General features: G+C 39.0%; 1 pseudogene across 1 annotated transcript; it reads left to right on the top strand.

Annotated features, from left to right (window-relative positions):
- The first annotated feature begins 21,346 nt into the window (after window positions 1-21,346).
- Window positions 21,347-67,863, top strand: LOC149165488 (uncharacterized; annotated as a pseudogene). Its single transcript, XR_016260755.1, has 3 exons — window positions 21,347-23,387; window positions 66,922-67,146; window positions 67,645-67,863. The product of XR_016260755.1 is annotated as an uncharacterized LOC149165488 (transcript).
- The last annotated feature ends 4,226 nt before the right edge of the window (window positions 67,864-72,089 follow it).

The raw sequence follows: 72,089 nt of genomic DNA, 5'->3' as shown, positions 1-72,089 counted from the left end.
TTGGAGATAATGCTTATATGATAAGTTTAGAGTTGGTTTGGGTTTTTGTTGAGAGAATATCTCAACCTCCTTATCCATGTTTGGCATATGTTGGATCTCAATTCAACTATATATTTGTTTCATGTTTGTGAATGAATTTAGTGAAAAAATATTTTTGTAGTGGGCAATTAAGTTTCTTTGTTGGTATCAGAGCCCATTTGGGTCTGCCTCCCTTATGGAAGGGCCTAGGAATATGTAGATGTCCGAGTGTGTTTATTTTTTAGATTTCGGCAATGTTGATATTTGTATTTTTTGTGTCTTACCACACTTGATTAAGGAGGGTGTCATTGGTGCCGTTGCGAAAAAAGGAAGAAGAGATCGATTTTCGTTGTAGGCATATCATTGAAGTATGCTAGTGTGGAGTAAATATGAGGAGATCCCTGCGCTAATAACACCAAGCCATGGTAGGGGTAAAGAATCCCATCAAATCTGAAGATATACAGATAAATTACAATAAATATCCAAAGGAGCTCCTGGAGGGTAATGAAAGCTCACATTTTTTGGATGATGAGCTTGTAAAAAGAGCCAGCTAGATACTAAGCAACAAACTCCAAGTTTTAAGAGATGTTTCAGAGAGAATTACGATTGTAGATAGTCAAACTATCCTAGAAGATTAATGTACTCGTTTCATCTTAAGCAAATTAAGCCTTCAAATCAACATCACAGACTTCAACATGAATAGGGAAGTTTGGACATTTACGATTTTTTTTATCCCTCTTTGACAAAAGAGTGCATAAGTTTGTACCACATTGGCACCCGCTACTGCTAGCCGGAAATCACTATGGAGACCATGCTAGGCTGATAATTTTTTTTGCTTATACGTTGGGAAACCATGTTTCATAGTGCATGTGGAGAAACCTATGTGTAAATTTGCAATAAGTACGTAAAGCGTTATTTTGGCAGCGAAATATTGTGTGTTGGAGGGTCCAACATGGTGCAATGTTTTCTCTAGTGTTTGGCGACTCTTTTGACTATTGGTTGAATTTTTTGTTGAAATATGGCAACAAGAATATTCCAATTTAATTTGTCCTTGAATTAAATTATGAATTAAAATCGAATTTAGTCTTAACAGCTACTTGGAAATAATTAATTAATTTATTTTAAATTAATTAGTTGGAGAAATTCAAGTTAGAAGTCTTTCTGAAGTCATGCAAGAGTTATCCCTTAAATTAAGGAGATAAGATTGAGTTATATTTGAGTTGTAATTAGTTAACTCAGTTTACTGAGTTAAGTCCAGTTAAATTAGTTCCAAACTATTTGAGGAACTAATAGTGAGTTAACAGTCAGTTGATCCATTAATGCATTCAACTAGTGCTACTCCAATTAACTGAAGATTCCCTCATTAGAAACTCATGCATGTCTATTCTGAGAAAGACCCAGTTGAGATTAATGTTCAAGGACAGTGTACTATCAGTTGCATGTGTTTTCTCATGGAGAAAACTCATGCATGCAATCAAGGATTTATCCTTGAGGATTGCACAGTTTTGAAGGAAGTTTTCCACTTGGTAATAGGCTAATCATCCACAAGGAACAACGCAAGGAAATAGGAGCTTGGAGGGCAGAGAGGAAGGCTGAAGAGAAGCCAAGATTGCATGTGAGAATCTGTGAGGATTGTACTGAGAGCTAAGGCTTTGTATAATTCCTATGTATTTCCACCATGTATGATAATACAATAGTGTGGGGTTTTTAGCTGAGGCTTTCCCCAAAGTATTTTCATGTGTATTGTGCCATTGATTCTTCTTCTTCTAGTTATATTGTTCAGCTCGATCTTTAAGCTTCCACAAATTGATAGTAGAAGTAGGTTATAGTATTCTGCTTTGATTTATATTGCATTATCGAGTTAACCTACCAACAGATTTTCTACATGGTATCAGAGCTAGATTTGTAGAAATTTTCTACATGGTATCAGAGCTGTGAACAGTATACTGAGAAGAGAATTCGAAGTTTGAAGTTCAAGGTTGTAGGTGCAAATCGAATTCATATCATACTTCAAGGTTGGCCAATGGCGTTCTATGGCTTGAGACTCAAGTATGCCTTGGAAGGTAGCTCGAATTACATAGCATGGAAAGATATAATGGAGGTTGTATTAGAAGACAATGGCTTGAAGGAATTCATTGATCAAGAAATCCCAAAGCCAACTTCAACTAATGCACAAGAGTTGACTGAGTGGAAGAAGTGTGTGGCAAAGGCGAGATGGATCATCCTTGAGGGAGTTCGAGACCATATTGTCTTGAGTCTCCATGGGAAGGATACTCCATTTTCAATGTGGAAGACATTGAAGGACCTCTACCAGAACAATAGCGACCAGAGGAAATTGGCGCTCAAGGATAAGCTTCGAAGAATCAAGATGGAGAAGGGCAATACTGTTTCCACATATATGAACAAGTTCACCACTTGTAGAGATGAGCTTGGTAGTGTGGGAATAACTACTGCCGATGATGATATGGTGAACCTCGCTCTCCTTTGCCTTCCAAAGAGTTGGAATAACTACCAGGACTCTGTGAATGGAAGGGAGAAACTGCCGGATTGGGAACGACTGTGGTCGGAACTTATGTAGGAGGAGATCAGGAGGAGCACACGAGATAGTTCTTCATCCAAGAATGATGATGAAGAAAATCTGGCCTTAGCAAGTAAGGCAAGGAAAGGGAAGGGGAAGGTTTCCCATTTCAAATTGAATTCTTCTCATGGAGGGAAGAAGGGTGACATGTCTAAAGTAAGATGCTTTAATTGTCACAAGATGGGACATTATGCGACTAATTGCCCATCGAAGAAGTCCAAAAAGGGATCCTCAGAAGGATCAGAAGGTGAGGCATTAGCCTCTCAGTTTGAAATTGACTTTACCCTCATCACATGCATGGTGTCATTGATGATGGGTTGTGTCTGGTATCTTGACAATGGAGCCTCATTCCACATGACAGGTGATAAAAATTTATTCAGTGGCTTGGAGGAGAAAGACCTCAAGATGCGCATAGAGATGGGTGACAATGGAAGGTATAGTGTTTAAAGAGTGGGCATGGTTGCTTTTCAGAGGAAGCATGGAGCTCCTCTCACCTTGACAGATGTGATGTATGTGTCTGGACTGAAGAAGAACTTGGTATCGGTTGCGATGTTGGAGGACAAAGGCTACGATGTTGTCTTCAGTAAAGGAAAGGTGTTCCTAAGACACATAGCCATGGGTCAAACCAAGAGGATAGGGATTCGGGTGAAGAATCTCTATAAACTAGAGGTAGATGATTGTGCAGCATTGAGTACGAAAGCAGAATTGGTGCAAAGCCAAGACATTGGCGAGTTGTGGCACAGGCGGTTGGGCCATTTGCATCATGGGGCTTTGAAGATAATGCAGCAGATATCTACAGGACTTCCCAAAGGTAAACTTAAGCAAGTTGACACATGCAAAGGTTGTACCTTGGGAAAGTACACCAAGTCTTCCTTTCATGATCGAGACAGTCGAGCAGAGGCTATCTTAAAGCGAGTTCATACTGATTTGTGTGGACCATTCTCAATGGCATCCACAACAAAGCAAAGGTATTATGTGATTTTCATTGATGACTATTCTCATAAATGTTGGATTTATTTCATGCAAAAGAAGGACCAAACTTTCACAAAGTTTTGTTCGAGAAAGAGTCAGGGAATAAGATCAAGGCCTTGAGAAGCGACAACGGTGGAGAATATGTCTCTCAAGAGTTTAAGGACTTTTGTGCAGCGGAAGGAATTAAACGAGAGTTGACGACACCTCATAACCCACAGCAAAATGGGGTGGCCGAGAGGAAGAACATAACTATTGTAGGGGTAGCACGGGCAATGCTACATGACCAAGGCCTACCACTTCACTTGTGGGCTGAGGCATGCAACACAGCGGTCTATTTGCATAATAGAAGCCCGCATCGCATACTTGGGATGAAGACACCAGAGGAAGCTTTCTCTGGTAAGAGACAAGATGTGGGTCACTTCAGGATCTTTGGCTCATCGGTATATTGCCATGTGACAAATGATGCACGGAAGAAGCTTGAGACAACTGCAGAGTTGGGGATATTTGTGGGGTACACTGATACACCTCACAACTATCGAGTGTACTTGCCTACCAATCGGAGGACAGTGGTTCGCAGAGATATCAAGTTTGATGAGTTGAAGGCCATGCGAGTTTCCCTTGAGAGGGAGCTCCAACTACAGGTTGTGGAGGAACTGTTGGTTCCTAAGGAGGAGGAGCCTCAGACTGATGCGGAGCAGCCGCATGCAGAGGTTCCAGGAGTGGATACATCCACTCAAGCAAAGTCTTCTAGAGATGGACCGAAGCACACAAGAGAAGCTGACAAATTGTTGGAGGATGCGAGAGAGAATGTGGGAGCACCATCTTCTCAATGCAGATAGAGGAGGTCACCTGAGAGGTACACTGGATACATGGCCCTTGCTGGGGAATGTGTTGAGACCGAGCCATCTTCCTTTGAGGAAGCAGTGCAGCAGCCGATTTGGGTTGATGCTATGGTGGAGGAGTATGACTCCATAGTTCATAACAGTGTTTGGGACGTGGTTCCGAGACTGGAGAACAAGTTAGTTGTGAGTTCTCGTTGGCTTTACAAGGTAAATCAAGCTGCTGATGGTAGTGTGGAGAAGCATAAGGCAAGATTTGTTGCCTGTGGCTTTTCACAGGTCGAGGGGATTGACTATGATGAGACTTTTGCTCCTGTCACAAGGTACTCATCTATCAGATCTATGTTGGCACTATCAGCACAGATGGGTTGGAAGATCCATCAGATGGATGTGAAGACTACATTCCTCAATGGCCAGATTGAGGAAGAGGTGTACATAGAGCAGCCGGAAGGTTTTGAGACCTTCGATCATGAGTCGCATGTGTGCTGACTCAAGAGAGCGTTATACGGGCTGAAGCAAGCACCTCGTGCTTGGTACACCAGGATAGACAACTACTTCACCGGGTTGGGCTTCACAAAGAGTGAAGCGGATGTGAACCTGTACCACATCATGGTGAAAGGTAAGTTGTTGATCATCGTACTTTATGTTGATGATCTCATATTGAATGGTGATGATCAGTTGATCGTGTCTTGCAAGGAGGACCTTGCAAGAGAATTCAAGATGAAAGACATGGGTCTCATGCATTACTTCCTTAGCATGGAAGTGTGGCAGAAGGATGGGGAGTTGTTTGTGTCTCAGGGCAAGTATGCCAACGAGATACTCAGGAGATTCCACATGGAGAAGTGCAAGCCCATGCAAACTCCTCTAGCATGTAATTGGAGGAAGGAGGTTGCTACTTTAAGAGAAGTGGTAGAGGCTACTGTGTACAGGCAGCTTGTGGGTTCACTGATGTACTTAGTGAACACACGACCAGATTTGTGCTATGCGGTGAACCAGCTAAGTCAAGTGATGGTTCAGCCTACCAAGATGTTTTGGAAGGCGACAAAGCATGTATTGAGATACCTCAGAGGCACATCTCAGTATGGATTATGGTACAGACGGACAGAGGGAGTGAAGCTACAGGGCTTCACTAATGTAGATTGGGTAGGGAGTCCATCAGATCGGAAGAGCACATCAGGAGGGATTTTCAACCTTGGGTCAGTGGCAGTTTCTTGGTACAGCAGGAAACAGAGGTCGGTTGCACTCAACTCGGCAGAGGAATACATGGCTGCAAGTCAGGCAACATGTGAGGCCATTTGGATCGGAAAATCCTAGTTGTTTTGTTTGATCAGAGAATGGATCCAATTGTGATCTATTGTGATAATCAAAGTTGTATTAAACTCTCTAAGAATATAGTATTTCATGATATGTCCAAGCACATCGACATCCGATATCATCATCTCAGAGATTGTGTAGCGAGGAGGATCATGTTGCTGCAGTATATTTCGACAAAGGAGCAAGACGCTGACATTTTGACAAAGGCATTGTCAAAGTATAAATTCGAGTTCCATAGAGACAAGATCGGGGTGGCAAATAATCCCTTTCTTGTTGAGAGGGAGTGTTGAAATATGGCAACAAGAATATTCCAATTTAATTTGTCCTTGAATTAAATTGTGAATTAAAATCGAATTTAGTCTTAACAGCGACTTGGAAATAATTAATTAATTTATTTTAAATTAATTAGTTGGAGAAATTCAAGTTAGAAGTCTTTCTAAAGTCATGCAAGAGTTATCCCTTAAATTAAGGAGATAAGATTGAATTATATTTGAGTTGTAATTAGTTAACTCAATTTACTAAGTTAAGTCCAGTTAAATTAGTTCCAAACTCTTTGAGGAACTAATAGTGAGTTAACAGTCAGTTGATCCATTAATGCATTCAACTAGTGCTACTCCAGTTAACTGAAGATTCCCTCATTAGAAACTCACGCATGTCTATTCTGAGAAAGACCCAGTTGAGATTAATGTTCAAGGACAGTGTACTATCAGTTGCATGTGTTTTCTCATGGAGAAAACTCATGCATGCAGTCAAGGATTTATCCTTGAGGATTGCGCAGTTTTGAAGGAAGTTTTCCACTTGGTAATAGGCTAATCATCCACAAGGAACAACGCAAGGAAATAAGAGCTTGGAGGGTAGAGAGGAAGGCTAAAGAGAAGCCAAGATTTCCTGTGAGAATCTGTGAGGATTGTACTGAGAGTTGGCTAGCTGTGAGAGCTAGGCTTTGTATAATTCCTATGTATTTCCACCATGTAGGATAATACAATAGTGTGGGGTTTTTAGCTGAGGCTTTCCCCAAAGTATTTTCATGTGTATTGTGCCATTGATTCTTTTTCTTCTGGTTATATTGTTCAGCTTGATCTTTAAGCTTCCGCAAATTGATAGTAGAAGTAGGTTATAGTATTTTGATTTGATTTATATTGCATTATCGAGTTAACCTACCAACAGATTTTCTACATTTTTGTTCGACCATTCAACTCAAGTTTTGTTTTGTCCAGCTGCTACTTGGATCGTGACCGCGGAAGCAGAGTTGTTGACCGAGTGTGGCGCTAGGTTAAAGCTGAGAACTAGAATGGTGGTATTCAGGTGTCCCTGCAGTGTTCATCAATGGAAAATTCTCGAGAGGAATGGATTTTGTAATGGCCTCCCAAATAAATGGCACACTCCTTACTTTTTGTAGAAAGCGAGAGTCTTGTGACTTTGAACAATTGAAAAAACATGTTTTAATTTCAATCACGCTCTGCTCAATCTTTCGATATTACACTCTAAATCTTTCCATATTACACTCTCTGTGATTCACATTTAGAATATGCACCGAAGGAGATCACTAACATATACTTGTTTGACATCTATTGATTAATTTATTTTAAAGTATGTATTAGTGTTATATTTTATTTTGTAAAATTTTATAACGAAGAGTCAATTAATGAATAGAGTAATGTAATTCAAATTGGTGGTTCTTGTTATATACAGTGCCACGAGAACATATCACTAATTTGGTTATGTTTACCTTTTGTTATAAAGTTGATGGGCCGTGTAAAGGTAGGAATATCAACTACAAGTTAGCCTTGTATGTTGTTAAGTGTGTGTGTAAAGACAGGTCAAGTTGTATGATCAAATTTTGAACACATTTAGTACCTATACAACTCTCATAGATAACTGTCAGAAAGAACGAGCTGTGTCATCTGACAAATGAGAGTTTGTCCATAGGATGGTTTGGTTACTTGGTTATTTTTTTGGACAACTACATCACGCTATGTAACTTGGTAGAATAAAGTATATCAATATTATTGATCATGCAAGTTCGTCAACGATGGTTAGAGGCAATTATGTTTTTAAATGGAAGTTAAGTGACAACTCGAAGATGAGGTGGTGAAGAAAGAGCAGCGTTTGCGAGATTCCAAAGTGGATGTGAGTGTTGATGAAGACCGATCAGATAAAGATTATTCTTGTTGTTGTAATATGTGTTTTCAATGTTTTCCATGTAAGCATTAAGGGAGGAATTTGGAGATAATGCTTACATGATCATTTTAAAGTTGGTTTGGGTTTTTGTTGAGAGAATATCTCAACCTCCTTATCCACGTTTAACATCTGTTGGATCTCAATCCAACTATATATTTATGTCATATTTGTGAATAAATTTATTGAAAATATATTTTTGTAGTATTTATATTAAATTGTATAATTTATCTTTCTTAATCTCTTAAGAAAATTACAATTCAAAATCTAAAATAAAATAATAAGAGTGGAAATATGTCCCCTTACAAAAATATTAAACCAACCTAGATCCATCTTAACTCCGGATCTACCAAGTGTCCAAAGGGAAATCTTTTAAGATGTAAGTCACTTTTAGAGTGAAAAGAGATTTGATCTCTCTCTGCCCTTGGTAGATCATGAGTTAAGATGGATATAGGTTGGTTTACTAATAATTTACAAAAAGTAGAATTTCACTCTTAAAAGGTTAACTTATCTACTGATTTATGAAAAACATAAACTCTTAACAAATTTAAAATACTTTGAAATCTTTCTGTAAAATCAAAAAATAATTTTTAATTAATAATAACTATGATAGAACCTACATGGGGGTGTGTGCCTAGGAGGGCAGTTGGATAGTCGATCGCTCTCGCGTGGAGACATGACTCGAGGCTTAATGCAAGGTGGTGGGAGGGCAGGTGAGCCGCCCCCATATTGTTTCATTAATTTTGCAAGCATGTGACAGTCGAGCCCCTCTGGGATGGTGGCAGTACAACGAGATGGGTATAAGAGATTGGGAAGAAGCCAGGCCAGAACATTCAAAGGTGAATTCGTTGTGGAAAACAAACTTTGTGGCTCCTTTTGTATACCAGTGGGGGTCTCGAAAGAAAGTTGGTGCATGCCGGCTATGGCGTAGACAGGGATCTGAGAGACTTCAACGGTTTGGGCAAACCTGGACTCCAAGGTGGTGGGGTCCTTTTGGTAAGTTTGCTTGTCTTAGATTTTTTTGTTCATTATGCGTTCAGCCGTTTGGATTCTCTGTATATTGGTCTTTGAACAAGGCTAGGGTGGTGTGGGTGTCAAACCAGCTTTATCAAGATCAAGTGTTGCTCTAATGAACTGTGCATGGGGTTCTTTCGGGGTATTACCAATTTTTAGGCTCAATATTCACATTTGCATACTGGGTTTTGGCTTGTTCAATGTTCTAGAGAATTATATCTCCTTTGCTTAAATTTTTAGTTTGGAAGGTTACTGTGTTAGTGTTCGGGGTGCCTAATGAACTCTAGCAAGCAAAGGAGCTCTTCCTCCTAGTCGCGGTAAAGAAACGACAACCCCATATTTGTTAGTGCTCTAAGTTGGCTTGGGATATCTAGCAGTGGGCGAAATATTGTTTGTGGTGGAAGTTGTGGAGGCTGGGTGTTTGGTGCACGGATGCACAACACCTTGATAGGAATTGGTGGAGTGAAGTCAGGTTGGGAGGGATAAATTGTGAATTTGAAAGTGAGTGGTGGTTTGGGAAAGGAAATATCCCTGCTACTCCTCTTGGTGTGGTTACAGGTCGTCTAGTTGAAGGGTCGGTGCACTCCCTGGGAGGTTCGACGTGGTTTTGAGGCGACCAAAGTTTAATTGTCAGTATTCATGTATGTTGGTTCTCTGGTGGTGTTGGTGAGGCCGAAGCAAAGATGAAGTCGACTCTGAGGTCCTCATGTCGGGTCAAAGCCTCCCCTTCTCTGCCTAGATGTGAGGGAAATGTTCGACGTGGGGGCATGAAGGTTGGCCATGGTTGTGGAGGAGGTAAACATTCTTGCGGGGGTCATGGTCGTGGTGGTGGAATGACCTATCGTAGTGGTAGGGGTGTCAGTGGGAGCCTTGCTGGGCTTGGGGATGGGTGCCCTCCTCGTCGTGCGACCTCTTTCGGGATATTAATGCATTCCGTTTAGGTAATGTTGGAAGCTTAGGACAAGACTCGCCGTGAAGAACATGAGGTTGTGATGACAACACTCCAGCAATTGCAATACTTCCAATGCCACCTTCATGAGCGTGTGGTTGTGGTATGGCGTGGATAGAATCTGCTGTTGGAAAAACTAGACAAGTTGGAAGCATGGCTGACTCATATGGAGCAGCATATAGATTGCCCGTATCACCCTCCTCCCCCTAGGGACATGGCCTGATAATCCACTATCCATCACTTCTGATGACTAGCCATGGTGACTGGTGTGCTCTGTATTTTACAGGTTTTTTGGTGTCTTTGGCCTTCTCGGATATGGATAGTAGCCCTTAGTTTATTTTGGATGTTTTGTAATGATCAATTATCGATGGTCAACAAACCCGGTCGGGGTGAGACCACTAATTTTTTGGTGTTGTATGCAAAACCTTTTGGCAATTAATAGAAGTCTCATTCACAAAAAATAATTATTATTATAATAGAATCAATATCCCATTTTATCGTTAACATGACCTCATCACCCCTCTCATTTAAACAATTAAAATGAATCATAAACAACTACTTTTAAAGTAATTTCTTTTTTTTTATAAGAATGTGCTAAAACCTATCATAACTCATTTGTTAATGAGTAAATATAAATATAATTTATTATTAGTATTGATAATGTAAATTAACTCATCACCATTATTCCAAGAAAACCACATCAGTTAAAATAACTTAATAACAATTTATAAAATAGAATTTAACTCTTAAATATTTAACTTATTTACTTATTTCCAAGAACATGGACTCTTAACAAATTAAAAATAATTTGAAATCTTTCTATAAAATTAAAATATATTTTTTAATTAATAATAATTATAACAAAACTAATATCCCCTTTCATTGTTAAAACAACCTCCTTAACCCTCTCATTTCACTAACTAAAATAAATCTCAAAATAATTGTTGAACTTTTAATTTTCTCAACTTAAATGAATATTGAACTTATAAACTGAAAAAGGGCCAAAAATAAAATTAATAAAAAAAGGAGAGAAAAGTTAATATCAATCTTAATAAATCAACCACTCTACCATAAACACAGTCAAATATCAACAAAATGTAAATAATAATGGAAATACAAAGAATGGGAAAATCTTAGAATTGTTGCACGCGATATTCTGTAGCAAATTATTGACCTCCTACTACATGTAAACAATGGGGTCTTCACTAATATTGAGCATATCAAGTCCAAGGATTAGTTTATTCTTAGCGTTGTCCCAATTAGAAGGAACTCTACAACTTTTCCCATACAGGACTTCGTAAGGGCTCATTTTTAGCGACTCATGGTAGATGTTGTTACAGGCAAATTCCACCAAATGTAAATATTCCTCCCACTTGCCTGACTGTTGCATTACATACATTCTCAACATATCTTCGACTACTTAATTTAATCGCTCAGTTTTCTCGTCCCTCTGGGGGTGGTAAGCAACACTGTAATGGATTTGAGTGCCTAATCCTGTGAAGAGTGCCTTCGAGAATGCAAATGTAAAATTTACATCTTGATCTGAGATAATGGTTTTAGGCATACCGTGTAGTCTAAATATCTCCTCATTAATACATCTGTTATCTGAGATGTTTGGTAGGTAGACTTAACAGGAATAAAGTGAGCCACTTTGCTCAGTTTATTGACTACTACCATAAGAGAGTCATTCTGTTTCTTGGACTTGGGTAATCCTATTATAAAATCCATAATAATCGTATCCCACTTCCATTATGGAATGGGTAACAGATGCATTAAACCTGCAGGGCACTGATGTTCAGCTTTGACTTGCTGACATTCCAAGCATTTTGCCAAGTATTCTGCAATGTATTTTCTCATACCAGGCCAATAATAAATTTTCTTGATCATAGAAAATAGTTTCTGATACCCGGGGTGAGCAGTAGAGGTACTTCGGTGGAATTCATCTAAAATAAACTATTTTATAGACAACTGATTTGGAACGCACATTCTTCCCTTAAACATCAATGAATTTTCATTATTGGTTTTATATTCGGTTGGTTTCGTAGAATTCTGCGCAAGTAGATCTTTAACAATATGAAATGTCTTTTGTGATTATTGCACCCTATTAGATAAAACATCTGCAACCAAGTGATTTAAATGGTAAATTCGACCAAATTTTCATAAAAAATCATGTTGAAACTAATGGACTTCACAAAATTAAGGGTAAATCAAGTAAACATATGAAGATACTTGGCGTTTTCACCTTTTATTGTTTTGCTTCTTATTATTCTTTAGCTTCAATATTTAACCATGTTATTGCACCCTATTAAATAAAACCTCTGCAACCAAGTGATTTAAATGGTAAATTGGACCAAATTTTCATAAAAATGCAGAAGCTAATGGACTTCACAAAATTAAGGGTAATTCAAGTGAACAAATGAAGATACTTGGCCTTTCACCTTTTATTGTTTTGATTTTGATTATTCTTCGGCTTCAATGTTTAACCATGGAACATCATCTGGAAATGATTATTATAATGTGCAGGGATACAACAAATAGATACCACTCAAAGCCCCAATCAAATCCTTCTATAACAAATAGGTACCACTCAAAGGCCCAATTAAATCCTTCTATTTGGAGAAACAAAAAATTCATGCTTTTAAATAGCCTACATTAAAGAAGAATACCATGGGTTAAAAATACTATGGTAAAAACCATGGGTGAATACAATGACTCAAAAAATTATTTTTATTTTATTTTAAGGTATCTTTATTTTTATTTTTATTATTTTATTTCTATTGTTTATATTGGTCTGAGCACAATAAAAAATGACTAATTTTACTAAGAAATGAAAAATATTACATTATATTTTAAAATAAAAATATTACATTTAAAATCTAGAATCCAAAAACTACCAATGTAAATAAACTATTTTATTTTAATTATTAGTATATTTTTATTTTTATTTTTATGTAATTTGACATTACAACATCTCCTATAGTCGTAAAAATCATTTCAAAAGACGTTTTTTTAATGTAAACCAACATGTTAATAATTCAAAATCTAAAATAAAATAATAAGAGTGGAAATTTTTCCCAGACCCAATAAAATAAAAATAAAAAGTTATTTTAAAAAATATATAATTTTTCTTAACAAAGAATAACCAATCAATCCGCATTCACATAAAATAGTGAGTAATAACTCTCCTCTTTTGCTTTACAACTAAATTATAATAATTTCCCTATCTTTGATAAATACAAATTAAATTAAACCAACCTAGATCCATCTTAACCCCTGATCTATCAAGCCATGAGAGGGATCAAATCTCTTAAAATGCAAACACATTTTAGAGAGAAAAGAGATTTGAACCCTCTAGGCACTTGGCATATCTGGAGTTAAGACCTCTAGGCACTTGGCATATCTGGAGTTAAGATGAATCTGCGCTGATATAATATATATGTAATTGACATGAAATAGTTTATTTATAATTTACTTTCTCCCCATTAAAATGTTCAAACATGCCCTCTCATATCCATATATATTATTTTTATTATTATTATTTTTTAAAATATTAATGTCAAATTTATATTAAACATTGAAAGAAATACAATTATCCCTTGTACTTTGAATTAAAAAGCAACAATTAATGGAATAAGAATTCTTTCAATATTTCTCTATATATATTTCATGTTAAAATATTTTACTCAATTTGAGTATTGAAATATTTTGTTTATGACTTAAATTAAACTTTTATTTGTTATTGATATTTTAAAATCTTATATATCAACTCCGCACATATTCCTAGTTAATTTTAATTTTAATTACTTTATTTTCTTTATATAAGTTTATATAAAATTATTTTACTTAATATTGACATTGAAATATTTTACTTATGGAAGTCCTGGTTACCGGGTGCAAGCCCCGGAAGTGACGATTGACGCTATGTGATTCATTTCACTAGTTTCAATCCCACTTCTTCACCCCTGTGAGCATCACCCGATGCAATGAGTGCTAAGTGAACAATTCAAAAATCATGAGAAATTAGTCAGTTACGACTACCTCTCATGGAAATGGTCATACGTTAATGACTTACTTAACGCAATTGAATCCCAAAAAAAAATCTAATATAATGCACTGCGTAAACCCTAATACTTAAATTCAAAAAGAGTGAAGGGATCTCTACTTGAATGGTTCATGAGGCACAATACTTGCTAAGGTTTTGCAAATGGGGTAGCAAGCTAAGTGGGCTTGATTGTGGGGAAAACTCCACAGTTTAGCGCGCTTGAGCCAGAGGAGATCTGGGATGGGTGACCTCCCGGGAAGTCCTGGTTACCAGGTGCAAGCCCCGGAAGTGACGATTGACGCTATGTGATTCATTTCACTAGTTTCAATCCCACTTCTTCACCCCTGTGAGCATCACCCGACGCAATAAGTGCTAAGTGAACAATTCAAAAATCATGAGAAATTAGTCAGTTACGACTACCTCTCATGGAAATGGTCATACGTTAATGACTTACTTAACGCAGTTGAATCCCAAAAAAAAAAAAATCTAATATAATGCACTGCGTAAACCCTAATACTTAAATTCAAAAAGAGTGAAGGGATCTCTACTTGAATGGTTCATGAGGCACAATACTTGCTAAGGTTTTGCAAATGGGGTAGCAAGCTAAGTGGGCTTGATTGTGGGGAAAACTCCACAGTTAAGCGCGCTTGAGCCAGAGGAGATCTGGGATGGGTGACCTCCCGGGAAGTCCTAGTTACCGGGTGCAAGCCCCGGAAGTGACGATTGACGCTATGTGATTCATTTCACTAGTTTCAATCCCACTTCTTCACCCCTGTGAGCATCACCCGATGCAATGAGTGCTAAGTGAACAATTCAAAAATCATGAGAAATTAGTCAGTTACGATTACCTCTCATGGAAATGGTCATACGTTAATGACTTACTTAACGCAGTTGAATCCCAAAAAAAAAATCTAATATAATGCACTGCGTAAACCCTAATACTTAAATTCAAAAAGAGTGAAGGGATCTCTACTTGAATGGTTCATGAGGCACAATACTTGCTAAGGTTTTGCAAATGGGGTAGCAAGCTAAGTGGGCTTGATTGTGGGGAAAACTCCACAGTTAAGCGCGCTTGAGCCAGAGGAGATCTGGGATGGGTGACCTCTCGGGAAGTCCTGGTTACCGGGTGCAAGCCCAGGAAGTGACGATTGACGCTATGTGATTCATTTCACTAGTTTCAATCCCACTTCTTCACCCCTGTGAGCATCACCCGATGCAATGAGTGCTAAGTGAACAATTCAAAAATCATGAGAAATTAGTCAGTTACGACTACCTCTCATGGAAATGGTCATACGTTAATGACTTACTTAACGCAGTTGAATCCCAAAAAAAAAAAAAATCTAATATAATGCACTGCGTAAACCCTAATACTTAAATTCAAAAAGAGTGAAGGGATCTCTACTTGAATGGTTCATGAGGCACAATACTTGCTAAGGTTTTGCAAATGGGGTAGCAAGCTAAGTGGGCTTGATTGTGGGGAAAACTCCACAGTTAAGCGCGCTTGAGCCAGAGGAGATCTGGGATGGGTGACCTCCCGGGAAGTCCTGGTTACCGGGTGCAAGCCCCGGAAGTGACGATTGACGCTATGTGATTCATTTCACTAGTTTCAATCCCACTTCTTCACCCCTGTGAGCATCACCCGATGTAATGAGTGCTAAGTGAACAATTCAAAAATCATGAGAAATTAGTGAGTTACGACTACCTCTCATGGAAATGGTCATACGTTAATGACTTACTTAACGCAGTTGAATCCCAAAAAAAAAATCTAATATAATGCACTGCGTAAACCCTAATACTTAAATTCAAAAAGAGTGAAGGGATCTCTACTTGAATGGTTCATGAGGCACAATACTTGCTAAGGTTTTGCAAATGGGGTAGCAAGCTAAGTGGGCTTGATCGTGGGGAAAACTCCACAGTTAAGCGCGCTTGAGCCAGAGGAGATCTAGGATGGGTGACCTCCCGGGAAGTCCTGGTTACCGGGTGCAAGCCCCGAAAGTGACGATTGACGCTATGTGATTCATTTCACTAGTTTCAATCCCACTTCTTCACCCCTGTGAGCATCACCCGATGCAATGAGTGCTAAGTGAACAATTCAAAAATCATGAGAAATTAGTCAGTTACGACTACCTCTCATGGAAATGGTCATACGTTAATGACTTACTTAACGCAGTTGAATCCCAAAAAAATCTAATATAATGCATTGCGTAAACCCTAATACTTAAATTCAAAAAGAGTGAAGGGATCTCTACTTGAATGGTTCATGAGGCACAATACTTGCTAAGGTTTTGCAAATGGGGTAGCAAGCTAAGTGGGCTTGATTGTGGGGAAAACTCCACAGCTAAGCGCGCTTGAGCCAGAGGAGATCTGGGATGGGTGACCTCCCGGGAAGTCCTGGTTACCAGGTGCAAGCCCCGGAAGTGACGATTGACGCTATGTGATTCATTTCACTAGTTTCAATCCCACTTCTTCACCCCTGTGAGCATCACCCGATGCAATGAGTGCTAAGTGAACAATTCAAAAATCATGAGAAATTAGTCAGTTACGACTACCTCTCATGGAAATGGTCATACGTTAATGACTTACTTAACGCAGTTGAATCCCAAAAAAATCTAATATAATGCACTGCGTAAACCCTAATACTTAAATTCAAAAAGAGTGAAGGGATCTCTACTTGAATGGTTCATGAGGCACAATACTTGCTAAGGTTTTGCAAATGGGGTAGCAAGCTAAGTGGGCTTGATTGCGGGGAAAACTCCACAGTTAAGCGCGCTTGAGCCAGAGGAGATCTGGGATGGGTGACCTCCCGGGAAGTCCTGGTTACCGGGTGCAAGCCCCGGAAGTGACGATTGACGCTATGTCATTCATTTCACTAGTTTCAATCCCACTTCTTCACCCCTGTGAGCATCACCCGATGCAATGAGTGCTAAGTGAACAATTCAAAAATCATGAGAAATTAGTCAGTTACGACTACCTCTCATGGAAATGGTCATACGTTAATGACTTACTTAACGCAGTTGAATCCCAAAAAAAAAATCTAATATAATGCACTGCGTAAACCCTAATACTTAAATTCAAAAAGAGTGAAGGGATCTCTACTTGAATGGTTCATGAGGCACAATACTTGCTAAGGTTTTGCAAATGGGGTAGCAAGCTAAGTGGGCTTGATTGTGGGGAAAACTCCACAGTTAAGCGCGCTTGAGCCAGAGGAGATCTGGGATGGGTGACCTCCCGGGAAGTCCTGGTTACCGGGTGCAAGCCCCGGAAGTGACGATTGACGCTATGTGATTCATTTCACTAGTTTCAATCCCACTTCTTCACCCCTGTGAGCATCACCCGATGCAATGAGTGCTAAGTGAAAAATTCAAAAATCATGAGAAATTAGTCAGTCACCCGATGCAATGAGTGCTAAGTGAACAATTCAAAAATCATGAGAAATTAGTCAGTCACCCGATGCAATGAGTGCTAAGTGAACAATTCAAAAATCATGAGAAATTAGTCAGTTACGACCACCTCTCATGGAAATGGTCATACGTTAATGACTTACTTAACGCAGTTGAATCCCAAAAAAAAAAAAAAATCTAATATAATGCACTGCGTAAACCCTAATACTTAAATTCAAAAAGAGTGAAGGGATCTCTACTTGAATGGTTCATGAGGCACAATACTTGCTAAGGTTTTGCAAATGGGGTAGCAAGCTAAGTGGGCTTGATTGTGGGGAAAACTCCACAGCTAAGCGCGCTTGAGCCAGAGGAGATTTGGGATGGGTGACCTCTCGGGAAGTCCTGGTTACCAAGTGCAAGCCTCGGAAGTGACGATTGACGCTATGTGATTCATTTCACTAGTTTCAATCCCACTTCTTCACCCCTGTGAGCATCACCCGATGCAATGAGTGCTAAGTGAACAATTCAAAAATCATGAGAAATTAGTCAGTTACGACTACCTCTCATGGAAATGGTCATACGTTAATGACTTACTTAACGCAGTTGAATCCCAAAAAAATCTAATATAATGCACTGCGTAAACCCTAATACTTAAATTCAAAAGAGTGAAGGGATCTCTACTTGAATGGTTCATGAGGCACAATACTTGCTAAGGTTTTGCAAATGGGGTAACAAGCTAAGTGGGCTTGATTGTGGGGAAAACTCCATAGTTAAGCGCGCTTGAGCCAGAGGAGATCTGGGATGGGTGACCTCCCGGGAAGTCCTGGTTATCGGGTGCAAGCCCCGGAAGTGACGATTGATGCTATGTGATTCATTTCACTAGTTTCAATCCCACTTCTTCACCCCTGTGAGCATCACCCGATGCAATGAGTGTTAAGTGAACAATTCAAAAATCATGAGAAATTAGTCAGTTACGACTACCTCTCATGGAAATGGTCATACGTTAATGACTTACTTAACGCAGTTGAATCCCAAAAAAAAAATCTAATATAATGCACTGCGTAAACCCTAATACTTAAATTCAAAAAGAGTGAAGGGATCTCTACTTGAATGGTTCATGAGGCACAATACTTGCTAAGGTTTTGCAAATGGGGTAGCAAGCTAAGTGGGCTTGATTGTGGGGAAAACTCCACAGTTAAGCGCGCTTGAGCCAGAGGAGATCTGGGATGGGTGACCTCCCGGGAAGTCCTGGTTACCGGGTGCAAGCCCCGAAAGTGACGATTGACGCTATGTGATTCATTTCACTAGTTTCAATCCCACTTCTTCACCCCTGTGAGCATCACCCGATGCAATGAGTGCTAAGTGAACAATTCAAAAATCATGAGAAATTAGTCAGTTACGACTACTTCTCATGGAAATGGTCATACGTTAATGACTTACTTAACGCAGTTGAATCCCAAAAAAAAAATCTAATATAATGCACTGCGTAAACCCTAATACTTAAAAACAAAAAAATATTTTGTTATTAATATATTTTTGTTTTAAATATCACATGTAAACAATGTAGAATGAATTACACATCATGTATTATCAATAATACTATTCCCTATCATCTCCATATTAATTAATGAAGAAATTACATTTTTAAAATTATTTTTTTAACTATCTCCATATTAGGTAGTGAAGAAATTATATTTGTTCCTCACACTAAAATGTTAGGTGTTTTTTGTTTTAACTTTCACTTACTTTACATCTCTATATAAAGTTGTGTAAATTAAAGTGCAAATTGAAGTATTTTAATTATGGCTAACATTAATTTTTTTTTGCTATCACTATTTTTAATTTGTTGATTTAAATTATTATTTCACTATTTTTAAATGTAACAATATCTCTCCCTCGATGGGGATGACAAAAAATCTGGTCAAATCACCTCGGGGTATGCCCCACGAGGCATGTTGTAGGTGAGCTAAGGATGATGTATACATAGATACGATGGGATGGTAGGTTGCCAAACTTTCTAGACCCACCTATGTACATTACATTGTGTAGAAGCATTAGTGCAATAATTGTTGTATGTTGGGTGATGAACTCAGAGTGCAGGGTGGCGAATTGGAGTGTTGAAGGTCAGACAAGCTTGTTAGGGCCATGGGGTAGCTGGAATTCTGTGGAGCGCTCAGATATTGGTTTTGTGGCTTCTCATAAGGGCTTTTGTGCTTGAGTGGGCCTAATGGTTAAGAGCTTGTGTTTCCTCATAAGAGGTCTCGGGTTCAAAACCAGAGGGGGGTAGAGTATGTATGTCTTTGTAGGCTTAACAGTCAAATCGATGCGTGGAGGTGGGTCCCTTGTCCCACAAACAAGGGGTCTCATACACCAATTTGGTGTCTGGCTTGGCCGTGACCTTAAAATTGGATAATAATTAGATAAAAATAATAATAAATGGGATCCTGGTTCATTTGGAGGTATCTCTCCTCTTTAGTGCTGTAAGGTTGGTAGTGTGTGGTGGAACCCCAGGCGCTGACGTAGGAGGGCTGCTTCGGGCTAGTGGGTACTCGACGATCTCCTTGTAATAGGATGCTTTTAGTTTTGGTCTTTCTCTGAGTTGTTGTTTCTGATGGTGGTTAGTAATGTGACGTTGCCGCTTGTCCTTTGGAGTGGGTGGCCTAGTTTGTGGACACGTTCTCATTCTGAAGAGAATTTTCCTTAGGGTAGTCAGAGTTTGTGATGGTTCCAGTTTCTGTTGTGTCCCTCAGGCAAAATTCACTAGGGTGGTGGCGCAACCGGTCATCGGGCGACCTACAAGACCCTGGTTAGCTGTTACCTGGTTGTGACTATTGTGGTATTGGGTGTGCTGTTGTGTGCTTTTGGGCTGAGAATTGTTGTCGGCCCTCCCTTGTTCTGGTTATGGAATGCTGGAGGAGAAAGGTTGACCAGGGGTTTTGGAAGGGTGCTGGTAGAAAGGGCTCAATGGGAGGTTTGGCTTGGACAAAATTGTGAAGTCATAACGTGGAGGTTGTGGCAGTGCTTGTGTCTGCTCGGGGTTGTGTTGGAGGTCGATTCCTTTTGGGTGGTAGAGTTATCCTCGATCATTTTGGTAAGCAATCTTTGGGTGCCGCCAACCATGCCTCGCTAGCGTGGTCATCCTTGCCATGGAGGTGGGCATCACGACCCTGTTGGGCACCAAGCTTGTGACTTGAGTTCGGCTTTTGAGGATGTGATCAGTGGAGAATGAGCGGGTGAGGTTGCTCATGCTCATGGGCATTCTCCAGTCAGAGTGGAGGCTCCAGCCACGGTGGAAACAATTGCTAAACAACTGAGAGGTGTCTAGACCAACCTGGACATCATAAGGGAGCATTGTTTTGAAGACAAGAATGAATTTGTGGCCTACATGAACAACATTCAATTCAGTGTCAATGAGACTCTAGAACAACTCAAGAGCATTCGACGGAACCAAAGACGCCTCAATGACCACTTGCATGACTTGGAGGCCCGAGTAGAGCACATCGAATTTCATATGCATGAGCGAGACAACTTCCCAACAGTTCCTCCTAGACTTCATCCTCACCACCCTCCGTGACATGTCGCTCTTAGGTTCTTTGTCTTTTTGCTATGTAAGGTTGGTAAGCCTATCATAAATAATGGTTGTATGGTTATATCTGATGCTTTCTCCGACACCACCCCTCGCTCTCATCTCTGGTCTTCGTGAAACCAAGGGACCATGAGGTCAATTTTTGTACTCTAATTTTAGTGCTAATAATATAATATTACTCTTTTAACCCAAAAAAAAAAAAATTAACATCTCTACCATATTAAGCGATATAGTGCCTCTAGCCGCTATAAACCCAAAATACCAAAAACATTAACTTAAACAAAACAAATGCGTGAGAATGGTTGCGCACTTAAAATTATCACGTTGTGTTAGATCAAGTTTGAACATGTCTCCGCTACCTATGGGACTACTTGTAATTTTGAACCACAAGTTGTGTGTAAAAATCATTGATTACGTTAGAGTGATGTCCAAAATTCATCGCATATTTCCGTGGAGGACAAAAAGAAGATTATGTCAGAGAGTATGAGAATGCTTGCACCTTCCACAAACCTTAAGTTGCAACATGTTCTCAACAGCAACAGTCTCTCCATTCCGCTCAATGTGTCGCCAAACTTCCTGGCCTGGCATGTTATGCGTTCTCCAACCAATTCCAATTTCCGAGGCCTTGGACATTGGTCACAGTCCGACATTCAAAACTATTGTGGACTTTGATTGAATTTTGACTTGATGTAAGGTTCCAAACAAACCTTCTAGACAGCCCTGTAAGCCACCTCATCGAAACCATGCTCAGAGCTCGGATGCTACCATCGGGGTTCGGGCTGAACCAGACCGCAGCATTGTCCAGAGACTGTAAAGGATCCGGGCATTGCAGATTTGATTTGGGTTTGCCTTCATGTTATCAATTATCAACTCCTTTGGAGAGTAGAAACGAACTCTGTCGTACATTGTTCAATGCAAAGTCGAAGATATGTAGCCCATCAGCGCATCTGTTTAGGACCAGAGTTGAATCCCATGGAACAACTCTAGAGACTGATAAGAATGAGGAAGAAGAACCCAAAAGAGATTCAGGATATTCAGGTGCTTTCTGGACTGCAGTGGGTTTGATCATGGGCACTGCTATAGGACCTGGAATACTGGGTTTGCCTGCAGCAACAATTAAGGCAGGTCCCTTGCCATCATCTTTGACAATTTTGGCCTCATGGGTCTATGTCATTGCTTCTATTTTGCTTGTCGCAGAGATCGGTTGTGCAGTCATGGAACAGCAAGGATTGGATGAGGTGAGTTTTACAGGATTAGCAATGCATACATTGGGTGACAATATGGGAATTGTTGTTGCAGTAATTTATGCAATGTTGAACTATACTCTTTTGGTTGCTTGCATTGCTGGTCTCGGATCCCTTGTTCTGCAGTGGTTGCCCTTTCTGCCTTCTTTCATGGCCTGTCTTCTGTTTCCGGGTATGGTGGGGGGAATTATAGCCTTGGCATCGTTCAATGTAATCGATGGAGTAAATAGGGGTTTATGCGTTCTGATGACTACATCCATTTCAGGGCTTATAGCGGTTGGAGTATTGTTAAGGAGGCATTTTATCTGGGAATCTTTCAAACATGCTGCGTGGTTTCCGAGTGTGCTTTTGCCTGCTATCCCTGTAACTGTGCTTACACTAGGGTTTCATGTGATAACTCCTTTTATATGCAAGGTCATGGGAAGAGATCCATATGAGGTTCGAAAGGCTATTCTATGTGGTGGAGCTGTACCTCTTGCAATGGTTTTATCATGGAATGTAGTTGTTTTAGGGCTTGCTAGGTCAAGTCCGGCTTCCGGGTATTGGACCCAATAAAACTTTTGCTTTCTGTCAATTCCTCTGCCGTACCTGCAGTGCAAGCCTTTGCATTCTCAGCCCTTGGGACGACTTTGATAGGTTATGCCCTCAGCTTCCCTAAACAACTCTTTGATACCCTGCATTTGATCAAGTCTCTTGTCCAGCACCATTCTGAGGAGTTTGTAAAGAATTTTCCCTACAAAAGGGAAGTTGACAAAATGTCAAAAAATTGCAATGGAGCTGGCAGAGGAAGCCATGTAATAGATAAAAAGGATGGAAACGAATGCTGTGAAAAGGCTTTCTTGGACAAGTCACTGGATGACCACAAATCTGGTACAATTGACTTCCTTGGGCAGCAAGAAATGGGTAATGCCCCTAGTCACGGACATGAAATGATGATTGCTGCCAATAATGACTCAAATTATGCCCAGAATGACCAACATCTACAAAAATTTAACAAGGTGATGGCTGGAAAGGACAAAAGGAACTTGTGTGTGAAATCTTCCATTACAAGTCAGAAACACAACATGCCACAAGTCTCAAGTCCGAATAATTTTCAAATGGGGGAAATGCTGATGATCTGTCTTGTTTTGGGTCCTCCCATTCTAATTGGAACTTTCTTTCCCACGGCTTTTGCAGCAGCGCTTGATTTTGCAGGGGTCTATGCTAACTGCTTCTTGTTTGGCATCTTGCCTCCAGTGATGGCTTGGATCCATCGTTACGGTTATATGAACAGGTATGTTCTGTAGCACTCTATGAAATATAGTTAGATCTTTGGAAATTTTTATCTATCTGTTGAGCATATCTTTATGTATACCTATGAGCTTTATGAACTAATTTTTGTTCTACGAGTATCTATAGATATCAATTTGACGCATAGTTTTCTTTTAATTTTGTTCGCATACATTTCAAGTGATTGAAAAAGGGTTGTCATAGTGTGTCAAAGGCCATTCAAAGCCCTGGAAATTGCTTCAATCGGATTTGACAACTGCATGAATGTTGTTTCTGTGTAATAAACATGTATTTATTCATGTCATAGATAATTCTGGTTAAATAATTGTCAATAGGCCTTGATAAATCACCAGCCAGGCAAACACTCAGAGCTTGTAGGACAGCTGCACTGCCCACATACTTATGCAATCTCTGGATCCAACGGTTCTTTGCATCAGAAGATGCCCACTGTGCATTAAGAACTGGACCAAGCTGATGGAAGTGGGCACTGATGAAGAATGTATTACTATCTTCAAGAATCATACTTAACCAAGGGGTGTCCAAAACTCCACTCCCAATTATCATGATAATTTTGAATGGATCCTCCTATGGGATGAGACCAACAATCTTCATAATAGTGAGCTGGTCAGAAGAAGAAAGGGTACACTCATGAGTTAAAGAATGCTAGTCCTTTCAAGAACGAGAACTGACATCCCACAAACCCTCTACAAAATAATCATTTTCCTACTTGACTGCCATGCCTGAAAGCGAAGTGAGATCAGCGACACAAGTACCTTGTACCTTCCAGTTCCAAATTGGCCTTTTAGCCAAATCCAACCCTTCTCAACTGATTGACATCTGTGACCTTACCAAACCAGCAACATTTTTCCATGCTGATCAGATACTTTAAAAACAAATGGTCCAGTTATCTGAAAATTATGACTTGGTTGCTGGGTTACATGACTAGTTATTAGTCTAAAATCAATTTAGAAAACTCCCTTTTTCACAAAGCATTCAGGTTTTTAGCTAAATTGTACGAGTTTCTTAAATGGGGACTTGGGTGTTGGGGACGACTAGAGTGCAAACCCCATACTGCCAAATTTATTTCTTAAGAAATAGCAAAATTATTATTTTAAAAATTTAAATTAAAAAAATCCAAAAATATTAAAAAAAAGAAAAGAAAGTAAGTTCATGAGAATTTTAAAAATCAAACATCAACTATACCACATAAATATTAATTTAATTCAAATACCAAATACTATTATCATAAAATCTTAAAGTTACAGGTTATTAGAAATGCGCAAATGCATAATCCAATTTCCAAATTAAAATATGTCAAAGCGCCAAAATAGTGCATAGTACATAGTCCAAACTATCTAGGTGGGAACAAACAACAAACTTACCTCCATAGTAGACTGCGAATTATTAAAAACGAAAAAAATATTCAAAGTTTTGAAAGAATTATTCATATGAATTTTAAAAATCAAACATAAACTATGAAACATAAACACCAATTTAATTCAAAGACCAAACGCTGTTGCCATACAATCATAAAATGTTACAAGTTATGGGAAATGAACAGGTGCATAGTCCAATTCCAAATCAACTAAATGGGAAATAACAAACATCAAACTTAAGCCCATCATAGAACGGGTGGGTGGGCCTCCAAACAGTGAACTCGCTCCAAGTGGCAACGTCCAAACATTTTGCAAACTCAGTTCAAGTGGCAACGTCCAAACATTTTGCAAACTCAGTTGTAGAAAAGAAATGAGGGGAGAGATTTCAAAAAAGGAAGAAATGTTCAGCACACGTTTTCAAACCATGAAATGTTTTAGGTTTTTGTGGTTGGAATCGGATGATATAGTTTTGGATGAGATTGCGATATTTTGTTGTTTAAATTATATTTTTAAATGTATAAATAAATCTAACACCCTGAACATAACTTAGACTACATAATTTAAATTTTCAACTCTAAAAAAACCTACAAAGTTTGGAATATAAATAAAAAATTTATGCCAAAGAATCTAACATATAAGAATTAAACTTATACATTCCATTACAAAGTGACAAAGTCCAAACATTGAAAAACAAACTCAAACTCGGTTATAAACTATTTTTCCCTTTTTTAAATAACTTTAAAACAACAATTTTGAACCTTCAAATAGCGACTACCAAGATCCGAATTCAATGATCCAAATAGCACATGCAGCCGAAAACAACAAATAATGAATGAAAATAAACAAACATCAAACTATAAGAATTTGACAGGGTTAGTGCTTTTCCTTTGCTATTGGCTACAATGGATCCACGCTTGGCCAACATAGATTGGCACACCAAGGACGCCCAAATGTTCCAGATTTGTCGAGAGACATCTGGGAACGCCGGGATGGGGAATGTCCTGTGCCTGTTTTGGCGCCCTCTTTGGACTTTCGTATAGGGCACCCAAACATTTCTGATGTATCGAGTGACTTCTGGGAATTCTTGGTCCATGATTTTAGGAAGGGACATCCTAGAGGCAGGGGGGCGTCCTATGGGTACCCCGGAGCTTGTCGCCATTCAATTTTTTTATGTGTATACTCTGTTTATTTCTGTAAATTATATTCCATTTCTGTACTCTGTTCCGGCTTCTAAATGTAGTAGGGCAGGGCAGACACTTCCCGAGGTTCACAGATATTTGCGTGCGGGAAGTCTACGTCAGGTTTGTTGGACATGTTGTGATAGTAGGTAACGTGTCGATAAAAAAAGAGCCATAGCCTAAATTTAATTTCTCTTTTCTTTTCTTTACCCGGGCTAGAGAGTGGGGTGCGGGAGGACATTATAACCAATATAATTAAAACATATTTCTGAGCAGTTTGTTTTCCTAGAGTTCTGATTTTTCACTGGTTGTTACCTTAGAATACTGTAAAAATACTCATCAACACAAATCCGGTGTCACCATTCTTGAGTATGACATTGGAATATTATGTGATCTAATAATACCTAGATTTTTGTTTGAGTTCCGGTAACCACTATAGGAAAGGGGACGAAAAATCTTCTGTCAAAGTAGAAATGATATACCGGAAAAACGATGCTAACAGCTAATCGTGTCATTTCTGAATCAACAATCGATAACATGCACAATGCTTGCTTATGGCTGGAGCTAACCAGCCATATATTGGGTATTTAATGCCTTCAGAGCAGCACGCAACTTAGCCCGATAACACGAGCAGGCAAATATTATTTAATGCCGAATTTACCCGCTCCCGTGTTATCGCGTTAAGTCGCGTGCTGCTCTGAGGACATTAAATACTCAATATATGGCTGGTTAGCTCTTTCCCTTGCTTATTGTGTTGTAGCTCAGAGCTGCCCCTCGATGCAGCATGTTCAACTTGACCTCAAACCACAACGATGGCAGAATTAGCATCAAGTTTGTCTTTCATGAGCATGTCTGTCACCGAGTTTGTCTTTCATGAGCAGGAACATGAAGAGGCCATTGATTCAACGCAGAGTCTTTCACGGGCACGAGCATGAAGAGGGCCATTGACTTCAATGCAGTATTAATGTGCTTGGGCTGCTCATAGATTCTCTCCACAGGGTCGAATGGGCTGATTTTTAAGGATCTGTGTAATGCGAGTATTCATATAATTTTCGCTTTTCATATCATTTTCACTTTTTTTTTACCCTCTGTGCAAAGACTTGGAGCTATTCTTTTCCTCATCTCTCTTCGTTTAAATCTTATTACCCTTAAGACTTGGAGCTAAGCTTTTTTAGTTATTAGAACTAGGTCCTTTAAATCGTTGGAGCTAAGTACTTTTATCTTTCTTTTGGATTAGGTTGGGTTGTGGAAAGTCCATCTTCTGTCCCTATTGGGGCTAAGCCCTTTTTATTGGACCTAGGTTTTTTAAAACCTTGGAGCTAATCTTCCTTTAATCTTTATTTGGGCTTAAGTTGTGGTTGCCAAAAGTCCATCCTTAGTTTCGGGGTTTAGGTAGGGATCATGGAGAGTCCATCCTCCGCCACCAGAGAGTTAGGCCTTAAGCCCCATCTTCCAAGGTATGAGGTGGCCTTTCTATTCTTCTCGCCTTCCTTACCCTTCTCTTTGCATTCCTTCTATCTGGGAGGAGGGCATAGGGTAGGGATTATTTGCTCAACTCCTTCCTTTAAGCTCTTTCCCTGCCTCATCCCCTTCCATGTTTATGTTTCCCTTCCATCCTCACTTATCTCCATTGCATCTGCTTTCCTGTCTTACTTTCTCTCCATCTTCCTGCCCTTCGTCTTCACCTTCTGTCCTCCACCTTCCTTCAATTTCCCTTTGGGTGGAGAGTGTTAGATTCTGATGTTTCACTCTTCTCCTTCCATGCTCTTACCTTCTCTCACCTTTCATTTCTCTTCCACACTTTGCCTTAACTCCTTCCCGCTTTCATACTTCCTTACCTCTGTCCCTTTCACTTTCCTTGTTAGTGACTCTCCACCTTCCTGCCTTCCTTCTTCAACTTGTCATTGCTGCCTTTCTCACTTCAGTTCCTTTAGGCAGAGGGCAAAGGTCAAGGATGTTTCACTCTTCTCCTTCCATGCTCTTACCTTTGCTCGCTTTTCCTTTCACCACTTTGCCTCCACTCCTCCCTGACTTCATACCTGTCTATTATTTGCCTTTCCTTTTCCCATCTTTCACATTCTACTCCTTTGGGCATGGGATGGAGGTGATTTGTTTTCCCATCAATCTTTTACCGTCACCCTACTTACCTTTGTTTCACATCAAAAACTCTCGGCACATTCTAAGACCCAAGATCTAGTGAGAATTGAGGCGGTTAATAGGTGGCAAGCCGTGTCGTAATTTTTACATCTCCATGATACACATACTCGTACTTTAAGACAACTAAAACCAAAAAACTGAAACACCTATTAAAGCTTTAGATATGCATAAACAAAAGTGCTAAATGAAAAATTTAGAAGTGTACATATCGCAGATAAAGAAATGAGATTAGTCCTGCAAAAGATGAACTCTAATGTAAGAAATGTGTAGCATGAATGTATGAAGTTATGAACAAGAAGTTGGAACTTTGTATTTGTAATAACAATTACTATCTTCTTGTTAACACGATAAAAGGATTACAACACGGTCCAAGATAGATTACAATGGCTTCTTTTAAGCCTTCACACTCTCAAACTGCGTTGACAGACTTCGCATGATTAAATATATAACCCTAATTGTGTGCCCTCCCTCACATGGTCAATCTATACAAGAGGAAAAATCAATTACAAAACTTAACTGCTAATGATAGACCTCAAAGAAAGGGCTCCACAGGCAAAGAATATCTTCCAAGCAATGCACCCTACCTTTCCTACACCTATAATAGTCCTCACACATTCTTCCAAGAAAGGAATCTGTCATAAAGCTATCATAACCGTGTTAGAAAATTTGTCATGATTGTCATAGAATTTGTGAACCTAATATTGACCAAAGAAAGAAGATGTCAAGCATTATAAGTATAAGGAATTTGTCATACGGGTGTGAGGGAATTCCTCCCTGGTGGCACACCCATCTTGCAAGGAATACTCTCTACCACCCACGTACCCTCTTTTTAGGAGAACAACTTGAAGCAACGAAAAATCAATACCCCTTGCGTAGCTTGAAGAAGACTTTTAGATTTTCTTGTGTATTTTAATATTTTATTTCATGCAGGGAATAATGGATTTAGAAGCAACTCAATAATATTTTATTGTAAAATTGTTGAGGAGGAATAAAAAGAATAAAGCTTTCATTTGCAGTTAGGCATGGTTGGAATTGCGGGAGTTACCCTCCAAGCTTTGTTGAAGATATTTTGGGAGGAAGATGTTAAGGGGCATTCTAATGTGATTTTCTTCATTTTTTTTTCTCTTTCTTGGTTTGATTTGATTACTGAAAATTAGTTGTACAAATTTGTTGAAATAATCTTTGAAAAAGGGTAGCCTTGCAGCAAAAGAAGATGTTAGGGTTGAGTGAAACCCTCCCTTTGGCTTTTTGTAGTCCTTGTGTTTATTTGAGGATTTTTCCAGTGTAATCTTTTGATTAGGGCTGCCAACTCTCTTTTGAGGGATGCCCTAGCTAGGTTTGAAGGTTAAGTGTGGCACATCTAAGTTTTATTGATCTCGTAGTGAAATCATACTTGGAGAATGATGTATTCTTGTTGTTCACTCTATAAAAAGGGATTCTTCCTTTCTTTCTAATTCGTTTATGGTTTCATATGTGGTTGTGCTTTAATTATTCATGGTCACACATTATTACTTGGGCTGATTTTGTACTTGATGTGAGGAGCATATTTGGAAGGGCCCTCTTGTAATTTTCTCTAGACTAAAGTGATTCACATGGTTAGTTTGAGCCTATTTATAACAACATAACTACATTTATTTCCATATAAGTTCGAACTCGCTTGGATTGGCATTAGTCTTGGCAAACCATCATCCCTTTTCTTTCAAGAGAACATCTTAAAGATTCTTATAAGCGAATCCTCCCTTGTGTTGGAGGAGAGCTAACCTAAAGTGAAAGGAAAAGTTGTTGTGGTGATAATGGGTGACCTTCTTATGTGCCTCTAGACTTACACTTGGTTTTGGAACTTTGAATATCTTTGAGTGTAGGTTTGGGAAGTGATGCTATCAAATAAGCTAATGACATAGGTCCACGCAGATTTAAATGATTAGATCAAGAATTTCTCTCAACCTATGCTCACTACTTGAAAACACAATGTTCACATGCTTGTCGAGTGCACAACCCAACCCATGCGTGCTGTTGGCTTTTGAATCTTGAAATTTGACAATCCTTGCACCATGTCCTTCAAGAGTGGTAGTGCTCAATAGTGTAGGACCTAGGTGACCAATTCTCTTGTGTCAAAGTTGTCCTAGCTTGTCATAGTCATGCAAAACACCATGTTTCATCAAATCTATGAGTAATCTATATAGGTCACTTTTTTGCACACCTTTGCCCAAGACTTGACCATCCTTCTCACTGTCATCTATTATGATGGGTTACTTATCAAGAAACTCAACCACATTCTTAAGATCTATCATGGTTGATTTACGGAAAGATTCTTAGTTAAACGAAGAACATACAAAACCTTATTCAACACAAGAATATCCCTAATGGCATTCATAAAGGGACAAATCGTATTTCGGTAACCAAAATGTGGCATCATGGCCTAATTCTACTTGGATTGCAACTCATCTTGGATTGCAACTCATCTACTCAGGCTAGAGCTTCTACACTACTTGTAAGTTGCTTCCATTGATTTTTCTTGCATTCTTTTTCTTATGACACCATGATGCATGGTGGCCCCTCTTTTGGCACTTGAAACACGTTACACTACTCAAGTCTTTCTTTCCATACTCTTAAGAACATGAATGTTCTTTATGACCCTTCTTGGGTCCTCCACTTGTTTCCTCACCTTACCAATGAGAGATATTTGGGATTTCATTATTTATGGCTATGAATGTTGTTTCTTTTCTCTCCTCTTGGATGAAGGCATCCTAAAGCTACTCAAAGGTAGGCATGTGTTCATGGCCATAGACAATTTGCACAAAGGATTCCCAAGGCTTTGAGAACTGATTTAGTGAGATATACACCAACTCTTCATTCTTGACCTTCATTTCAATGGCTGTGAATCAATCTTTGATCTATCTAATCTTTCATTAACTAGTTACTATGTTTGTGCCACTCATATGTGTACGGGTGAGTTGATTTTTTAGCAACAATTTCTATAATGCATTCTCACTCTAATATAGAGTGATTACCACTACATACATCTCATCATCTGACTTTTCTATGATACGAGGGATCAAATGGTCCTTCATTGAATCCATAAAGGTTCTCTTCATTTTGGCAACACTCTTTTTATGTGCAGCCAACCAAATAACATCAATGGGAGAAACAACAATCCTACAATCTCCCAAAGATCTATCTCCTCCAACAACATTTACAAGGGGCACTTCCAAGATGCAAAATTCGAAGCACTCTCTAGATGACCAGACTCTTTAATACCAAGAGTACTCATCTTGCGAATTTAGGACACACTTCAACAAACAGATCAACCAATGAAATCAACCTATCATAGGTTATGAAACAACCTTTTTAGTGATAAGTCACACTCCAATCGTCAATCCTTACAGGTCCTAGTGCCGGTCTTTGGCATGGATCTCTCTGTTGGAAATATAATCCATTAGGGTTATGGTATTCACTTGTGAGAGAATATATTAGTGTCTAAAAAAGAATAGGAATTGCTATCCAGAGTCCAAGAGACCTTTTGGAAGATGAATTAGTCGTAAATCTTGTACTTATATTAGTATCTTATTAATGAAAAGGTATTCAATGATTTTGTCAAATTTGTGTAGTCTAATATTAAAATCGGAGCAGGTCTTGCTCAGAAATCTATCAGATCTGCCCCTCCAAGCCTCCCAAATTTGCCTCTCTGAGAAGTGTTGAAATCCTCACGCCCTTTTCTTTGCATGGTGCAATTTTCTCTCGCTTAGGGTTTCATGTCAGTTGCCATTCGTTGCACCTCCCCTCCGTGGTAACGTCTGTTTGCTTGCCGCTATCTGCAGATGTGTTCCTCCTCATTTGTGCCCATTTCCTGACTCATGAATCCTCACACTTTAGCTATTGCTTTGCTTGTTTTTATGATTGTTGGAGATCCAGGTGACTGCGTAGGCCTTTTGGTTCCATTGACACGGTGGTTCATAACACCGTGAAGTTTGTAGATGTGAGAGGGTTCGATGAAGACGAATTGCATCTTCTCTACCAAATTTATTTATTTGCAGCTTCCAGTCTTTACGGTATTGTCGGGTTCAATATTTTCGACTTCTGCTCAAGCAATGTAACGAAGAAGAATCGTCCTGTTAGGTTTTCCAGTCACCGTTTGCAAGTGTTTATCGGTCCATATTTTTTTCAAAGCAATAAGTTCGAGGTGTCTGCTTGAAAACCTCAAGACAAAGATATTTGTGTATAGATTTGATTTTAGCGGAAGTGCTGAGTGATAGGCCAAGGTTGGGATCTTGATGAATAATTGTTTCTTTTTGTTGTAGTCTGCTGTCTCCAGATTTCAGTTCTAGCAAAATGGGTATTCGTTTCTTTTTGTTGTAGCATGTTGTCTCATGATTTCAGTTCTAGCAAAAGGCTAATGCCCCAAAAATTAAGACCGGCCTAACTTTCCTTCTTTTCCATGTGGAAAAATTTGTCATTAAAGATTTCATTCAAACTTTTGTGCAATGCCTTGAACACGAGGGAGGAAATGCGGATCTTCTAGATGCAATTAGACGCAGTGTCGTTGATCCACTCATAGTTGTTTTCTTTGTGACATATGTATTAACTATGGAGATGTACTTTTAAAGGGTTGGTTCCCTGATTGTATCAATGAATCCAATCCTTCATTCAATAGGAAGGATGATTGATACCAATGGAACTTTATGTAGCCCTTACATGCCACTTTGCCCAACGCGAGTTTAATGAGTTCAATGGCATTAAAGGGGACTTCCCCTACAAAGAGGACTTCATTGTGTGTTCTACTCTGTGGGTTTGGGTTTGAAGCTATGACTATTTGTGGAATCTGTCCAATTTTCCTGTTAGAGAGAGTGTGTTTGGATCAATTGGTGGTTTTGTTGCTTGTGCCTCTTGCTTGGGTTTGAAAGGTCACTCCATTTTCTTCACTATTTCTACATTGGTAGCTATTGTTGCCCTTGTTGATGCTCGTGGGAAGCCTACAAGTGTATAAGTTTATATATGAATGGTACAAAATTTGAATGGGCAGTGATCTTCAAATCATTGAAATATCATTATGCTAATAATCGAAGGACTCAAAGCATTGACGACACATTCATTCTGAAAATCAACTTAACTCTAGTAGTGAAGAATAATTATAACTTGCAAATATTTTTTTTCTAAGTTTATGTGTGCTTCTTTGAAATTAAGTTGAATTGCATGGTAAACAAGTGCATTTTCAGTAGAAGTCAACACACTCAATTTATTGAGTTTGCCATCATTATCATTGGGTTTGCCACATGGAGGATCAATGTTTTGATCTCCATCTTGTAGTAGAAAGATTTTTGTCTTCCCACCTTGTCTTTGACTAGGGGGAATAACATCAGTGATTGATAGTTAGACTTCAAGTTTTGAAGTGCTATCAATCAAGTAGGAACAAAAACCGGATCCTCGAGCTAGAGAGAGTTGTAGCTAGAGCCAGAGTCAGAGCCATGAGTGTGATTTGGTGTGTGGTCTTCCTGAAATCACTATTTAGTAGAATACTTACAACTTTTGCTAGACAAGAGTTTGTGGTCATTTTCAAACCACCATTTGCGAGCACTTCCAATTAGCAGAAAACATCAATTTCTAGCCAAATTAGGAAACATTTTGGGAACCATCGAACCTCAGAGCCAAGTTCCAGAGTTTGTGGTCATCTTAAATCACTATTTGCGAGCACTTCCAATCAATAAAAGATCTCAACTTCTAGTCAAATTAGAAAATGTTTGGGAAACCATTGAGCCTTAGAGTCGAGTTAACTGATGAGCCTTAGAGTGGAGTTCTAAAGTTTGTGGTCATCTTTAAATTGCCATTTCCAACAGATATGGTTTGTGGCCATCCCAAAGCCACTAGATTCAAAGAGCATGTTCAACCATTAATTGTTGTCCATTACTAGATTTCAATTCTTTGCTTGAACTCACATACACCCCATTGGATTAAGGGGTGGATGTTGGAAGCATAATTCATTAGGGTTATGAATTCACTTGAGATGGAATATGAAGAGTCTCAAGGAATAGGAATTATCATCAGGGATCCAAAAGGCCTCTTGGAATACGAATCCGAGGGTCTACATCATGTACTTATATGTGTCTCTTATTAATGACAATGTATTTTACATGCTTATCTCAAATTTGTGCAATCTAAAACTTTCCAATTGTTAAACATTGTTGGGCATCACACCCATTGAGATCCTCCAATAGCTCCTTCTCATAAGTAGTAGTGCATTCCATACATAGATCTGGAGAATATCATTTGCATAACTCTAATACCATGGTATAATTTGACATCTCCCATGATACATAGATATACACTCAAAGAATTTGTCCTACAACTAAAACATAGAAATTGAAACACCAAACAAAGCTTCAATTCTACATAAACAAAACCATTGAATGGAAAACTTAGAAGTGGAAACACCACATATCAAGAGATGAAATTAGTGCTTCAAAAGATGAACTATGGTTTAAGACATTTGCACATGAATGTAATGGAGAACATGTTGGAATTTTGTAAAAGTGATCACTATATTCTCATTAACATAATAGAAGGATTACAATATTGTCCAAGATGGACACTAATGGCTTCTCTCAAGCCTTCACACTCTTTCATTGTGTTCACACCCCTCACATGTATGAATATATAACCCTAACTTGACAAGAGAAGAAAGCGTTTACAAATCTTACTAGCCATAGATCTCAAAGAAATGGTGCCACATATAAAGGGTTCTCCCCTAAACAATGTGCCAAACCTATGCCTAGAATAAATCACACGTTTTTACCATCAAAGCAATCTGTCATCACCCTGTAAGGAATTTGTCATAAAGTTGTCTAACCGTGTAAGAGGAATTTGTCATAACTCACATAGAATTTATCATAACCTTGGCATTACAAGTGCAAGGAATATGTGATATGCTTCTAAGGGAATTTCTCCATGCTAAACAATTGACATGTGGTGACTAAGTGAGTGAGTGATTGATGATAGGATGCGATATGGTGGTCAAGTGAGGGAGGAATCCATCATAGGTCTGTAAGGACATTTCTCCATGATAGACAATTGACTCAGGGTGACTAGGTGATCAAGTGACCAATGATAGGATGCCATGTGGTGTTCAAGTGATGAGGTTGCATGGCATCTAGTTAGGACAAGTAACAAATGAGGCAGGTTAGCTCCTGACTTTAGGTGATGACATGTCACATGTGTATGGACACGTGGCAATAAAATTATCTCACGAGGAGGGATGCACATGCATAATCTCTCTTTATCACACAATATAATGGGAAAGGTCTTATGTAGATAAATAATGAAGATTTTTTGTCTCCAATGCATGTGGAATAAATATTACGAAGAAAAATTCTATCGCCAGGGAACAAAGGGCTATTATGTAATGATGAATTTAACTTTAACTTCTAGAGGTCATAACTTGAATTTTAAAATGCCAAATTAGGCGTTAGATGGATTGTGGAAAGCTATTGGTCTGAGGAGTCCAATGGGACTGTGATCACCATGGGACTGTGTGTGTCAGGGCTTCAAGTCGGGAGCGCTAGAGAGAGTTGAAAAACCGAATCCATAGTATGGGCGGGCCTAGATGTGCGAAGGGCGCCCATGTTTGATTAAAGGCGACTTAGGTAGAGCGTTCAGTTAAGGGCGACTAGGAGGCGAGACGTTCGGTTATGTGCAATCCCACCATCGGTTAAATGCGACTCGTTCGGTTATGTGTGACGGGGTGGGCGAGCACGTATAGCGAGCGCCCGCCTGATGTGCAATGTAGACGAGCGACATTTCTTTTAGATGAAATGGAATTCAATGGAGATTGTATAAGTAAGAGATGAGTTGTAGGCATTTGGGATGAACCAACCATCACAGGGTTCAACATAAAATAGAACTGAGCAAAGGGAAGAGTGAAGCAACCAAGGCGAAGAACGAACTTTAGAAGTCGGGTTGCAGGTTGGGCAGGGAGTGTGGGTTCCACAAGCAACTCGGGTAAGCAGGCAGGTCGCAGGCAGAGGGGCACGGGCAGGCAGTGCCACCGGCACAGGTTTGGGCGATGCAATTGCCTGATGGGCAAGTGCTGCACGTTGAGTTATGCAGAGGCGGACATGATGAGTTGTAGCGCAGGCAACATTGCACGACTACTAAATGGGCAGACAATAAGTTGGGTGCGACTGAACGGGGGCTGGGCACGACTGAACGGAGTGCTGGGCATGATTGAACGAAATGTTGGGCACGACTGAATGGAGAGCTAGGCAAGGTTGAATGACAGCGCAGGCAACGCTGAATGCCGAAGTGTTACACGACGATTTGGGCAGTACGAACTTGGGGTTTCTGGCAGAGGTAGTGCGGACGGGTGGCAGTGCTGCACGACCGGGGCACTACTGCCTGGAGAATTCGGCAAGGTGTGCAAGTGGCTGCACGGACTTGGAGAAGACTTGTAAAATATTGTACTTACGTAATATTTGAAGATTTGATATATTGATTGGGCAGACTTAACCGGGAGTTGCCCCTCCCAAGTGTATTTGTATACTTGTGTATTTGATATTCCGCTGCATATGTATGCTTGAAGATAATTGAAGAAGATGAATGATAACGTTATTTCCGTTGCATTGTGAAACATTTGGAGAAGAAATTGGTTAAGTGTTGAAGTAGGCGTAGTCCGTGTGCTTGCGTATTGGTGAAAAGAAAAAGTATGGCGGTGCCGCAACCCCCTATGTGTGATTAAAATACTACCACTGGGATAGGGGCGTGACAAGTGGCTGCCACATTAGCCCCCTTTACTCACACATGTGGGTTAGTCACATGTGGACTTTCAAGAAGATTCAAGAAGCTCCAAAACCATAAAACTAATTGAGGGTTAAGGCATGCAAAAACCTTAACCTAACCCTAAACAACTACCAATCTATGTTAAGCAATGGACCACTAGGAAGAGAAGGGGTTCCATTCTTTTGGTATTGTTATTGTTTTGTAGTTGAGCAAAGCATCTAGGAGTGGGATATTAAAGCATAATAAAGGAGGGAGAAGATCCTATAACAACCATTTAGGCCACAATGTCCATGACAAATCCATAGTGAGTGTTCCTTTCTTTGTGATTGCATTTCATAATTAAAAAAAGGAGAGCAGAGCAAATGCCACGCCTTCTAGATGGGCTTTCTATTGTATTTGGTTTCCCATATCACATCTTCTGGTCATTTATGTGGATGATGTGTTCATTTCCCTGATTTTTCATTTTGGTTTCAATTATTTCCATAAATTTGAGTACTAAGTTGGTAATAATAAATACGAGATCTAAGGAAATAAACTACATAATAAAATATTTTAGAATTATGTAACATATGTTTTGATAAACTATTGAGTGGAATATCTATGACAATTTACAGATCATGGAGGTTGTGACAAATGGTAGAAGTGGCTTTGGGCACAAGCACCACGAAATGCAATTATAGGATGCACTTGTTGGGTGCACATCCATTGGGCATGCATCTATCCAGTACACATCCATTGGATGCAATTATTGGGTGCACCCTTGATAGGCACACTTGTGTGCGCGACACTTTGAGTGTAGCACCGTTGAACATTGGTTGATTATGGACAAGTCATGCAGGGGGCAGTGGCACCATTGGTTGCAGTTGAAGTTGGTCATGTGGGCACTTGGGTCCACTTAGACTTAGATAGACTTTCAAGTGCAAGACAAGTCTTGTATATATAATGAACGCCTTTAAGGTGCTAAGGTGCCAATCAATCATTCATTGGTCATTTACCAAAAGTGTGAAGGAGCTTTATGATTGGTCTAAGTTTAGGGTTGGCATAGTAGGGATCTGGATGATTACATTGGCTAACTGAGAAGAAGAAGAAGACAAGATTTGTAGGATGTAGGCTTGTAGTTGTTTTGTGGGTTGGATAATGCAAGTGTATTGGGCAATAGGTGTGTTATCACTCCTCTAGATCTCCAAGGCTGAGGAAGAGTCCAGCTGAGGTGACCACAGACCAATCTTTTGACTTGGTAGCTAGCCCTAACAGGCCGGAGAGGGCTCTCTCCAAAGAATCACAGCCAAGAGGGCTGGATGGATTAGGGTTTTAGGATAGGTATAAAGTGCAGAGGTTGTTTTGATTTGATTTGATTGGGTTATTGTTGGATGAGGGTATTAGGTCAAAGAGGCTAGGTCAGGGCAAATCAGATATGATTGCAGACATTCAAAGGGGCAAGGTAGGCAGGAGGCTTAGCACTTAAAAGGTGATTTGGTGAGATGGTTTAAGACTGATGAGGAGTTAGGAAGAGCATAGGAGATGTATTCTTCCTAAACTGAAGAAAAATGGACAAATTATGATAACTTTCCCAAAACAGAGCATGAGCAAACATGTATTCTGCCTATTAAATTGAAAATTACCATGTAACAAACATGAAATGGTTTATGAACTTACAAAACATTCATACAAATGATAACAAAGAAGAAACAATGCTAAACATTCATACCACATGTATCCCAAAGAAATAGCTGCAACTCATCTATTAAAACTGGCCAAATTCTGATACAATAATGTCTCTGATCACTAGTACAACCTCCAACTGAGTCCAACCTCTGAAAAGAGTGAAGAAAGGGAAGATATAGACATCAAGACAACCTTTTCTCATCCTCAGGGGTCAAATCCCTGAGTTGAGGAAGAGATCCACAAAAATCTGAACTGATACCTAGAGTGTAGGGAGCTCTGAGTGACTCCTCCGTAATTACATTCAAACTGATTCATTTGACTTGATGAAATCTATTTACCTAATGTATTTACCCTAGGTAATAGTAAAAATACCATAATTACATTTACAAGTTCAATTACATCAGTAGAAAGTTGATTCCCAAGGATAAAAATCAAATCTCGAGAAAAACAATGAAAAATCAAGCAAATGGTCAAGTGCACCCTCCATCTTGCAGGCTTCTTTTGACTGCCTTCTCGGTGTCCAAAGTGAGCCCAGGGTAGCTCATTGGAAATTTTGTTCTGTTTAGTTTCCAAAATGGACTTGATTTGACCCTTCGAAAGTTGTTTCTCCCAAGACTGGTTTGTGCGCAACGCCTAGGCCAAAATTGAGGCAGAAACATGATTTTTTTGTTTGTTTTTTGCCCTTTTCACCCGCTAGTTTTGCAAACTAAGGCTGGAAGCATGGTTTTCTTAGATGTATTTTTCATTTTGCATTTAGTGGTGGTCTCCATTTGCTCAAAAAGTGCCCCAAAAAAGTGCGTAGCGCCTAGGGCGCTGCGCATTTGACTATGTTGTTGATATAAAATTGTCCAAAAACACAGAAAAGACAAAATTTGCAAAAATGAGCCAAAATGCTTCAAAATTGGTGAAGTAGCTGATGTTGGTGTGGCTAGGCTTGGAGTGAAGCCTCTGCAAGTATATCAAGTTTCTTCTTCTCTTCTTGGTGAGTTAGGGCTTCAATTTTTGCCTTTGCTGCCTTGAGCTTTTCCCTTGCATTTCTTTCTTTGTTGGCATAATGTTTTGCCATCTTTCTCTGAATGTCATTTTGTTGATTGGCCTTGTCTAGGAGCCTTTCTACATGTTGGTTTACCTTGTCAAGCCAATGCTCCCGTTTCTCATTAATCAAGATGGCAAACTGCTCATTCCATGTGAGCTGATTTGCAAGCTCAACCTCCTTTTGTTTCTCTAGTTCTAGAGCTCTTTTCAGCCCTCTAGTCCTAGGTCTGCTTTTTGGTTCTTGCTCTTCTTCAGGTTCACCATACCTGTCATAGGCCTCATCAAGCAATGCCTTGGCTTTCATTTCTTCCCTTTTTGCCTTGATGAGCTGAATCTCCATGACATCATGTTTGGCTTGAAGCTGCTGATTTTCTTGCTCATAATATGAAATAATATATTTTGACCTCTCTAAGTTGGTATGGAGCTCCCTGATGAGTGCATCTTTTTCCTTGATGACAATGCTAGTGTCCTCATTGTCATCATGCTCACCTAGGTCAACCAAGTCAAAATTCTGCTTTGTCTCATGGAGGTCTTCCTCCTCATGCTGAATCTCTGTCTTTGTCATCTTCTCTTTGCCTTTGTGTACCTGTTTTGTTGGTGAAGAAGGCAAGGTCCCTCCCACAATCCATGGGGCAAACACCTACCTATGGCCTCTCTGATAAGTGTGTGCCAATGTAGCAAGGAAGCCCACTCAACTTGCTCAATCTGCTCCCATTCACTAATCTCATCGTTCAATATGCTCATGAAATGGTGATGGTGGAGGTGATGGTGAAAGAGACTGATCTGATGATGATGCGTGATCTGTGGGCTGAGAAGGAGGAATGGATGTGGAAGGATGAGATGATGAAGGCTCATTTTGAACATTCTGAATAGATGGATCAATGAATATGGGATTGGCTATGAAGGTACTCCATGCAATGTTTAGTTCATTGAGATGATAGAGGACTATGATTTTGATGAGGGAATGATGGAAAAGACTTTTCATTTGATGTTCATACTCTCTTTTCTGGACAATATATGCCATCTTATCAATGCTCCAGAAAAGGTAGTAGGGTATGTTGAGCATCTTTACCCTAGTGAAATGCATTAAGAGCCGGATGTGATAGGAATAAAGTCTAGAAAATCTACCTTCACATGAAAAGTATTTCATGATAATCTTCATCATTGGGGCATATTTGTCCAGGAGGTGAGAAAAAGGAAAATAGCTCTTTCTCTCATTTCTGTACCTTGGTTTTATGAAAGGCTCATAGTAATGTTTCTCCAACTCACCTTGCTTGAACCATTTCTCCCCAACATCTGGGATCCCGATGGCAGGTGATATAGCGGCAGTGGATATAGTAAAAGTGACACCAACTAGAGTAACTTGGTTGTCATGGAGTTTAGATATGAAGAGTCTAATTAACATGGCATGGTGTTGGACTTTTTGAATTTGCTCACAAAATTCATAACAGCCAAGATATTTGAAAGTTGTCGCAGCCATAGGAGATGCCAAGAGTTCCCTAATATCTGTTGACTGAAATCTGAGTACTCTGCCCCCTTTGTGTCGTCTCTTCACCTCTGTTTCTTCTTCCTCATTGTATGGTCTGTTTTCTTCTTCTGCCATGGTGTTTTAATGTCAAAACCCTAGGGAGGTTTAATGTTGGTGGAATGTAGTTTTTAGGAGTAAGGAGTGGGAAAGGGAAATTGAAGGAGATGGGTTTAGGGAAAGGGAATTGTGAAAGTGTAGGGGAATGAAATTTTGGAATTGAGAGTGCAATGATGGTTTTGAGGGAGATACTAGGGTTTTGATATGAGAAAAACACCAAATGTTTAATAAACTTTCAAAACACCATAAGAAATGACTATAGGAGGAAGGAGAATGCTATCTTTATCTATTACTCACTTGCTGGAGGTTGAATACAAGGTTGGTGGAGCTTTGGAGGCGATTTTGGCTTTCTTGGACAAGTGAGCAGCGCCACAAGGAAGTGCGCCCTTTCTCTGGCAAGTGCGTAACGCTTGAAGGAAGTGCGTAGCGTCTAAAGGAAGTGCGCAGCGCCAAAAGGAAGTGCGTAGCGCCTGAAAGAAGTGCGCAACACCTCCTCTGTTTTTGCAATTTCGCCCAGGATCTTTGAGAAATGATCTCTTGGGGTTTGCTCAATTGATGGTAGGAGGCAAATGAAGTTGAGTTTGATGCTATGAAGGCTCTTATACTTGAGTGAATTTGATTTTTTAACTTTAAAACCCACTTTCTAATGTTTCAATTCACCATTGAAAACTTTGCTAATTACCCTTTACACTTTGATTTTCTTCTTTGCAGATTGATGATGCTAGAGTTTGGCACTCTTTACATTTGACTTTGCTTTGATGAAGTTGGCATATAGAGTTTGACTTGGCAGCTTAGGAACAATATTTATTACATATAGTGAACATAAAATTACATAAAAATTAAAAATAAATTACATCTCCGTTTTTGGAATAAAATTACAATCTAAAATAAAACTCATACTTGATATGAAAATTAGAGTTGGGCAACCATGGTTACATGTTTGCAAATCCTCTTTAAATGAAAAAGGGATATTCTTTTGCTTACTCTCATACTTTTTTTCTAGCCTTATGCAGTGAAATGGATTATTATTGAACCTTGGAAAATGAAACCTAGTGACCTAATGGGACCTTGAATGACCAGACTCCATGTTGACTCGACTGACATAAAGACATGATGAAATGAGCTTTTTTGATTGATATATGCTCAGTAAGACATGAAGGTGGGCCAACAAGTATTGATTTTTGAGGGAGAGTAGGTTTTTTTCTTTTGTGACTTTGGCTACCATCAGTGAGTAAATTTTTGAATGAGGACCTAGGTGGAATGACAAAAATTTCAGAATGGGACCCTAATATGATATAAAAAGAGGAGTTTTGATCACTGATGGCAGTGTGCAAATCTTGACTTTAACATTAGCCTTATTGGGGATGGCAGTTCCTTGGAGGTGTCAAGAACACCGTAGACCAAGTTCCTAACCATGTGGGCCAATACGGTCAAAAACTTAAATTGAAATGTATGAATGAATGTTGACAACTCAAATAACACAAACTGACTTGAAACTGACTTGAAATCCACTGAAAAATGACTCAATACTGACTTACTTAATTGACAACTAAACTTTGAAAATGGCAGAAAATCAGTGAAGCTCCATGGCCTTCACTTCGGGCTCCAAACTCTAGTGATTCTCTACTTCACACTTGCAGAAAATTAAACTGTTATTTACAATGAAACCGGGAAATTTTTGAGAAGCATATTTCAGAAAAGATAGTGCTTAAGGAGCCTACCATTGACTGGTCCTCTTAAGCATGGTTTTCCATTCATCTCATTTAGCATGAAAGCATTTTGTCCTCGGAAAGCTGAAATCTGATAAGGGTCTTTCCACAGATTTTCAAATTTACCATGCTTACCCTTGTCCTCGTTTCTGGCATCCCAACAGAGTACCACATCTCCAATTTTGAAGTCATCCTCCTTTGTTTTTCGGTCATAGATTTTCTTTATCCTATTATGGAGTTTAGAGGTGTTCTGAAATACCTCATCTCGTGTCTGCTGTAGGTGAATCATTTGATTGATTCGGCGCTTTATATCATTTTCCTCACTTCCTGCTTCTTGTAACAATTTCATGACCGAGACTGCTAATGATGAAGGAAAGGCAATATCTACTCCATACACTATTTGAAAAGGAGAAAACCCAATAGATTTCTTACTACTCACCCAATCTGCCCACAATGCTTTGATTAGCTTTTTCTGCCAATTCTTTTTGTTGGCCTCCAACATTTTCTTGATGATGCTGATTAAGGATTTATTGGAGGACTTCGCCAAACCATTTCCTTTTGGATAGTATGCTGTCGAATGTCCCAACTTGATGTTATATTTGTCACAAAACTCAGTGATCTTTTTAGACTTGAATGCTGCAGCGTTGTTTGTGATGATTTTATCAGGAAAACCAAAACGAGACAAGATATTAGTTTTTAAAAATTGAATGATAACTGAATCTGGCTCTTGCCTGGTTGGATTCGCTTCGATCCACTTAGTAAAATAGTATGTAGCTGTCTATATCCATTTTTGTTGTGTGGATGATGATGGGTTAATCTCACCTATGAAATCTAGGCCCCACTGCTGAAAAGGTGCATGAACTGATATAGGTTGTAGAGGCAAAGGAAGAAGTTTTCTTTTACCTTGGAAAACTTGGCACTTGTGACAACTCATCACTGCCTTGTAGATATCTGCAAAAGGTGTAGGCCAAAAGTAACCTGCTCTCAGTACTTTGTTGGCTGTGGTCTTCCAGTACAGGTGACCTCCACAATCTCCTTTGTGGAAGTCATTTATTACCTCTTTAGACCCATCTTCTGTCACACAGTTCAACAACACACCTCCAGGGTTCTTCCAATAAAGTGCGCTGTCCATAATGCAATATTTAGAAGCCTTCAGCTTCAATGATCTGCTCTTAGCCTTAGACATGCTTGGAGGGGGATTTAGATGTTGCAAAACATAAATAATATCAGAATATCGTGGAGATGATAAAAAGATATCAGATACCTGAATGAGATCTACTTCTTCTTGATTGTCGGACAATGCTACTACTAGGTTGATATCTAGAGCATGGAGATTTGACTCAGCCATGAGCTTGGCTAAGCCTTGACCCTTGATCAGCTTGGTAGGCTTGATCTCAAGGTCATATTCTAATAATGCTGCTATCCATCTACCTCTTCTACCTTCTGGATTATTCTGCACAAGAACTTCTTTTATTGTTGTATTAAGCACATAAGCAGGAGTATGCGAATGTAAAATGTAAACTTTGAAGTCTTTCACCGCTTTTACCAAAGCCAAAGCCTGTTTCTCTATGATGTTGTACTTAAGGGCGACATCCCTAATATTGTCACTGAAAAATGCTATTGGCAGCTTGGTTTTATCCCTTTTTTGCATCAATACTGCTGCCATGGTATGCTCAGAAGCAAAAGAGAATATTATAAAATCAATGGAGTAATCGGGATTGATTAAAACAGGGGCAGTGGTCAAAGCAAGCTTTACTGCATGAAAGGACTTGCGGGCTTCTTCAGACCACTTTACATCATTATCCTTTTTCAACATATTTGTCAACTCTCTAAGATGTTCAACCAAATTAGGAATAAATCTGTGGAAGAAATTTATCTTAACATTCAATGCTTGGATTTATTTCTTGCTGCGAGGGAAATCAATTTGCTGAATGGCTTCTACCCGTGAAGGGTCAATCTGGATGCCGTCCTTTGAGATGATGTGGCCGAGAAGTTTGCCTTCCTCCATGGCAAATAAACTCTTCTTTGGGTTGAGAGAGATCCCAAACTCTCTGCATCTCTGGAAAATAACTCTTAAATGATGCAAATGCTCATTATCTGAATGTGAAAACACTGTTACATCATCTAAATATATAACCAAGAAAACATCTTTTTCATTGACAAAGGCTATGTCCATGGCACGCTGAAAAGTGGCCCCTACATTTTTGAGACCGAATGGCATTTTTGCATATTTGAATGTGCCTCAATGTGTGGTAAATGCTGTCTTGTCTTGATCATCCTTGTGCACTAAAATCTGATTGTAACCAGAGTAGCCATCCAGTAGTGACATCTGGGAAGCACCAACAACTCTGTGAAGGATATGGTCCATTTTGGGAAGTGGATAATTATCTTTCAGAGATACTTTGTTTAAGTTTCTGAAGTCTATGCAGAGCCTTATTTCTTCGGTCTTCTTTCTCACCGGAACTAGATTTGATATCCAATCGGAAAATCTGATAGGAACAATGATGCCCGCCTTGAAAAGTCTGTTAACTTCTTTCTCTATGGATGGCAACAACCTTGGGTTAATCCTTCTTAGCTTTTGTCTAAAGGGCTTTTGATCAGGTTTAATTGGGATAGTATGTTGAATTATTTTCTTGTCATACTCCTTTAAGTCTGCATAATCCCATGTGAAAACATCAGAAAATTCAGAGAATAAATGAATATATTTCTCTTTTACCTCGGGAGATAATGATTTGGATAGCTTGATCGTTTTTGGTTTGTCTGCTGTACCGATGTTCACGTGTTCGACACCTTTCTCTGTAGGAACCGAAGTGGGCTTCCTTGCTACATCATCTCAATCAAACAGATCTTCCAAAGGTATAAGTCCTTTCGGAATATTGTTGTCCTTTAGCTGTAGTATATCAACTTGAGCTGCCTCAATGACTTGATCATCCTTGTCGTAAACTTCATCCATGGAACAATTCTCAAACTCTCCTTCACTTTGAAGAAAGTTATTTATCTACTTGTCATCCCAGAATACTTGCCAATATCGCAAGTTGTCAGGAATTAAGGGTTGATGCTTTACACGGATCTCAAATTTCCTATTTGAAAAGACGGGGATTTTGAAATTGCTTGCAGTTGTAGCCAATGAATCTGCCATAAGATTCTGACTCCTTGGTACAACTGAAAGTGTATATTCAGGAAACATTCTCAAAATATCTAAAACAACATTTCTATATTGTCTCATTCGCGGATGGTGAGCTTGATATTCACCTTTAACTTGCTTGATCACAAGTTCTGAATCACCATACACAGAAATCTTTCGTGCACCCAATTTTTTCAAGATCTTTAAGCCCGTGATCAACGCTTCATACTCCGCCTCATTGTTAGTGCAATCAAAAGCTAACTTGTACGAGCATAATCTAACATTCTGAGGGACCTCACCTTGCTGATGATGTGGACTTCGGATCCAAATGCCAATGCTTGCCCCATCTTTCCCAAGAGCACTATCAAAGTCCATGGTCCAAAGACCATGCTCCTCTTCCAAGGGCTGTAAATCTAGTTTTTGCTTTGGTTGAACTTTCTCTTCATGCTTTTTTGAATTTTCCATTACCTTTTCTGATGGTTGTTCTGAGCCTTTCTCTGCCTTGTCTGATGGCTGTTCTGATGAACTTGGCATATTTTCTTTTCCCTGATCTAAAACTGTTCTTATACAATCAGAAATCTCTAGTACATCTTTTATTTCTACAAGCTAACTGTCTACATCATTCAATCCACTATCATTATATAAAATAAATGATTCTAAATCTATATGTACAACATTTATAGGATGATTATTCGGCCTCTCCTTGCTAGTTATCATGAATTTCATTTTGGTTTCTTAGTACAATTTCCTCAATTGCTCGAAAACCGGGATGGTGGCATAGGAGAAGTCTAACTGCAGTGTGCCTCTTAGTTTCGCTCCCCAGGACCTTGACAATAACATACCAAACCGTGGTGGTATATCAGCTACCACCACATCCATTAAGACATTCTTTGCCGGGATTTGGTCCAAGGATACTACCAAATCCTTGATTAGACCAAGACAACGGACCTTACCGGAATCAAAAGAATACAAGTCATGGTATTCACGAGTTATATCTAGACCCAACCTTTCCATGATGGCTTTGGGCATTAAATTATGGGAGGCTCCGGAGTCAAGCATGGAGTTATGAAGAATGCACTGGTGGATTCTTAGACTCAGGTAAAATGGAGGAACCTCACTATCTTCTGACTGACCATCTATGGCTGGACCAAAAATTAATTCAGGTTGGTCATCTTCAACATTAACCATGTCGGACAAAGGATCAACTTTCAACATTTTAACTATATCAGACTTGTAATGGCTATTTTTGACTAATTCAGTAAGAGGGATTGACACTTTCAACTTTGAAATTTCAATTTCTAGATTGAATGAGCCAGATTTATCTACCTCTCTTTGGATGATGTCTCTTTTCTTAGGCTGATCTTTTGATGTATGATCCTTCTTCTGACTGTCATGTTCCTTGTTTGGATTGCTTGTAGATGGTTGATTTACTTTGTTTTGGTTAGTTGCTACCAACTCTTTACCTTTACTTTGATTACCTTGAGGATTTGTCTTCTGTTGGGTATCCTTCTGCTGCGATGTCCTTTTCTGAATGGGAGTGATCGGGACATCCCTATTTCTCAAGGAATATTGCTTCTGCTGAGAGCTGAGTGCATTCAAGTATCCTCTTTGATAATCATCTGATTGGGTTTCCAATGCATAGTCATTCGCCAGTATGTAGTCTTCATCTTTGGGTTCTTCTGTCTTCTCGATATACTCCTCATTTTCAGTCAAGAAAATGGGATGGTAATCTTCCCTGAAGAAGTGGTTTTCCTCTACAATCGGGTCTGTTTCATCATCTAATTCTCCTTGAGCATTTTTCTGCTGCAAGGGTGTCCGAATCTGCTGCTGAGATGTTGATGCCTCAATAGCTCTCTGCTCTCTTTGTTTTATCCTGTATTGAGGCTGCTGTTGGTTTCTGAAATTTGGATTTTTGACTTGTGGCTCCAGCTGTCTATCTGAATTTATCATTCGGTCAACCATCCTCTCCATGGTTCTAATCAGTGTGTCTAGTTTAAGATTGATGTAAGAAGAAGGTTCTTCTTTAATTGTTACTTTCTTCTCTGGTTTCTCATGTTTTAACTGAGACTTTTTAATCATCAAATTTGCTTCCATGCTCACTGCATTATTCTGCATTTCTTCCAGAGTTGCAGGATCTCTTTCCCTTAGTTGATAAGCCATCTCTGGATCAAAGGCAACCATATAGTGTTGAAGTGCCAAATCAGGGGGAGGTTTTATGTTATCTAGAATGGAATTGTAGATCTGATTGAACCTTATAGTAAAATCCTGAACCGTCTCGTTTGAATTCCTTTTCAATGTATTGTATTCCGCTAAGATCTGCAATGGATTTTTCTTTTCCCGCCACCTGGCTAAGAACAACTCATTTAGCCTATGAGGAGTATCAATGGAGCGAGCTGCCAAACCACGGAACCATTTTTTCACATCTCCAAAAAAACTTTGAGCCATTAGTCTCATTTTGGCATCATCTTCATCAACCTCCTCTAAATCAATGAAATCAACCATTTTGTCAATATGTTGCTGTGCTGTGATTCCCGGGCTGCCATCAAAAAGAGGAAGTCTCTGGCCATAGGTCTGAGGTAAAGCTGCCAACTGAGTAGGTAATACTAAGGGAGCAAATCTCGCCATGACTACTGGGGGAGGGTGTATGGGAACTACAATGGGTTGTGTTGGCTGGGATGAAGATGGAGGTACGGATATGAATGTTTTCGGAGGTGCAGTAGAGGGTATGGAAGAAGATAAGCTTTCAAGCTGATATTGGATATAGGCTTTTTCTGCAGTAATTTGTAATTGATCAGCGAGGTTTTGAAGTTTATCAAAATTAGACCAAAGCTCGTGCTCAAGTTTTGAAAACTGGGATTTCGCAGAAGGTTGAGTAAACAAAGATTTTGAGGCGAGTAAGTACGAATCAAACTTTATGGGATCAAACACTATCTCTGTAAGACAAGACTCAGACTTTGAACGAAATAGGGATAGCTCGAATTTAATATCAAAAGGAATATCCTCAACACTCAGTATCTGATCTGGTAGGGAAGTGGTCCTTTCCAATATTTTGCTTTCAGTCTCAGGGAAAGGGATTTTAGGTTTTCTTAACAATCTTTCAGGATCATCAACAGGAGGAGGGTTTGGGTCAGGGTTTGACCTGGTATATCTTTTTGGAGCCAGAATCTTAATAGGGTCAAAGACTATGTGAGGTAAAAGACCTTTGACTTGATCGGAACAAAGAGAGATTCAAACTTCACAACAAAGGAATGTCTTCAAGAGAAAATCTTAAACAGGTAACAATCAAGAGCTTACCAATGGAATGAGGTTCGATTGAACTTGTGACTTGTAAACTTCTTCGCTTTTCGAACAAGCTTCGAAAACCTTCGACTGAATCAGCTGGATCAGGATTTGGATTTTGATCTTGTTTGTCTCCACAAAGCCAGCTCTACAATCATGACACTGCAATTACGAAATCAGCCTTTGTGAAACTTAGTCCTATCATCTAGAGGACCAAATTCCAATGAAATCTTGTCGTACACGCAGGGAAAATGAATCTTTCTTTCCCCGGTAACAGTGCCAGTATGCTATCGCTCCTTGGATCTCCAAGGCTGAGGAAGAGTCTAGCTGAGGTAACCACAAACCAATATTTTGACTTGGTAGCTAGCCCTACTAGGCCGGAGATGGCTCTCTCCAAAGAATCATAGCCAAAAGGGCTGGATGGATTAGGGTTTTAGGCTAGGTATAAAGTGCAAAGGTTGTTTTGATTTGATTTGATTAGGTTATTGCTGGATGAGGGTATTAGGTCAAAGAGGCTAGGTTGTGGCAAATCAGATATGATTGCAGACATTCAAAGGGGCAAGGTAGGCAAGAGGCTTAGCACTTAAATGGTGATTTGGTGAGATGGTTTAAGACTAATGAGGAGTTAGGAAGAGCATAGGAGATGTATTCTTCCTAAACTGAAGAAAAATGGACAAATTATGATAACTTTCCCAAAACAGAGCATGAGCAAACATGTATTTTGCCTATCAACTTGAAAATTACCATATAAAAGACATGAATCGGTTTATGAACTTACAAAACATTCATACAAATGATAACAAAGAAGAAATAATGCCAAACATCTATACCACATGTATCCCAAAGGAATCGCTGCAACTCATCTATTAAAACCGGCCAAATTCTGATACAATAATGTCTCTGATCACTAGTACAACATCCAACTGAGTCCAACCTCTAAAAAGAGTGAAGAAAGGGAAGATATAGACATCAAAACAACCTTCTCTCATCCTTAGGGGTCGAATCCCTGAGTTGAGGAAGAGATCCACAAAAATCTGAACTGATACCTAGAGTGTAGGGAGCTCTGAGTGACTCCTCCCTAATTACATTGAAATTGATTCATTTGACTTGATGAAGTCTATTTACCTAATGTATTTACCCTAGGTAATAGTAAAAAGACCATAATTACATTTACAACATCAATTACATCAGTAAAAAGTTGATTTCCAAGGATGAAAATCAAATTTGGAGAAAAACAGTGAAAAATCAGGCAAATGGTCAAGTGCGCCATCTTTCTGTCAAGTGCGCCCTCCATCTTGCAGGCTGCTTTTGATTGCCTTCCCGGTGTCCAAATTGAGCCCAGGATAGCTCATTGGAAATCTTGTCTTGTCTAGTTTCCAAATCTGCCTTCAGTTTCCAAAATGGACTTGATTTGACCCTCCAAAAGTTGATTCTCCCAAGGCTGGTATGTGCGCAATGCCTAGGCCAAAATTGAGGTAGAAACATGATTTTTTTGCTTGTTTTTTTGCCCTTTTCACTTGCTAGTTTTGCAAACTAAGGCTGGAAACATGGTTTTCTTAGATGTATTTGTCATTTTGCATCCAGTGGTGGTCTCCATTTGCTCAAAAAGTGCCCCAAAAAAGTGCGTAGTGCCTAGGGCGTTGTGCGTTTGACCATGCTGCTGATATAAAATTGTCCAAAAACACACATAAAAGACAAAATTTGCAAAAATGAGCCAAAATGCTTCAAAATTGGTGAAGTGGTTGATGTTGGTGTGGCTAGGCTTGGAGTGAAGCCTCTGCAAGTATATCAAGTTTCTTCTTCTCTTCTTGGTGAGTTAGGGCTTCAATTTTTGCCTTTGCTGCCTTGAGCTTTGCCCTTGCATTTCTTTCTCTATTGGCATAATGTTTTTCCATCTTTCTCTGAATGTCATTTTGTTGATTGGCCTTGTCTAGTAGCTTTTCTAAATGTTGGTTTACCTTGTCAAGCCAATGCTCCCGGTTCTCATTAATCAAGATGGCACACTGCTCATTCCATGTGAGCTGATTTGCAAGCTCAGCCTTCTTTTGTTTCTCTAGTTCTAGAGGTCTTTTTAGCCTTCTAGTCCTAGGTCTGCTTTGTGGTTCTTTCTCTTCTTCAGGTTTACCATACCTGTCATAGGCCTCATCAAGAAATGCCTTGGCTTTCATTTCTTCCCTTTTTGCCTTGATGAACTGAATCTCCATGACATCATGTTTGGCTTGAAGCTATTGAATTTTTTGCTCATAATATGAACTAATATATTTTGACCTCTCTAAGTTGGTATGGAGCTCCCTGATGAGTGCATCTTTTTCTCTTTGCCTTTGTGTACCTGTTTTGTTGGTGAAGATGGCAAGGCCCCTCCCACAATCTATGGGGCAAACACCTCCCTATGGCCTCTCTGATAAGTGTGTGCCAATGTGCCCAAATCTGCCCTTTTAGGCTTGATGACCTCAACCTGCTCAATCTGCTCCAGCTCACTGATCTCATCTTTGCTAGGTGACTCAATATGCTCATGAAATGGTGATGGTGAAAGAGATTGATCTGATGATGATGCATGATCTGTGGGCTGAGATGGAGGAATGGATGTGGAAGGATGAGATGATGAAGGCACATTTTGAACATTCTGAATAGATGGATTAGTGAATATGGGATTGGCTATGAAGGTACTCCATGCAATGTTTAGTTCATTGAGATGATAGAGAATTATGATTTTGATGAGGGAATGATGGAAAAGACTTTTCATTTGATGTTCATACTCTCTTTTCTGGACAATATATGCCATCTTATCAATGCTCCGGAAAAGGTAGTAGGGTATGTTGAGCATCTTTACCCTAGTGAAATGCATTAAGAGTTGGATGTGATAGGAATAAAGTGTAGAAAATCTACCTTCACATGAAAAGTATTTCATGATAATCTTCATCATTGGGGAATATCTATCCAGGAGGTGAGAAAAAGGAAAATAGCTCTTTCTCTCATTTCTGTACCTTGGTTTTTTGAAAAGCTCATAGTAATGTTTCTCCAACTCACCTTGCTTGAACCATTTCTCCCCAACATCTGGGATCCCGGTGGCAGGTGATATAACGGCAATGGATATAGTAAAAGTGACACCAGCTAGAGTAACTTGGTTGTCATGGAGTTTAGATATGAAGAGTCTAGTCAACATGGCATGGTGTTGGACTTTTTGAATTTTCTCACAGAATTCATAACATTCAAGATCTTTGAAAGATGTCATAGCCATAGGAGATGCCAAGAGTTCCTTGATATCTGTTGGCTCAAATCTGAGTACTCTGTCCCCTTTGTGTGGTCTCTTCACCTCTGTTTCTTGTTCCTCACTGTATGTTCTGTTTTCTTCTTCTGCCATGGTGTTTTAATGTCAAAACCCTAAGGAGGTATAATGTTGGTGGAATGTGGTTTTTAACAGATGGGTTTAGGGAAAGGGAATTGTGAAAGTGTAGGGAATGAAATTTTGGAATTGAGAGTGCAATGATGGTTTTGAGGGAGATACTAGGGTTTTGATATGAGGAAAACCACCAAATGTTTAATAAACTTTCAAAACACCATAAGAAATGACTGTAGGAGGAAGGAGAATGCTATCTTTATTTGTTACTCACTTGCTGGAGGTCGAATACAAGGTTGGTGGAGCTTTGGAGGCGATTCTGGCTTTCTTGGACAAGTGAGCAGCGCCACAAGGAAGTGTGCCCTTTCTATGACAAGTGCGTAGCGCTTGAAGGAAGTGGGCAACGCTTGAAGGAAGTGCGTAGCGCCTGAAGGAAGTGCGCATCGCCAAAAGGAAGTGCATAGTAGCTGAAAGAAGTGCGCAACTCCTGCTCTTTTTTTGCAATTTCGCCCAGGATCTTTGAGAAATGGTCTCTTGGGGTTTGCTCAATCGATGGTAGGAGTCAAATGAAGTTGAGTTTGATGCTATGAAGGCTCTTATACTTGAGTGAATTTGATTTTTTACCTTTAAAACCCACTTTCTAATGTTTCAATTCACCATTGAAAACTTTGCTAATTACTCTTTACACTTTGGTTTTCTTCTTTGCAGATTGAGGATGCTGAAGTTTGGCACTCTTTACATTTGACTTTGCTTTGATGAAGTTGGCATATAGAGTTTGACTTGGCAGCTTAGGAACAATACGTATTACATATAATGAACATAAAATTACATAAAAAATAAAAATAAATTACATCTCTGTTCTTGGAATAAAATTACAATCTGAAATAAAACTCATACTTGAAATGAAAATTAGAACTGGGCAACCATGGTTACATATTTGCAAATTCTCTTTAAATGAAAAAGGGATATTATTTTGCTTACTCATACTTTTTTGTTGGCCTTATGCAGTGAAATGGAGTATTATTGAACCTTGGAAAATGAAACCTAGTGACCTAATGTGACCTTGAATGACGAGACTCCATGTTGACTTGAATGACATAAAGACATTATGAAATGAGCTTTTATGATTGATATATACTCAGTAAGACATGAAGGTGGGCTAGCGAGTATTGATTTTTGAGGGAGAGTAGGCTTTTTTTTGTCTTTTTGACTTGAGCTACCATCAGTGAGTAAATTTTTGAATGAGGACCTAGGTTGAATGACAAAAATTTCAGAATGGGACCCTAATATGATATAAAAAGAAGAGTTTTGATCACTGATGGTCGTATGCAAATATTGACTCTAACATCGACCTTATTGGGGATGGAAGCTCCTTGGAGGTGTCAAGAACATCGTAGACCAAGTGCCTAACCATGTGGGCCAATACGGTCAAAAACTTAAATTGAAATGTATGACTAAATGCGGACAACTCAAATAACACAAACTGACTCGAAACTGACTTGAAATCGACTGAAAAATGACTCAATACTGACTTACTTAATTGACAACTGAACTTTGAAAATGGTAGAAAATCAGTGAAGCTCCATGGCCTTCACTTCGGGCTCCAAACTCCAGTGATTCTCTACTTCACACTTGCAGAAAGTTAAACTGTTATTTACAATGAAACCGGGAAATTTCTGAGAAGCATATTTCAGAAAAGATAGTGCTTAAGGAGCCTACCATTGACTGGTCCTCCTAAGCATGGTTCTCCATTCATCTCATCTAGCATGAAAGCATTTTTCCCTCGGAAAGCTGAAATCTGATAAGGGCCTTTCCATAGATTTTCAAATTTACCATGCTTACCCTTGTCCTCGTTTTTGGCATCCCAACGGAGTGCCACATCTCCAATTTTGAAGTCATCCTCCTTCATTTTCTAGTCATAGATTTTTTTAATCCTATCATGGAGTTTAGAGGTGTTCTGAAATACCTCATCTCGTGTCTGCTATACGTGAATCATTTGATTGATCCGATGCTTTATATCATTCTATTCACTTCTTGCTTCTTGTAACAATTTCATGATCGGGATTGCTAATGATGAAGGAAAGACAATATCTACTCCATTCACTATTTGAAAAGGAGAAAGCCCAATAGATTTCTTACTAGTCACCCGATCTGCCCACAACGCATTGATTAGCTTTTTGTGCCAATTCTTTTTGTTGGCCTCCAACATTTTCTTGATGACGTTGATTAAGGATTTATTGGAGGACTCTGCCAAATCATTTCCTTGTGGATAGTATGCTATCGAATGTCCCAACTTGATGTTATATTTGTCACAAAACTCAGTCATCTTTTTAGACTTGAATGTTGCCGCGTTGTCTGTGATGATCTTATTAGGACAACCAAAACGGGACAAGATATTAGTTTCTAAAAATTGAATGATAACTGAATCTGTTGCTTGCCTGGTTGGAATCGCTTCGATCCACTTAGTAAAATAGTTTGTAGCTGTCAATATCCACTTGTGTTGTGCGGATGATGATGGGTTAATCTTGCCTATGAAATCTAGGCCCCACTGCTGAAAAGGTGCATGAACTGATATAGGTTGTAGAGGCAAAGGAAGTACTCTTTTATCTTGGAAAACTTGGCACTCGTGACACCTCATCACTGCCTTGTAGACATCTGCAAAAAGTGTAGGCCAATAGTAACGCGCTCTCAGTACTTTGTTGGTCGTGGTCTTTCAGTACAAGTGGCCCCCACAATCTCCTTTGTGGAAGTCATTTATTACCTCTTTAGACTCATCTTCGGTCAGACAGTTCAACAACACGCCTCTAGGGTCCTTCCAATAAAGTGTGCTGTCCATAATGCAATATTTAGAAGCCTTTAGCTTCAATGACCTACTCTTAGCCTTAGACATGCCTAGAAGGGGATTTAGATGTTGCAAAACATAAATAATATCAGAATATCGTGGAGAGGATAAAAAGATATCAGATACCTTAATGAGATCTACTTCTTCTTGATTGTCGAACAATGCTGCTACTAGGTCGATATCTAGAGCATGGAGACTTGACTCAGCGATGAGCTTGGCTAAGCCTTGACCCTTGATCAGCTTGGTAGGCTTGATCTCAAGGTCATATTCTAATAATGCTGCTATCCATCTACCTCTTCTACCTTCTGGATCATTCTGCACAAGAACTTCTTTTACTGTTGCATTAGGCACATAAGCAAGAGTATGCGAATGTAAAATGTAAACTCTGAAATCTTTCACCGCTTTTACCAAAGCCAAAGCCTGTTTCTCTATGATGTTGTACTTAAGGGCTGCATCCCTGATATTGCGACTGAAAAATGCTATTGGCAGCTCGGTTTTATCCCTTTTCTGCATCAATATTGCTGCCATGGTATGCTCAGAAGCAAAAGAGAATATTATAAAATCAATGGAGTAATCGAGATTGATTAAAACAGGGGCAGTGGTCAAAGAAAGCTTTACAACATGCAAAGACTTGCGGGCTTCTTAGGACCACTTTACATCATTATCCTTTTTCAACATATTTGTCAACTCTCTAAGATGTTCACCAAATTAGGAATAAATCTGCGTAAGAAATTCATCTTACCATTGAATGCTTGGATTTCTTTCTTGTTGCGAGGGAAATCAATTTGCTGAATGGCTTCTACTCATGAAGGGTCAATCTGGATGCCGTCCTTTGAGATGATGTGGCCGAGAAGTTTGCCTTCCTCCATGGCAAATAAACTCTTCTTTGGGTTGAGAGAGATCCTGAAATTTCTCCATCTCTTGAAAATAACTCTTAAATGATGCAATTTCTCATCATCTGAATGTGAAAATACCGTTACATCATTTAAATATACAACGAACAAAAACATCTTTTTCATTGGCAACGGCTATGTCCATGGCACGCTGAAAAGTGGCCCCTGCATTTTTGAGACCGAATGACATTTTTGCATATTTGAATGTGCCCCAAGGTGTGGTAAATGTTTTCTTGTCCTGATCATCCTCGTGCACTAAAATTTGATTGTAATTGGAGTAGCCATCCAGTAGTGACATCCGGGAAGCGCCAACAACTCTCTGAATGATATGGTCCATTTTGGGAAGTGGATAACTATCTTTCAGAGATACTTTGTTTAAGTTTCTGAAGTCTATGCAGAGCGTTATCTCTTCGGTCTTCTTTCTCATCAGAACTAGAGTTGATATCCAATCGGAAAATCTGATAGGAACAATGATGCCCACCTTGAAAAGTTTGTTAACCTCTTTCTCTATGGATGGAAGCAACCTTCAGTTAATCCTTCTTAGCTTTTGTCTAAAGAGTTTTTGATCAGGTTTAATTGGGATAGTATGTTGAATTATTTTCTTGTCATACTCCTTTAAGTCTGCATAATCCCACGTGAAAACATCAGAAAATTTAGACAATAAATGAATATATTTCTCTTTTACCTCGGGAGATATTGATTTGGACAGCTTGATCATTTTCGGTTTGTCTGCGGTTTTGATGTTCACGTATTTGACACCTTTCTCTGTAGGAACCAAAGTGGGCTTCCTTGCTACATCATCTCGATCAAACTGATCTTCCAAAGGTATAAGACCTTTCGGAATATTGTTGTCCTTCAGCTGTAGTATATCAACTTGAGTTGCCTGAATGACTTGATCGTCCTTGTCGTAAACCTCATCCATGGAACAATTCTCAAACTCTCCTTCACTTTGGAGAAAGTTATTTACTTGCTTGTCATCCTAGAATACTTGCCCATATCGCAAGTTGTCAGGAAATGAGGGCCGATGCTTTACATGAATCACAAATTTCCTATTTGAAAAGATGGGGATTTTGAAATTGCTTACAGCTGTAGCCAATGAAACTGCCATAAGATTCTGACTCCTTGGTACAACTGAAAGTGTATATTCAGGAAACATTCTCAAAATATCTAAAACAACATTTCTATATTGTCTCATTTGTGGATGGTGAGCTTGATATTCACCTTTAACTTGCTTGATCACAAGTTCTGAATCACCATACACAAAAAAATTTTGTGCACCCAAGTTTTTCAAGATCTTTAAGCCCGTGATCAGCGCTTCGTACTCCGCCTCATTGTTAGTGTAATCAAAAGCTAACTTGTATGAGCATAATCTAACATTCTGAGGGACCTCACCTTGCTGATGATGTGGATGTTGGATCCAAATGCCAATGCGTGCCCCATCTTTCCCAAGAGCACTATCAAAGTCCATGGTCCAAAGACCATGCTCTTCCAAGGGCTATAAACCTGGTTTTTGCTTTGGCTGAAATTTCTGAACTTTCTCTTCATGCTTTTCTAAATTTTCCATTACCTTTCCTAATGGCTGTTCTGAGCTTTTCTCTGCGTTGTCTGATGGCTGTTATAATGAACTTGGCAAATTTTCTTTTCCTTAACTAAACTTTTCTTATACAATCATAAATCTCTGGTACATCTTTTATTTCTACAAGCTGACTCTCTACATCATTCAATCCACTATCATTATATAAAATAAATGATTCTAAATCTGTATGTACAACATTTATAGGATGATTATTCGGCTTTTCCTTGCTAGTTATCATGAATTTCATTCTGGTTTTTCGGTAGAATTTCCTCAATTGCCCGAAACCGGGATGGTGGCATAGGAGAAGTCTAACTGCAGTGTGCCTCTTAGTTTCGCTCCCTAGGACGTTGACAATAACATACCAAACCGTGGTGGTATATCAACTACCACCACATCCATTAAGACATTCTTTGTCGGGATTTGGTCCAGGGATACTATCAAATACTTGATTAGACCAAGAAAACAGACCTTACCAGAATCAAAAGAATACAAGTCATGGTATTCACGAGTTATATCTAGACCCAACCTTTCCATGATGGCTTTGGGCATGAAATTATGGGAGGCTCTGGAGTCAAGCATGGAGATATGAAGAATGCACTGGTGGATTCATAGACTTAGGTAAAATGGAGGAACCTCACTATCTTCTGACTGACCATCTATGGCTGGACCAAAAATTAATTCAAGCTGGTCATCTTCAACATTAACCATGTCGGACAAAGGATCAACTTTCAGCATTTTAACTATATCAGACTTGTAATGGCTATTTTTGACTAGTTCAGTAAGAGGGATTGACACTTTCAACTTTGAAATTTCAGTTTCTAGATTGAATGAGCCATATTTATCTACCTCTCTTTGGATGATGTCTCTTTTCTCGGGCTGATATTTTGATTTATGATCCTTCTTCTGACTGTCATGTTCCTTGTTTGGATTGCTTGTAGATGGCTGATTTACTTTGTTTTGGTTAGCTGCTACCATCTCTTTACCTTTACTTTGATTACATTGAGGATTTGTCTTCTGTTGGGTATCCTTCTGCTGCGATGTCCTTTTCTGAATGGGAGTGATCGGGACATCCCTGTTTCTCAAGGAATATTGCTTCTGTTGAGAGCTGAGTGCATTCAAGTATCCTCTTTAATAATCATTTGATTGGGTTTCCAATGCATAGTCATTCGCTAGTATGTAGTCTTCATCTTTGGGTTCTTCTGTATTCTTGATATACTCCTCATTTTCAGTCAAGAAAATGGGATGGTAATCTTCCCTGAAGAAGTGGTTTTCCTTGACAATCGCTGTTTCATCATCTAATTCTCCTTGAGCATAATTTTGCTGCAAGGGTGTCCGAATTTGCTGCTGAGATGTTGATGCCTCAGGAGCTCTCTGCTCTCTTTGTTTTATCTTGTACTGAGGCTGCTGTTGGTTTCTGAAATTCGGATTTCTGACTTGTGGCTCCAGCTGTCTATCTGAATTTATCATTCGGTCGACCATCCTCTCCATGGTTTTGATCAGTGTATCTAGTTTAAGATTGGTGGAAGAAGAAGGTTCTTCTTTAATTGTTACTTTCTTCTCTAGTTTCTCATGTTTTAACTGAGACTTTTTAATCATCAAATTTGCTTCCATGCTCACTGCATTATTCTGCATTTCTTCCAGAGTTGTAGGATCTCTTTCCCTTAGTTGATAAGCCATCTCCGGATCAAAGGCATCTGGATAATGTTGAAGTGCCAAATCAGGTGGAGGTTTCATGTTATCTGGAATGGAATTGTAGATCTGATTGAACCTTATAGTAAAATCCTGAACCGTCTCGTTTGAATTCCTTTTCAATGTATTGTATTCCGCCAAGATCTGCAATGGATTTTTCTTTTCCCGCCACCTGGCTAAGAACAACTCATTTAGCCTTTGAGGAGTATCAATGGAGCGAGCTGCCAAACCACGGAACCATTTTTTCACATCTCCAGAAAAACTTTGAGCCATTAGTCTCATTTTGGCATCATCTTCATCAACCTCCTCTAAATCAATGAAATCAACAATTTTGTCAATATGTTGTTGTGCTGTGATTCCCTAATTGCCATCAAAAAGAGGAAGTCTCTGACCATAGGATTGAGGTAAAGCTGCCAATTGAGCAGGTAATACTAAGGGAGCAAATCTCGCCATGACCACTGGGAGAGGGTGTATGGGAACTACAATGGGTTGTGTGGGTTGGGATGAAGATGGAGGCACAAATACGGATGTTTTCGGAGGTGCAGTAGAGGGTATGGTAGAAGATAAACTTTCAAGCTGATACTGGATATAGGCTTTTTCTGCAGTAATTTGTAATTGATCAGTTGGGCTTTGAAGTTTATCAAAATTAGACCAAAGCTCGTGCTCAAGTTTTGAAAACTGGGATTTCGCAGAAGGTTGAGTAAACAAAGATTTTGAGGTGGGTAAGTACGAGTCAAACTTTATGGGATCAAACACTATCTCTGTAAGACAAGACTCAGACTTCGAACGAAATAAGGATAGCTCGAATTTAATATCAAAAGGAATATCCTCAACACTCAGTATCTGATTTGGCAGGGAAGTAGTCCTTTCCAATTTTTTTGCTTTCAGTCTTGGGGAAAGGGATTTTAGGTTTTCTTAACAATCTTTCAGGATCATCAACAGGAGGAGGGTTTGGGTCAGGGTTTGACCTGGTATATCTTTTCGGAGCCAAAATCTTAACAGGGTCAAAGACTATGTGAGGTAAAAGACTTCAGACTTGAGCGGAACAAAGAGAGCTTCAAACTTCACAACAAAGGAATGTCTTCAAGAGAAAATTTTAAACAGGTAATGATCAAGAGCTTACCAATGGAATGAGGTTTGATTGAACTTGTGATTTGTAAACTTCTTCGCTTTTCAAACAAGCTCTGAAAATCTTTGACTGAATCAGCTAGATCAGGATCTGGATTTTGATCTTGTTTGTCTCCTCGAAGCCAACTCTACAATCTTGACACTGCAATTACGGAATCAACCTTTGTGAAACTTAGTCCTATCATCTAGAGGACCAAATTCCAATGAAATCTTGTCGTACACCCAGGGAAAATGAATCTTTCGTTCCTCGACAATGGCGCTAGTATGTTATCACTCCTCCGGATCTCCAAGGCTGAGGAAGAGTCCAGCTGAGGTAACCACAGACCAATCTTTTGACTTGGTAGCTAGCCCTACCAAGCCAGAGAGGGCTCTCTCCAAAGAATCACAACCAAGAGGGTTGGATGGATTAGGGTTTTAGGCTAGGTATAAAGTGCAAAGGTTGTTTTGATTTGATTTGATTGGGTTATTGCTAGATGAGGGTATTAGGTCAAAGAGGCTAGGTCAGGGCAAATCAGATATGATTGCAGACATTCAAAGGGGCAAGGTAGGCAGGAGGCTTAGCACTTAAAAGGTGATTTGGTGAGATGGTTTAAGACTGATGAGGAGTTAGGAAGAGCATAGGAGATGTATTCTTCCTAAACTGAAGAAAAATGGACAAATTATGATAACTTTCCCAAAACAGAGCATGAACAAACATGTATTTTGCCTATCAACTTGAAAATTACCATATAACAGACATGAAATGGTTTATGAACTTACAAAACATTCATACAAATGATAACAAAGAAGAAACAATGCTAAACATCCATACCACATGTATCCCAAAGAAATAGCTGCAACTCATCTATTAAAACTGGCCAAATTCTAATACAATAATGTCTCTGATCACTAGTACAACATCCAACTGAGTCCAACCTCTGAAAAGAGTGAAGAAAGGGAAGATATAGACATCAAAACAACCTTATCTCATCCTCAGGGGTCGAATCCCTGAGTTGAGGAAGAGATCCACAAAAATCTGAACTGATACCTAGAGTGTAGGGAGCTCTGAGTGACTCCTCCCTAATTACATTGAAACTGATTCATTTGACTTGATGAAGTCTATTTACCTAATGTATTTACCCTAGGTAATAGTAAAAGGACCATAACTACATATACAACATCAATTACATCAGTAAAAGGTTGATTTCCAAGGATGAAAATCAAATCTGGAGAAAAACAGTGAAAAATTAGGCAAATGGTCAAGTGCACCATCTTTCTGTCAAGTGCGCCCTCACAGTGTCAAGTGCACCCTCCATCTTGTAGGCTGCTTTTGACTACCTTCCCAGTGTCCAAATTGAGCCCAAGATAGCTCATTGGAAAGCTTGTCCTATCTAGTTTCCAAATCTGCCTTCAGTTTCCAAAATGGACTTGATTTGACCATCCAAAAGTTGATTCTCCCAACACTGGTCTATGCGCAGCGCCTAGGCCAAAATTGATTCAGAAACATGATTTTTTTGCTTGTTTTTTGCCATTTTCACCTGCTAGTTTTGCAAACTAAGGCTAGAAACATGGTTTTCTTAGATGTATTTGTCATTTTGCATCCAGTGGTGGTCTCCATTTGCTCAAAAAGTGCCCCAAAAAAGTGCGTAGCGCCTAGGGCGTTGCACGTTTGACCATGCTGTTGATATAAAATTGTCCAAAAACACAAAAAAGACAAAATTTGCAAAAATGAGCCAAAATGCTTCAAAATTGGTGAAGTGGCTGATGTTGGTGTGGCTAGGCTTGGAGTGAAGCCTCTGTAAGTATATCAAGTTTCTTCTTCTCTTCTTGGTGAGTTAGGGCTTCAATTTTTGCCTTTGCTGCCTTGAGCTTTGCCCTTGCATTTCTTTCTCTATTGGCATAATGTTTTGCCATCTTTCTCTAAATGTCATTTTGTTGATTGGCCTTGTCTAGGAGCTTTTCTAAATGTTGGTTTACCTTGTCAAGCCAATGCTCCCGGTTCTCATTAATCAAGATGGAAAACTGCTCATTCCATGTGAGCTGATTTGCAAGCTCAGCCTCCTTTTGTTTCTCTAGTTCTAGAGCTCTTTTCAGCCCTCTAGTCCTAGGTTTGCTTTTTGGTTCTTGCTCTTCTTCAGGTTCACCATACCTGTCATAGGCCTCATCAAGCAATGCCTTGGCTTTCATTTCTTCCCTTTTTGCCTTGATGAGTTGAATCTCCATGACATCATGTTTGGCTTGAAGATGCTGATTTTTTTGTTCATAATATGAAATAATATATTTTGACCTCTCTAAGTTGGTATGGAGCTCCCTGATGAGTGCATCTTTTTCCTTGATGACAATTCTAGTGTCCTCATTGTCATCATGCTCACCTAGGTCAACCAAGTCAAAATCCTGCTCTGTCTCATGGAGGTCTTCCTCCTCATGTTGAATCTCTGTCTCTGTCATATTCTCTTTGCCTTTGTGTACCTGTTTTGTTGGTGAAGAAGGCAAGGCCCCTCCCACAATCTGTGGGGCAAACACCTGCCTATGGCCTCTCTGATAAGTGTGTGCCAATGTGCCCAAATCTGCCCTTTTAGGCTTGATGACCTCAACTTGCTCAATCTACTCCGGCTCACTGATGTCATCTTTGCTAGGTGACTCAATATGCTCATGAAATGGTGATGGTGAAAGAGACTGATCTGATGATGATGCATGATCTATGGGCTGAGATGGAGGAATGGATGTGGAAGGATGAGATGATGAAGGCACATTTTGAACATTCTGAATAGATGGATCAGTGAATATGGGATTGGCTATGAAGGTACTCCATGCAATGTTCAGTTCATTGAGATGATAGAGGACTATGATTTTGATGAGGGAATGATGGAAAAGACTTTTCATCTGATGTTCATACTCTCTTTTCTGGACAATATATGCCATCTTATCAATGCTCCGAAAAAGGTAGTAGGGTATGTTGAGCATCTTTACCCTAGTGAAATGCATTAAGAGCCGGATGTGATTAGGAATAAAGTCCAGAAAATCTACCTTTGCATGAAAAGTATTTCATGATAAATTTCATCATTGGGGCATATCTATCCTGGAGGTGAGAAAAAGGAAAATAGCTCTTTCTCTCATTTCTGTACCTTGGTTTTATGAAAGGATCATAGTAATGTTTCTCCAACTCACCTTGCTTGAACCATTTCTCCCCAACATCTGGGATCCTGGTGGCAGCTGATATAACGACAGTGGATATAGTAAAAGTGATACCAGCTAGAGTAACTTGGTTGTCATGGAGTTTAGATATGAAGAGTCTAGTCAACATAGCATGGTGTTGGACTTTTTGAATTTGCTCACAGAATTCATAACAACCAAGATATTTGAAAGATGTCACAGCCATAGGAGATGCCAAGAGTTCCCTGATATTTGTTGGCTCAAATCTGAGTACTCTGCCCCCTTTGTGTGGTCTCTTCACCTCTGTTTCTTGTTCCTCACTGTATGTTCTCTTTTCTTCTTCTGCCATGGTGTTTTAATGTCAAAACCCTAGGGAGTTATAATGTTGGTGGAATGTGGTTTTTAGGAGTAAGGAGTGGGAAAGGGAAATTGAAGGAGATGGGTTTAGGGAAAGGGAATTGTGAAAGTGTAGGGGAATGAAATTTTGGAATTGAGAGTGCAATGATGGTTTTGAGGGAGATACTAGGGTTTTGGTATGAGAAAAACACCAAATGTTTAATAAACTTTCAAAACACCATAAAAAATGACTGTAGGAGGAAGGAGGATGCTATCTTTATCTGTTACTCGCTGGAGGTTGAATACAAGGTTGGTGGAGCTTTGGAGGCGATTTTGGCTTTCCTGGACAAGTGAGCAGCGCCAGCGCTAGAAGGAAGTGCGCCCTTTCTTTGGCAATTGCGTAGCGCCTGAAGGAAGTGCGCAGAGCCGAAAGGAAGTGCGTAGCGCCTGAAAGAAGTGCGCAGCACCTGCTCTGTTTTTGCAATTTCGCCCAGGATCTTTGAGAAATGGTCTCTTGGGGTTTGCTCAATTGATGGTAGGAGGCAAATGAAGTTGAGTTTGATGCTATGAAGGCTCTTATACTTGAGTGAATTTGATTTTTTGACTTTAAAACCCACTTTTTAATGTTTCAATTCACCATTGAAAACTTTGCTAATTACCTTTTACACTTTGATTTTATTCTTTGTAGAGTGATGATGCTGGAGTTTGGCACTCTTTACATTTGACTTTGCTTTGATGACACTGACATATAGAGTTTGAGTTGGCAGCTTAGGAACAATACTTATTACATATAGTGAACATAAAATTACATAAAAAATAAAAATAAATTACATCTCTGTTTTTGGAATAAAATTACAATCTGAAATAAAACTCATACTTGAAATGAAAATTAGAACTGGGCAACCATGGTTACATGTTTGCAAATCCTCTTTAAATGAAAAAGGGATATTATTTTGCTTACTCTCATACTTTTTTGCTAGCCTTATGCAGTGAAATGGAGTATTATTGAACCTTGGAAAATGAAACCTAGTGACCTAATGGGACCTTGAATGACCAGACTCCATGTTGACTTGACTGACATAAAGACATGATGAAATGAGCTTTTATGATTGATATATGCTCAGTAAGACATGAAGGTGGGCTAACAAGTATTGATTTTTGAGGGAGAATAGGTTTTTTTTGTTTGTTTGACCTGGGCTACCATCAGTGAGTAAATTTTTGAATGAGGACCTAGGTGGAATGACAAAATTTTCATAATGGGACCCTAATATGATATAAAAAGAGGAGTTTTGATCACTGCTGGCAGTATGCAAACACTGACTCTAACAAGGTGAAAGCGTGAAAGGCAATATTGGTTTAGACTCATTGTGCATTTGTAATATAGTTGTAGGTAGAATTGCAACTTCCTTCTTGTATATTTGTAACATTCTTCATAATAAAGTCAAGGCATTTGTCTTGGATGCCACCTATACATGTGCGTTGTAGTGTCTTTACTTGGATGATTGTTACGTTCCTTGCAATGTGTTGTGTTGATAAGTATTGAAAAATTGGCTAAGTATTGTTGGGATGTTTTAAAGGCCATGGTTGGACTGGTGTCTATTATTGAATGAATTTGGTTGCATTTGGTAGATTGGAGTTTAAGGTGAAGTTAAGGGTAAACCTTGAGTGAAGAGATGTAGTCTGGTTGTAGTAGGTGAAAGTTGGCCAAGCCACTGCGGTGGAGACAAGGTAGTGCCACATGACCTCAAGTGCTGAAACAGACTTGGGAAATTCAAGTTTACAAAGAAAAATTGGGTACATTGTAGAACCATGAAAGATGTTTCCTTGATGATTGCTAGGATCCATTTGTTAGATAATCATCTTGCATGCATTGTGTGGTGATTCTACCATGTGTATGCTCCTAATAATCTTACTAGTAAAACACAAATTATGGGATTGGATGTCTTTTATCCTTGCCAACGTCTAAATGGGTCATTGTAGCAACTTTAACATGGTAGAGTGGGATAATGATCTCATTGATGTGTATATTGGTGGTCTTTCACCTTTGAAAAGGTGGGCTTGGTCATAGTGTAAGTTCATTCTTTGGATATCCAATAGTAATCTGAAGCAAAATCTTTGGTGATTCATCGATGGTACACTTGGTCCAATCAATAGATTAGTATGACTTGAGCTTTAGGACATTTAGAAACATTTTATGCTAATTTCCACAAGGCTAGTGAGACTCCTCACTTGACATGTTGTTTCACTTAATTTTATTCTCATAGAAAGGTTGTTAATTTTGTTTCCACCCTAACTTATAAACTTAATATTTCAGTCTTAGCATGTTCTTCACTCATATTTGATTCTTAGACATGTTCTTCACTCGTGATGGGCTGAGTGCCTTGATTTTTTCTCTTTTTTCTTGAAACAATCATTGTTTGCATGCTATATTGAAAAGCAAACATCCTTATCCCTATGAAACATTACCAGTATTTATAAATTGATAATCATACCCAAAGCATTTAGCACCATTTTTGTTTTCCTAACTGTAACACCCATTTACTAAACATTACGAATTTTCCATATATAAAATGATAATCATATATAAAACGCTTTGTAATCTTTTTATTTCCTTGACTGTAACATCCATTTGTTTTAGCAACTCTTGAAGTAGTTATATTTGTTTCCATGTTAATTTTATCATTGACAATTTATGATTATTTTGTTACTAAGAGGCTATCCAAATGCGCAGGGGCATGGGAGTCAACAAGAAAAGTATTCAATTAGTTCCCGGAGGAAAAGGAACACTCATAGTGCTCCTTGCCATTGCCATGGTTCTTGGAGTTAGGTTGCCAAGTTAGTTGGATAATTAATGCATCTTGATCACAACAAAGGTGCACCTTGACACGTCGCTAAAACAAAAATGTTGAACTTCCACAGCTTGGTATCATAACCAAAAATATCGCGGAATTCACAGGTAATTTGCAAATTATTCCAAATGATTCTTTTAAAAAAATTTGGAAATGCATCATAATTTCATGTTCTAGAAGGTTGGTTTTCATTAACTTTTGGATGTAACTTTACAAACATATATTCAATTTTTGAGGTTGGTTTTTAAAAGGATTCCTGGGTGTGGTTTTGTAAAGCATTGCGATTTCAATATTTGGCCTAGCCTATTAAATAGTTTAAGTGTATTTGTGTACGACTTACGTTTGAAAACATTATGGTTGTAATAAAATTAATTGATAGGGAATTTTACAAATTTTTGCTTTTGATTTGAAAACATTAATGGTTGTAATAAAATTAATTGATAGGGAATTTTACATATTTTTGCTTTTGATTATGTTTCAAATATGTTCGAAAAATTGATGGTTGTGATAAAATCAATTGATAGGAAATTTTACATATTCTTGCTTTTGATTAGGCCTATCTTTTTCCTTCCTTTAATGCAATTTTGTAAATGCTTAATTTTCAGGTCTAATTGAGCTCTTGAACCCTGTATTCATGCGTAAACATATCAAGTTGCTTCTGTTGCACGAGCTGTGGGACAGATGAATTTTGCGTCTGTGCCACACAAGTTTGGGAATGGTTGATAAGTTTGTAACATTGTTTGGCATAGAAAACAGAAATTATAGTCTTTGGTATGACCTAACACATATTCAAGGATAATTATGTTCTGCCATGGTAGACGAGGATAATTATGTTCTGCCATGGTAGACGAGGTAAAAAAAATGACATATTTACCTATTAGAAATGTTAAAAGTTCATATTTCATGCCCAGCACTTGCCAAAAACTATCAACACTATTCCTAAACTAGGAAACCACATTTGAAATCATACTAATTGAAGAAAGTCGTCATGAAGTAATATCTATTAGCAGTGAGCACATATATGATGAAATGTGTAAGGTACAAGAGCTGATATACTATTGTAGAATCAATCTAAAAGAGCATAGGTATATGTATGATGGAATCAAGTGGAGAAGCTATTCTGAATTTAAGAAGATGAGTAGGGACTCTATCAAAACATCACATGCCAAAGAGTGAGTCTCTAATGCAAAAGAGCGAGTTTCTGAAGATAGTTACCCTGAAAGAGTAGTACAACTATGCCTTGAGATGACAGTCATTAGCCAGAATATCTTGCTGTAAATACTAAATATCGTCACCACATGAAAAGATAAGTAATGTCGACTTGTATGACGTATTGGACTTAAGGTTTTCTAGTTATACGCAGTTGTATTGATTTATCGTTCTCCACTATTATTCATTTATTTGTAGTAACATACATGTGAAATATTGCTTAGTCATTTACTTCGACCCGTTGGACTCAACAAGGTAAAGGAAATAGCATGATGCCTTCATTGTTCTGGTAGGGGCCCATAGGAGGATCATCGTGCAAACTGTTGAAGTACCATATTGAATTGCCCCTTGATCTAGTAAAGGAGATGATGTTGCTACTTAGATGGAGAACAATTGAGAATCGATCAATTTTGTTTGAACGAACTGGTTTTGACATCTAAGGGTGTTTTTATAACCAATGTTCCACCAAGGTTCCGGGATGAGGGGGTGAGGATATGCGGGAGCGGCCTATGCAAAAGCTCCCCACCAATTTTTAAGAAACGTGGGGGGACGTGGGGGGACGTGAGGGTCTTAAAAACTTATAAATATAAAATATAATTTATAAATTGAGTCCACTATGACAATTGGGTTTGAATTGAAAAGTTGCAGAGCGTGATCATTGATATGAATATCATTATCTAATATCATATAAATTTAAAATTCTAATTTATAATCATACATCATACATTATGATTAAAGTTTAAACCATATTGATGTTCCACTTCCTACTATGAACATTGAAAACTGAATAGTGAATATTGACATAAAATTATAAAAGTCAAGTCTGATACATCGTACATCAAGAGTCAAAATTTTATAGAATTATAAAAGACTAAAGTCAAGTCTGATACATCAAGAGTCAAAATTTTATAGAGTCAGAATAACATAAGAACATCAACATATCAAAAGATAAACGATCATAATTTTGCACAAGCCTCAAGGTAATGCCCCGCTAGTCTCTGCTTCTAGCTGCTGCATGAATAAATCAAGATCAACCATATCACCATCTGAATCTGAATCACTAGCATTCTCAAACATGTTAAGTGGCACGCCAACCAACCCCATTTGTCTCTCATCAAGTCTCTCTTCCATATCTACCTGTGCATCATCCTTTGGATCAACATCCCATTGTGTTGTTGGCCCCTTCAAATACTCAAGTGTCTTCCTATGCTCAAGACGTAGGGCACTGTGCACATCAATTAACTTCTCCGCTCTTTTAGAGGTAAGCTTGTTCCTCTTGATAGAGTGGATGAAGCTATATGTGAACCAATTCCTCTCTGCTACAGAGGAACTAGGAACGTCTTGCGAATGGAGTGAGGGGCCAGGGTGAATAATGAATTAAATTTATAAAAAAAGAATTGAAACCCTAAAGTATTAAAACTAATGTTAAATTTTAATTATAAACAAAAGTTTATTTAAAAAAATCGGGCCTCTCAACCCCCCACGTACCTCCTCGACCCCGCACGACCCCTCACGACCCCCTTTTCGGAAACGACCCCTCAGCACAAGGAAATGACCCCCTGGCATGTTCCCTTGCGTACCCTGTTTTTTTGGGAGCATTGAGAAACGACCCCTTCTCGTCCCCAAGTCCCTGGAGTGCGGGGGAGCTAGGAAACTAGAGCCCTGGGGGGGGGGGGGGGGGGGGGGAGTCCTCATGGAACACTGTTTATAACTGGGTGGTGAATCTAACAAGGGCCAATAGGAACCAAATCGTTTTTAGGCAAAAACCCTGCAAAATTTTAAAAAAATTACATTTCCAAATAATTGATCTCTCTCATCACTTGATAGATCATGGTTTATATATATATATATAGTATGTGTGTGTGTGTGTGTGAGTTATTGCATTTTTGAATGCATAAATGGATTGAACACCTTGAAAATCCCTTTGTATGCTAGTTTTTGTAGCATCGAATGGTGTTCTAGTCTCGACAGTTGTCAGGGAGGCTCAGAAACACTAGGACTCTATAACCCAGAAAATGTTTCAGGAAAATCCACCTAGAGATGCCTTAATTAAGTTAATTAATCAATAATTAAATTTTTCCTAAGTCTAACTTAGGGAAAATGATTAATTAATAAGAAATTAGAATTAATTGAGGAAGGTGAGATTTCTCTAGAAATTTACACGGATTGACTTGGAAATAATATGGACTTGGAAATAATATTAGCCATGGTTTAAGTTTTAATCTTGGCTGTTGGAATCCTAACGTGAGATTATAAGAAGTCGATGGGTAGATGGAGACACATACTTGAGATCGATTTCCTTAGGCAGTTAGATTTTTTTCCAGAGAGCAGTGACAATGGTTGGAAGAGTTCGAGTTAGAGAAGGGAAGCAGAGACAGAGAGGGGCAGAGACAGTGAGTCTAGAGGACTTTTTGCAGTTCTGGAGAGTCAGAAAGAGGAGGACGAAAATTTTCTCCAGGAGTTTGCGTAGAGGCAGTGCAGAGCCTCAAGTGGGCAATTCGATTTTGTTGAAGAAAGCTTGTTTCTAGTTCTAGAGGCCGAGAAGTGTTTACAGACTATAGGAGAGAGAGTTTCTTAGTCAGCGGTAAGCAGGACGACTAGATTCATAGCTGATTCAGGTGGAGTGTGTGAGGGATTGTACTAGGGTAACGTAGGACCTTCATAGAGCTAGTTGGACGACTAGCTTTTCAGAGGCAATCAAGTGTCATAATTGCTCGGAGAGGGTAATTTCCCTCAGAGAATTTTCTTCCAGTGTTTCTCTTGGATAGATTCGTCAGTTTGGCGATATTTATTGTACTCATAATTTCTCAATGCTCCTTAATAATAAAAACCCTCAACTGCTGCATTGGTTTTCCCAAGTTGGGTTTTTTCGGGAAATTTTGTCCAAAGATAACTGTGTTAAATTTGTGTGTGTGCCAGTATTTTCTCAGTTTCCAGTTTATCTTCTGCAATAATTTTTATTTGTGAAGATTGCAGTGTGATTAATTCGTTGTTGTCGTAACAATAAATTGCTAAATTAATTAACAATTAGAAGAATTAATTCTAGTTGTTGTAAAAAAATTTCAGTTGTGAAATTTTCACATGGTATCAAAGTGATTTTGATAAGACAGGAAAGATTAGAAGCGGAAGTAGAAAAATTCGCTGTTCAACATGATGTTTTTTTGGGGGTTGTGTAGTGCCTAGCCAGGTAGTGCGAATTGTTGGGTAGTTTGATTTTTCAGTGTAGGTTGGCAGAAAAATTTGGCTTGCTAGATTGAGTGATTCAAAGAGGCAGAGGGAGCAACAATCCAACATTTTCGCTAAGCAGATTCGTTGTTTGGGCGTAGAAGGGTTTTGCAGTAGCAAAATCAATGACAAGTGGAAGAGGAAGTGCACACAAAGGGAAATTTCTCTTAGAGAGTTTCTAGCCTAGAAATCCAAATTTCTAGTTGAAGTCAACAGTAGATGCAAGCAGATTGTTTCACTATAGAAGGAAGTGTGAATAGCATATTCAACGACCGAGTAGGTGAAAGAGGGAGTTTTTCGGTTCAGTTTCAGAGTTGGTCACAACTGAGCTTAGAGATCATGATAGTTTGGAGGGAGCTTCCAACTACGTCATCTGGAAGGCTAGGATGTTTTTCTTGTTAGATGAATTTGCTCTGAAGACCTATGTAGATAATGTTGTGGCAGTACCCACCGATGTAGATTAGCTGAAAGAGTACAAGAAAGAGATGGCAAAGGCGAAGAGGATGATCATGGATGATGTCTGGGACTATATAGTCTCACATATATTGGCCAATAATACGACTAAGGAGATGTGGGATGCTCCCGCTTAGCTATATCAGAATCCTTTTGAGCAACG

The sequence above is a fragment of the Pinus tabuliformis genome, chromosome 5_1, assembly GCF_031772625.1.
Source record: "Pinus tabuliformis cultivar Carrire ecotype Pingquan chromosome 5_1, CPIR1, whole genome shotgun sequence".
In the NCBI taxonomy this organism is placed as follows: domain Eukaryota; kingdom Viridiplantae; phylum Streptophyta; class Pinopsida; order Pinales; family Pinaceae; genus Pinus; species Pinus tabuliformis.
Note: the sequence above shows the minus strand (reverse complement) of the source record. Positions and strands in the feature narration are given on the sequence as shown.